General features: G+C 42.1%; 1 protein-coding gene across 1 annotated transcript; it reads right to left on the bottom strand.

Moving 5' to 3' along the window:
* Positions 1–21,383: 21,383 nt before the first annotated feature.
* On the bottom strand, positions 21,384–55,532 carry LOC126418817 (mediator of RNA polymerase II transcription subunit 31-A-like). Its single transcript, XM_050085761.1, has 4 exons — positions 55,374–55,532; positions 55,004–55,096; positions 32,548–32,644; positions 21,384–22,213 (listed from the first exon to the last, which is right to left on the bottom strand). Exons 1-4 carry the CDS (start codon positions 55,402–55,404, stop codon positions 21,973–21,975), a joined length of 462 nt encoding a protein of 153 aa, XP_049941718.1. The 5' UTR covers positions 55,405–55,532; the 3' UTR covers positions 21,384–21,972.
* Positions 55,533–72,089: the final 16,557 nt, after the last annotated feature.

Below are 72,089 nucleotides of genomic sequence, written 5' to 3'. Positions count from 1 at the left end.
CTGTAAGTGGATGCTGCTTAGATCACTGTGGCTGGATGGCTTAGTGGTCAGAGCATCTGTCTAGTAAGCACAAGACCCAGGTTTGAGTCATGGTCTAGTGCAAATGTTCTACTTTCCCCATTGATTTCAATCAATGCCTGCTCAAAGTCATCATCTGTTATTTGTTTGTGTCTTAATAATGGGTGCTAGATCAAAACCAGGTCTGTTTTTAGCAGTTACCCTACTTTTTTTTCATTTATTGTCCTCAGTGTTGACATACTGGCTGAAAAAATAGGGGGGTGGGCATGCAGTACGGTCTACTGTAAATGATGTAGCCGACAGATGCACAGTTGCATTTCACAGCCTTTTACTTTCACTTTTCACAATCTGCCTATCATACACAGTTATATATGGCCTGTTCTAACTTCCCACAAGCCTCATTAATAGTTAGCTGGCGAACATCCACATACTGCTACAAGAGTTTCCTGTTGAACATCAACGACCAGTAAAAGCGTAACCACACAATTCACAGTTATTTCAGAATAATCAGGTACATATGGAACAAACACTGTCATTGCTTTAACACATGGCCTATTGGTGTAACACTTATTTCACTGTTAAGTTGATGCATTGTTGTCGGTCTAACTAACACAGGTTCCTCGTCTGAAACTCAGCCATGGACTGATTGTCTTGTGACCAAAAATCGAGCCCTTACATATCCTCACAATAATAGGTGCTGAAACTACACATTGTTAGAAGTTAAATTTACAGAAATTACAATTAAAACTTAACTCATTAAATTAATTGACTACATTGAAAAATTTGTTCCTTTTAACAGTTTCTTCTACTACCAGGTTTAGGCCGAATTATTTGTTTAAATCATGAAATTAACATATATAGTTATGCAAACAATAATTCTGACAAAACTGTCAATTACTTTGGAATTAATTAAGGGCTGGCTTTGCTAACAAGTTTTCAAATAAAGCCAAATAGATCCTTTAAGAATACAATTAGTTGTTCCTCCAAATGTTTATAATTAGTACAGAAATTATATTTGTTTATAAGTCAACAATAGAATTTAGTTATGAAACAGTTATCAACTTAGCACTATAACAAAAGATGCTAACTATGAGTAGTCAAAATAAATTAGAAAATCACTTACATACATAAAGCTAAGCACAAAATTAGATCTGTTGTTATATTCTTTAAAACTTGGGGCCAACCTTTCTCTTTTATGAAAATGCAGGTTGTACTTGTGTATGTTAATCATAATTAGTTACAAGTGAAAAAACGAATTTAAGGAGGCAGATGGCAAAACAAGAGGGGAAGTAAAATTTTCCCAGCTTGCTTCATCTTGTGTTCTTTTGGACATGTCCAAAAGAACATACACCACATACATACATAAAATAATAATAGATGAGGATTCATTTGAACATAAATTTTCCAATATGGTAATAATTTCTGTAGAATTATGCCAGCTATTTTGCCTAAATATGCTATTCTATTTCTTAAGATTTTAAGTACTTCAAAACTAAAAGAATGCACATATTTTCATCACTGGTTTTATAAATAATTCACGTATTTCTACATCTCTGATGTCTTCTTTATCAGGAAGTCAGTACCGGTCATGTGTTTATGTATGAACAATGATAACAAAATCTGAAATTACTGATATATTGTAATCAGCACAATTTGCTGGAAAACTATCTCTTAGCCCTGAGCCAATATTTGAAATTTTAAGATACTGTGCCATGCCACGTAAATGACAATATCAAAGATATCACAAAATTTGCAGAAAAATTATGTGTGAGAGAAAAACATAAGGCTAACATGATGGGTTCTTAGGTAACAGTCATTTCCTCTTATTGGTTGAAGAATGGTGAACCCCCTATCATTATGTCCATGTACTATTTGCCAGTGCAGTGTCGTATTTAACTTAGCCTCAACTTATTTATGTTATGTACACTGTTTTATCTACTCTGTACACACAGTTAGTCACTCAAAATTTTATTCAGTCATAGTTTACTGCCACTATGACCCCTAGCTTTCCCAGTCACTTTCAACTTTACTTTCACTGTCGACAAGTTTGTAATTTCTGCCACATATCACTATACTTGCAGGTGTGAGTCAATTTTACCATACCAGCACAGGGAGATATCCTCACATCGTGGCATTGTTGATTCAGCCCTTGTAGTCTAGACAGTCAAAGTCTTATAGAACAGCTGTATATTGATTGCCAGAAACTGTACTAATGATGTACACTGCACAAATTGTCGAGTAAGATGGCTTTATCCACATTTATCATCAAAAAGATTACAAAGATCAGATCCAGTTTCGCATAAAATGTTACAGTATAAGCAAGTAGGTACAACCACTTGTGGCGTCAATAGGTCGTATCGACCAGGATTAACACCATCTTTGGACTCTGATTGCTCTGCCGAGGCTCCATGTTAGTTTTTAGTTCTGTTCTGTATTGCAAGCTGTGAACACATATATGACTTACTGTGAAATATATCTCTTTGTGGAATTTAATGGGGATAGTTATTGCCTTTAAACGATAATCGTATCCCTTCCCCTTGCTGGTGACCCCGAAGTTTCTGCATCTTCCACAACTTCTGCACCGGGTGTTGTAAATCAAAAGGTTATGTGCACGATGCCATGGCTTCCTCACCCAATGCTTTGTTTGAAGATTTGGAAGCACAACTACGATCACCAGATGTCTTAATTCCTTCACTGGTTCTACATTAATTCACAGTGATTCGCGATCTGCAGCCACGTTAACTTCGAACTTTTTCACTCTACAACAGTAAAGTACTATGCCATAAACAATGGACTCAGGTTTTGTGTCACCGGACTGTGCTCGCCAACGTGTGAAGTGCGAAGTGAATAATATCATAACTGTGTACCTACTGATTGATCGTATAATGCTCAAAGTGATCTACATTCGCACACATACTTTGACTCTCAACGAACTGCAACAACAATTACTGTCGTGCCATGTGCAGCATCGCCATTATTGCAAAATGCACCCGGCCACTATCAACCATGACTAGTTCCAGTTTTGCCTCATTGGCAAACTAATCAAGAACATTTGAGTGCTCACAATTCTCCATACTCACTTAAGAAGAACTTAAACTTTGGTCATACGAGTTACCGACTGCTCCTGTTTACCAGCTGTCTGCTGGCAGAGGCAGAGCTCACACCACATCCATGTTTTCTACACCGCCTGCCAGTATCTGCTCGCTCTCTCCATTGTCCGAACATTCCATGATCGCCCATGCGCCATATGCACTGGTATACATGCCAGAACAAACTGACAAGGACAAGCCTCCTCCGCTGCCGCAATCACCACCACCATCACCACCACCACCACCACCACATCCGTACTGCTGGTACCACAATGTTTTCAGCGATAATGCTAAGAAGTGCCGGTTACCTTGCCAGCACCCAAGCCAACCACAGGACCTAAAAGACACTGACCCCTGCAGGGAACCTCACAGGCATCCCCATATATTGCACTCCGTCCACTCGTCTTCCCGGCTGAGCGGTCATTTATATTTGACTAACATTTCATCACGGCTCAATGTCCTAGTCGACACTGGTGCTGACGTGTCTATCATACCTACATCAATGGCTCCCCCCGTCTTTTCACTGACAAGGTCACTTCTGCAAGCTGTCAACGCATCAATATTACAAACTTCAGGCTCTGTCAAAGTTATGGTGCACCTATCACCTGCTCTGTGTTTTCTGTGGACTTTCTAGATTGCCGACATCGATGAACCAATTCTCGGTACGCATTTTTTGTCCTATTACAAACTCTCCCCGAACGTGGTTCAAGGCTCGGGGCTACACTAGCCCACTAACACTCAGCTACTGTGGTCCCACACTCATGTTCCACGTTCTGTTTCTCTCGCGACATGTGATTTAGTATGTGAGTGCTCTGCCCTCGTGGGTGACATTGTGACCTGCATCACTAACCTACTGTCAGAATACGACCCAGCAGCACAACTCTGCCGGGGAAACAACGAGTTGAAACAGTGAATAGCACACACTTACAACAAGCTCGTTGCGGCTCGTACCTTGCTGCTGAAACTGCAGTCCACAGTGCTGCCATCTAACCTTGTTTCTCCAGCAGACACCAGCTCAGACACTCAGCAGGTTAGTCCAAAAACATTAATTGTGTGTGACGACTCGCATCCGGCAGACACTGCACCCCTGACGTGCTTGCCACATTTAGAGCCATGTGTTTCAAACGGTGCTTCTAATGACAGTCACACACATGATAGAACCACACCCACCATGCAGGCAGCCACTCTCCGTGTTGATAAACATTCCTCCTCTCTCGCACACCAACCACATGACTCGGTGGCCATCACTGTTCCCCATGCAATGTCAATGCCTGTTATCCAAGGCAAGGCTGACAACAGACAGTTGCTGCGTGGCCTGACCTGCTCCATGCTGCGCACACTGCCAACCTCTCCAAACAGGTGTACGCCGTGCTCACGTAATAGGCATGTGATTATGTGATTTTCATGCTGCCTTTTCCCACCCGCGCTAATGGTTACGCCTCGTCGTGCCCCACTTGTCCAAAAACTTCACGTCAGGATCAGTCTCGTGTGCAGTTCTTAGTTTCTTCCATCACTGACAGAATGACACACAAGATAATTGCCACTGCCGGCCCTCCTATTAGGGACAGGATTAGGTGCCTCAACCCCATTGAGTTGTGCGTGGCTCAGCAGCACATTAATGAACTTTTGGAGGCAGGTACTCTACCACCGTTTGACAGCAACTGGTCTTCACCGACACACCTCGTCTCCAAACACAATGGTTCTTTTTGAATGTGCAGTGATTACAGATGCTTAAACACTCATACCGTCATGGACAATTACCCTGTGCCGAACATAAACGATTTCACTCATATGTTATCGGGTGCCACAATCTTCAGTGTGGTTGACTGTAAATATGCCTATCACCAGATTCCCCTAGTACTGGAAGGCATTCCAAAGACAGCTATTATCATGCCGCTCGGTTTGTTCAAAAACAACCTCATGCAGTTCAGCCTGAAAAATGCGGCACAAACATGGCAATGTTTCATCAACTCAATCTTACGACAGTTCAAGTTTTGCTTTGCATAACTGGACGACATACTCATTTTCAGCAAATCAGCTGAGGAACACAAAAATCATTTATACAAGGTCCTCCAGACCTTGAACTCCAATGGCATCGAGGTCAACAAGGGCAAATTCCAATTGCACCAGTCCTCTGTCACATTTTTGGGTTATACCGTCTCCACAGGCGGAATACAGCCTCTCAAATCCCACATGCAGGCCATCACATCACTGCCCCCTCCGGCTACTTACAAAGAACTCCGTCATTTCTTGGGTACAATAAATTACTACCGTCGGTATCTGCCTTCTGCTGCCACCGCGCAGGCCCCGCTGACAGACTCACTGTCGGGCAAAAACAGACTTCAGGCCTTAAACCAGTTCACTGGACTGAACTTATGCTGGAGGCCTTCAAGGCTTTAAAAACTTCCTTAGCTCACGCCGTGGCACTCGCCCATCCCGACCTGTCATCCAAGCTGTTCATCACTACGGACACCAGCGACATCGCGGTGGGGGCTGTACTACAGCAACACAAGGGCAACACGGTTTCTCCCCTTCATTTCTTCTCTAAAAAACTGTCTACAGCTCAGAAGAAATATTCCGCTTTTGATAGGGAACTTCTGGTGGTCTATGAAGCCATCAAATACTTTCACCCCAACGTCAAGGGCCACTCTTTCTTCATCCTCACCGATCACAAACTACTAGCAGACGCTTTCTGCAACCCTCCCGAGGACCCACCCCCCTTGGTGTTTCTGCCACTTTGATTTAGTCTCTACCATGGCCAAGAGTTTCGTCTCCTCGTGGATTGCCAGGTTCGGTTGCCCGACCACCATCACCACCGACAATGGTCGGCAGTTTGAGTCTGCCCTGTTCACCATTTTCTATAACATCTGTGGCATTAAAAAAATTCATACAGCAGCCTACCACCTGCAAAGCAACAGGTTAGTTGAACAGTGACATCGCACTCTCAAGACTGCTCTCAGGTGCCACGACTGCCTCAGGTCTGAGCTACTTCCATGGGTGTTACTCAGTCTCCGTTCAGCCTTTAAACCAGACTTACAAGGAACTATCTCTGAATTCGTTTTCGGGGAGAACCCCGTCCTACCAGGGGAACTTATCCTGCCTCAAGCATCTGAGGATTTTTCCCCCTCCCCAGATTTCATTAGCTGTATGCACACTCACTTCAAACACGCACGGCTACACCCGCCTATCAGCCATTCCCTGCCGGACACCTACATGCCAACTGCACTCAACACTTGCTCCTATGTTATGCTCAGGGATGATTCCATTAGACAACCCCTGCAATCACCTCACCTCGGCCCCTTTAAAGTACTCCGGCGGGGCGAGACAACATTCGGCATTATGGTTAAAGATCGTCCTCAAACTGTTTCATTGCACAGGCTCAAACCTGCTTTCGTAGACTTCGGGTTTCGCCGCCACCTCACCATCTGAGGAGACTCGCTCTCCCACATTCAACCTGTGCTGCAACATGCCAACACACCATGTGGACAACACGGCGATCATCACCTTCGGTCACCTTCGATAACCAGGTGCTCGTGCTCCTAACAGACACCGCGGCCTCACCATCCAACGGGCAGTTAAATGTCAAGGTGGTGCATAGCCCGTCCCTCTCCTGCGAGTGTGACTCATCAGAAATCCGCCTATTCATCTCGTTGGACGGCTCGATCTGCATACAGGGCAGACATGCCTGCACCACGCCACAGGCCACTCCACACGCCTGCTCTCGGGCCAGTCGACGCATCGTCCGGCCCCGCTGGTTAACCTGCTACGAGGTGGACTTGCCGCCGGTCACTCTGCCTCCGCCTCCACACTCCACCTCGACCGAGATGGAAATCCTGGTTGTGTTCCTGCCAACTCCCCCGACTACTACTGCTGCTGATGCCCACATGACCTCCACTCAAGCCTCACCAGTAGAACGTCGTATCGACCACAAGTAACACCATCTTTGGACTCTGATTGGTCTGCTGAGCCTCCATGTTAGTTTTTAGTTCTGTTCTGTATCACAAACTGTATACACATATATGACTTAATGCGAAATATATCTCTATGTGGAATTCAATGGGGATAGTTATAGCATTCAACTGATAGCTGTATCCCATCCCCATACACTTTACTATGCACAAAAATTGTACAGTATTAACAACACAGTCACACTAGGAAGCCACAGTCCTTTTTTTACCACAATATTAACAGAATACAGTGACTGCGTAGAATTGGAACAGTGCACATGTTCAAAAGAAGTTTGAACAAAATCATACAGCATATCAAAGTTAATATGCTGACTCACACCTATATCTTGAGTGAATGGTACTGGTGACCAATTGCTACACAATGGCTACAAACTCGGACTCTTGTGAATATGTTACTCAGGTGTTACTTGATTGCTTGCTGGTCATGTACTGACTGTTTTGGGGTATATGAGACACACAAAGATTGGTGTAGGAACATATTGCGATTTTGTAAACAATATTTTGATTTGAGAAACAGTTAGGTTAGATTTTACTAATTCAGATGCACTACATATTATGATAGTAATCTCGTTTACAGGGTACGTAGTGGTTAAGGAAAGTATGAAAGATCATGCAACCATGTTATGCATTTGCATTGGGAATAAGAATAATCCAATTACAAGTACAGGTGTAGATGTATAACCATTTATGCCAATTTACCCAATTCTTAATTAATAGCTAAATTACTTAGTTCAGGGCATTACTCAGTCCAATAAATATAGAGCGACAAAAGCATCATGGTAAAAGTTTGAATCTAACAAGATTAATGGCTAAATTTGCAATGGAAAATATAGAAGTATTTGAACTTCAATATTTATTATCAGTTAAGTTAGTTGGTTTGAGCAAAATACCTTACTATAAAGTTGGGATGTTGATCTTTCTAGTGAGTGGTGTCATCATTATTAAATCTATCTATTAGCTCCAACTGTTTTTGCCATTGCGTACTGTTGTAGAATTATCAGTTAAGCATAACTAAACAAACATGATTTTTAAAAAAACTGCTTACATCTTTGCAGTCCACTGATCTACGAATATAACTGGAATGTAACTGAATGGAATTGGTGTACATAATAACTGGATATATTTGTGTCAACTTGGTACTATGCATATGTTATAGAAAACCAGAATCAAATACCAATTAACAAAAAATTAATTATTGGTAGGTGTGCAATAAAAACAGACTGGAGATTCCAGCTTGCTCTGTTTCAAAGCATTGGTGGCACATCAGCAAGAATTCTATCAGTTTCCCCTATTAGAACCAATTTTTTATTCTGAATGTTTTGATACAATCAATCACCAGTTTCCAGAATGAAATTTTCACTCTGCAATGGAGTATGCACAGGTATGAAACTTACTGGTTGATTAAAACTATGTGCTGGACCAAGACTTGAACTCAGGACATTTGCCTTCCATGGGCAAGTGCTCTACCAAATGAGCTACCCAAGTGCCACTCGCGACCCTTCCTCACAGCTTTACTTCCACAAGTAACTCATCTTCCACCTCTCAAACCTCATAGACACTTTCCAGTGAAACTTGGAAGACTAGCACTCCTGGAAGTGATACTGTGGAGACCTGGCTTAGCCACAGCCTCAGGGATGTTTTGAGAATAAAATCTTCACTCTACTGCAGACCAAAGTAGCTTGCTCATTTCCAAGAAACATTGCATATTGAAGTCATGGCCTGCCTCTGACTGATATGTATCGAGCATGTGACTCTCGAGGTAGAAAATATGGATACTGTAAATAGTCATCATGGGGTTGCTGCCAGATGACATTGTGCAAATTCCGTAATATTTCCTCGGAGCAATTGTCTTACATCTTCAGGTGGTTCAACCTTGCTGGTGGCTAGGTGCGGCTGACAGTATCTGCACATTGATGCCCTGTATACAGAACATCCACACGAAAAATGCACAGGCATGGAAATCACACATGTGCTATGATTTGCAGATAGATGGCACCATACTTAAACACCCTCCGCTGAAAACCGCATAGCAGCCCTCCTGCATGCGCGCTGTACACTATGTTTACGAACACTGCGGCCAGACATCACTCACTAAATACTGTATTAGACCAATGTTATGACAGGTCTGTTATTGAAAAATCTTAGCTTCCTCATCGTGATTTAATAGCAGTCAAACTAGGGTTCCAGGCTGTGCTCAGTTGGAATCCCACATCCCTATTGATGAGATTATTGGCTGTATAGATATGTATTGCTTCCTTAATGATGAAATCCCAGAAAGATGATGCTGGGGATAACAGACCCATAACAAAATTGGTCTAGTATAGTTTTTAGTGAGTGACTTCTGGCTGCACTGTAATAAACATAGCATACAGCATGCGCAGGAGGACTGCTCTGTGATTTGGCATTTTAGTATGGTGCCATCAATCTGCAAATCATAATGCATGTGTGATTTCCACACCTGTGCATTTTTCACATGTCTGTTCTATATAGAGGGCATCAACACATGGATACCGTCAGTCACATCTAACTACCAGAAAGGTTGAACCACCTAAATATGTCGGACAGTTGCTTCAAGGAAATATTGTGGAATTTGCATAATATTATCTGGTGGCAAACCTATGAAGACTATTCACAACATGTTGTTGTTCTTGTTGTCTTCAGTCCTGAGACTGGTTTGATGCAGCTCTCCATGCTACCCTATCCTGTGCAAGCTTCTTCATCTCCCAGTACTTACTGCAACCAACGTCCTTCTGAATCTGTTTAGTGTATTCATCTCTTGGTCACCCTCTACGATTTTTACCCTCCATGCTTCTCTCCAATACTAAATTGGTGATCCCTTGATACCTCAGAACATGTCCTACCAACTGATCCCTTCTTCTAGTCAAGCTGTGCCACAAACTTCTCTGCTCCCCAATCCTACTCAATTTACAACATATCAACTGCTAAAGCTTGAAGGGTCAACTATGGATACTGTTTACAGTGGACATGAGAAATGACAAAGGAGGAACATTTTATAACAAAGTTATTTATGAAAGAACCTAGTAATTTCATTTTCTTTACTTGTCAGTCACATCTTCAGCATGGACAGCCATGGGTGGTGCAAGAGAACAGAAAAAATCCTTTTTTTCCATAGACAGGATATATTCTTGATATGTCCCTCAGAAATCTTGGAGAGAGTCATTTGAAACAGTTTTTCAGAAAACTGAAAATTGTGCAAGTGTAGATACTGGAATACACACAGTCTCCTATTCATTTCTTTCTCTTAATTGAGGATTTCAAAGATTTCCATTTCCATAGCATTTGGCAGAAGAAACAAATTCAATGGAACAATTCAAAAATTCGTGACCTATGCCTTCTTTAAAGTTCTACAAGACTTCCAGCCATCATTAATAACTTTGGCACCTGGCAAAATGAAGTGCTTTATAAAGGGCACTAAGAGCGTAGTATGAAGCACTTCTTAAACTCCCATTAAATTACTCCAAAAACTCATATAAGCTCTATCCTGTGTTTTAGAAGACATCCTCCCCCGTACTTCCGAGTGGCGGTTTGTAAGTCATTAACTTCTACAAGTTAGCTGTCACCACTGACAGCGACACTTTCATTCATGACAACAGCAGCACACTTCATGACAAAAATCACAGTAGTCGCTAACACTATTATTCACAGCTCAGTTTGTGATGGAATGGCTTCTAAAGTGCACTCTACTTCGCAGCATGACACTATAAACATACGTCCATTTTGAAGATGTTGGACCATGTGTTTTTCCTGATGGAGGTCCTTTTCTTGCATTCTGTGCAGTACAATTGAAAAGGGAAGTACATCAATAATCTTCTTAAAGAGTATCACACAAGTAACTCCATGACAGTCGACACAGTTCATGTTTTGGCGACAAGCCATATGCCCAACAAAACTTTAAACAACTGTCTATGCTACACAACTTCAGAATTAACTTCTGCCACATTAGATTATTTGAACTATATACTCCACTGTCAATGCATGAAACAATATCCATATTTGCCATCTCGAGAGTTGTGCATTTGATACATGTCGGCTGGAGGCAGGTTGCAATTTTGATAAGCAGTGCTTCTTGGAAGTTACCAATAGCTTTTATTGAATTACCAATAAAATTATTGCTGATTGAAATTCTACCCAGAGTAACAGTGACTCCAGCAAAAAACCATACAAGAAATGTAGCTGTTCACATAAATGACTATGATTACAGTTATAAGAATTGATATTACCTACTTACTTGATGTCTTCAGGATACTGCCCTCGAGGCAGTGATGTCAGGCTATGCCTTACCTGCTTGCACACTGCTGAAAGTTACATAAGAAAGATGGTCATGCTTATAATTTGCAATGCAGTGTCATTTTTAAAATTTGGGGCTATTTTGAATATTAGTCATGGCATTTGTAAGAAATAGCGTGGCCTTGTAAATGACAATTATTATATCTTAAATGTGCAACAGGCTACTAAACAATTATGTACATGTAGAAGGCAGTTGCAGGTAACTCCACATCATCTATAACTTAGATAACTTAGGGCAGTGCTCATTGACTTCTGTACCACTCCTGACTGGGTGCCACATCTTTGGCTGAGGTAAGAGCAAAGCAACTCATGTTCATTTCTTCGTAAACTTTGCCACACTCAGGAACCTGCAGAGGACAGTGTATTTTGTAATGAGCCAGTGCACTAGGCGAAACTTTCTTCTCTATTTAAGAACGGTTTATGATGCATTTAGGCAAACTCACAATTTCCATAACTGTCTTCTTTTCCATGATTTCCCTTTGACCTTAACTTATAATACTATATACTTGCAAACAGTTCTTGCAGATTGTAGTAATGATACTACTGTTTTTTGTTACGTTAAGCAGGAGTCAGTGGGTGGAGCTTCCACTATAATACCACAAGGAACAGAGCTCCACTCAGCAGTATTCCACACACTTCTTTCCATGTAATTGCCCCCCCCCCCCCTCCCTGCCCACCCCTGGCCTCCTCCAGCTCTCAGAGAAAGGAAAAGAATATATAGTGTAGTCAGATGTCTTTCTTTCAATGATGTGTATTCTCGTACACTGAGGACGAGTATTTTAGTATGAGGACAAAGTTTTTAACAGGGCTGGAACTGAAACTCTTATGGCTACTCACAATTTGCCATTCATCTTCCATCATATTAAAAATATTCTATAACCCCAGGTCCAGCATCCCCCATCCACTCTCTACAAACTGTTGTATGGGCACCTTTCATGCCACCAGTTCCTGCCATTTATTTCATTTTGTTTTACTTCTGTGACTGTATTCATTCCTCAACAACTTATAATACATAAGAGTAAAGAAATTCCAATGGTGGTCTTATAAGAGACTAAAACCAGGCACCAAGTGAAATATATACAACTTACATATGATCTAGACTGTTTTGTTGAAATAATTTTCATACTGCCACAGCTGCCGTAAAGGTGCCACAGATGTCAGTAGGCATAAAGTGGGCCAAAGCACCATTACACCAGAAGCAGCAATACCTCCAGCGGGTTTCCACATTGCAGGCTAGGGGCCAGAAAGCGGGCTGACCAGCAAAGAGCAGGACAGTTGCCACAACTTCTGGCCGCCACCTTGTTTTGGTGTACGAGATTGGAAGTGATGCCTTGGCTGAAATGGGCACTGAATCTGTATAAATACCCATCATTTTGAGCCAAAGGCATCTATCTGGCAGCACCTGCTATGAGGGGAGGTGCACACCATGGGATAGAGTGACATTATTTTGCAGGCTGCTGCCACAAGATTGGGCTCCACTACTGATAAGCTGACTTCTTATTCTAAATCCACTCCCATGGACTTGGGGCCTTCCAGTTGGTGGACCATCTTCGGGCTCACTTTAGCTGAAGCTGGGCCTCTTCCTCGTGCCATGAAGGGCAGCCTTTCATTACCAGTGCAGAGCTTCCAGTTAACCCCTCTGTACTTGTGCACGCAAACAGGTGCTGTACACCTCCGGTCGCAAGGGCTGACACTGCAGCTGGGGGCTGGCCTCCTTTGCAAGAATCACAGAGTGTTTCTGCATCTGTAGGTGCAACCTGCCCCGAGCTGTGCTGGAACGACGACACTGTGAGAGCTGTAGCTCATTTTCTAATAAAATGTGTGGTGGCTGTTAATGATATTTTTTTTTAGTTAACATCAGACAACACCCTGATGACAACCTGTTATCTCAACCCATCCCGAGCCTCTACAGCAAAATCGCATTAAGTTGCTGACAAATTTACAGTTGGGATCTTCCATATACAGCTTAGACATTACACGTCTTATTTGTCTCATGTTTCTGGCTGGAGTCTCCCAATCTGGCAGCTGATCTCTCACCAATGATGGCAGCCAGAAGGTGCGCATTGTTCGATACCAAGATGTGTTGTGGCACCCCACTAATGCCACCACTGTTGCGGCAGATCGCTCTCCTTGTACTGTGCCAGTAACATAGTGTTGCCTTCTCCACCCACTCACTCACCAAGGGCTCTACCATTGGTCAGTTTTTGACCTCTTAGCAACCAGTGATTAATATCTACTATTTCCCTGTTTTTCCTTCTTAAATTTAATATTATAGGTACTCATGATTTACTACAGAACAGTGCTGGTTGAATCTCTCTCTCTACTTCTGCTCCAATGACAGCCATCTTGCTTGTTGCTGGGTACACCTTTCCCTGCCTTGGTTCATGAGCAAAAGCTATAGAGGCATCCATCTTCCAATCATTGGATGTCATATTGCACAACATTCATAATTTTTGTGAAAAATTTCTTCTAGCCACATATCTCAATCACTACAAGTGGTCATCTGAAACTAGCTTAGAACCAATCACTACAAGTGGTCATCTGAAACTAGCTTAGAACCAATCACAAAGATGTATGCTTGATAAAACTGTATGGTGATTGTATGTGGACCAGGGAAGAGCTTAACAATGGAACCTCAGGTACGTAATAGTTGTGCAAAGCAGTATGTTAACAATTATTGAAATGCAGGGATATAGAGAGATTAGAGGGGATAAAAGACAGAACTATAGCAATATGAGAATGTCCCAAAGGTAAGTTAAATTTGGTAATAAAGATGAGTAGAGATACAGGAAAACTATTTACTGGAAAATAATCCAAATCTTAAACTATCTTTCTACGTAGCTCTCACCATTCTGTAGACACTTGCTATAGCAGAGAACAATTTTTTGTATGTTTTCCTCATAGAGTATTGTCAACCACGTGATGACATGTTCTTTGAGCTCATTGTCGCCAAATTTCAGACCATCAAGACAAGTTTTCACGTGCAGAAATAGATGAAGCCACTATGGGTGATAGGGCTGTACATGGGGCAGTCAAACTAATTCCAGTCAAAGCCTGTAAGAGGTGCCATTTCTTGTTCGCTTTGAGAGATCAAGCATTGTCATGAAGCAAAACAATACTGTCAGTGTGTTTTCTGCAGTGATTATTCCATATTGTGTGACAGTTTTATTAGCACCTCACTGCAAACATTTGTATCAACTGTTTCAACAGTAGTAAGCTGTGTCTGCAAAAAAACTGTGTAAATGACTTATCAAGGTATCAAAAAATTGTTTATGTTTAGTCTTTACTGGTGATGCCAAGTGCCTCCACACTGCACTAATTGTCATTTCAATGAACAGGTTTCGTAAGTGACTAAAGTGTCAACCTCGATCACTATCCAGCTTACAAAATCACCACCACTTTTCATGTGACATGCGAAAAAGCATAGTGCACTGCCCAGACAGTTTTTGCATCACTCTTTAAGAATTTTTGGCTTTGAACACGCACATAGTTTTTCCAAAAACAATTTTGTAAACAAGTGATCACAAAATTTGTGGGAATTTCTTAAAACAATCAGATACTCTGAACTCAAGGTTTCCTTTCACGAGTTCAGCTGCATGAACTGTCAGACCTACCTCCTTACCATTGGACACTTCTTGTGCTTCCTCTGTAAACCTCTCAAAACTGCTGTTGAATGTCAATTAAATTTTTTATAAAACTTAACACCGTTTATTACATCACTAGAAAAATTCTTTCTTGGTGTTCAGCAATTCACATTTATTGACATATTTTTAGATAAACTCATCATCAGACCATCTAAGAAGAAAGATGGAATTCTTCATACTCAGTTTAGTGTAATGCATAGCTAACTGTGAAAGCTGCAATAGATGGCAGTATGTTGCATTTTAGGTAGTAAGGCATTTTGTCTTCTTACAGATCCAATCTCACAAATGGTGAGATTTCCAACCAACTTCACTATTATAAACAAGCACTACACACCGTAAACAACACACAGAGAACCAAAATGGTGTGATGGTCTCCTCGACTCAAAACAGTTGCCGTGCATGTGCTGAACTGTGATTGTAGTGCTGGCATGGAAAGAAAGAAATACAAATGGAACTTACTTTCTGGACTGACCTAATTTTTAAGCGAAGGAAGAGCTTGTGGAAATTTTGCTCTAGGGCATTCTGGATTAGTTATTTGCCCTAGAAATTTAGTACAATGCAAAGGTGAGATTAGTGCAAAATAGGACTACAGGACAGCATCTACAGCTGCCACCGTTATAGGATCATCAAATTTCATAAAGCACTCGAACTGAAATCCATCAATAGCCTGCCATTTCTATTCAACCTTGCAACTTCAGTATGCTTATTCTGACCGAGTGAGATAGTACACTGATTAGGACACTGGACTCGTATTCGGGAGGACGACAGTTCAAACCTGCGTCCAGACATCCAGATTTAGGTTTCCCGTGATTTCCCTAAATCATTCTAGCTACATGTCGGGATGGTTCCTTTGAAAGGGCACAGCCAATTTCTTTCCCCATCCTTGACACAATCCATGCTTGTGCTTTCTCTCTAATGACATCGATGTCAATGGGACGTTAGATCCAACCTTCCTTCTACTTATTCTGTAAGCTTCCACTAATCATCTGAATTTTTACTTTACACTTACTTCAAGTGTTTCCAGCTTCTAAGTATGATCTAATGAGCTACACAGGAAAGAAAGGAGAAGGTTCTCCAAGAAACCCTGTAAATTATTCTTTAATAAAAAGTCTGTTATAATCCATAAATACATGGAAAAGAATCAATGTTAGGCATGAATTAGGAAATATGTTTTTGTCTTTATAGAACATGTTTGCCAGGCTCATAAGTAAATAAAAGAGTGAAAAAAAAAAACAACAAAAAATTGTACAGACATCTTTAAAAGTTGGACTAAAGTACATAACTTTGCTGGAGGTCAAGCTCTTAATAAATATTACTTTATTAACGCTTTTCAAGCACTGCTACATGAAAGTTAAACCAATTAAGAAGGGAAAATTTGGTGTTCATTACAAATGAAAAGGATAATTTTAAAGTTTTTTGGGAAAACTATTGTTGAATCTCTGTGACAATGCTCACTTAAGCAGATAATATGTACTGATACAAATTTCATGATTTGTTAGCACAAAATACTTAATATTGAAGGTTAAAAGGGGGGAAGGCGGAGGATGATGTACAATAGCTGCTTCTTAGGACAGCAGATGATATAGAAGACAGACTGCCAGTTCCACACACCACGCAAGTTCTTCCTTACTGCGAAACTTGACACACACTAAATCATCTGTCACTCCTGTGGGAGCAATGTAGCTATGACATCAATTGGGTTGGCATCCGTTGAGGAGCCAGTGCAGAAAATTAGAAAAGTCAGCATGTCAAAAAAGATACACCAGCCCATTCTTAGACACTGCTAAAGATGGGATGTACCATGCAACCATCTCCATGAAGGGTGTGCATCTGTTCCCAACACGGGTCCCTGTACCACATCACTGTCACTACAACAAATGACGCAGCAGTGTGCAGATAAACTGAGCGTAACCTGTTCACAGAAATGCATTATTTTACCATGATTCTTGTGTTTATAAGTTACTTTCTATGACCAGACTGCTAGTCTGCTTTTTATCTTCTTGCTCCATCCATCTTGGATTATTTTGCTGCCTAGGTAGCAGAATTTCTTAACTTCATCTACTTTGTGATCATCAGTCCGGATGTTAAGTTTCTCATAGTTATCATGCCTGATACTTCTCATCGCTTTCGGCTTTCTTCAATTTACTCTCAATTCATATTCTGTCTTCATTAGGCCGTTCATTCTGTTCAGCAGATCATGTAATTCTTTTTCACTTTCACTGAGGATAATGTCATTAGTGGATCTTATCACTGATATCCTTTCACCTTGAATTTAATTCCACTCTTGAATCGTTCTTTTATTTCCATCATTGCTTTTTCAGTGTTTATACGGAACAGTAAATGCGAAAGATTAGACCTCTGTCTTACAGCCTTTTTTACTCTGGGCACTTCGTTCTTGGTCTTCCACTCTTGTTATTCCCTCCTGGCTCTTGTACATATTGTATACTACCCACATCTCCCCAAAGTTTAATCCCATTTTTTTTCAGAATTTCAAACATCTTGCACCACCTGACACTGTCGAACACTTTCTTCAAGTTGACAAATCCTGTGATCTTGTCTTGATTTTCCTTAAGTCTCACTTCCATTATCGACATCAGTACTGACACTCTGGTTCCTTTACCTTCCGTAAAGCCGAACTGATCATCATTTAAGACATCTTCAATTTTATTTTCCATTCTTCTGTATATTATTCTTGTCAGCAACTTGGATGCACGAGCTGTTAAGCTGATTGTACAATAATTCTCACTTGTCAGCTCTTTAAGACTTTGGACTTGTGAGGATATTTTTTCTGAGTCAGATGGTACATTGCCAGACCCTCACATTCTACCCACCAACATGAATAGTCATTTTTCTGCCACTTTCTCACCAGTTTTAGAAATTCTGTGGGAATTTTATCAATCCCTTTTGACTTCTTTGATCTTAAGTCTTTCAAGTATTTCAACAACCCATGCAGGTGCAGTATGTGCAAGGAGTTCGAATTTGGTCTCAGGCAGAAATTGGCAGAGGGGTACTAAAACCAACAGAACAAACAATGTAGGCAACAATACCATCCATTCATTCTAAGTTACAGTGATCCATCTCCACAAATAAAATAGTCTATATCTTTTTGTCACAAGCCTCTCATTCTCATGTATGGTGATTCAGTATTTACTGTTCTCACTGTAATAATGCCGAAAAACATCCATGTCAATGTCAGCAGCAAATGATGTGAGGGATAAGTCAGTTGAACAAAACAATAAACACGTGTAATACTATTTACTAATGCACAAAAAATTCTCAGGCTTTATTGGAATATGAAGTTAGTTTGCCACAAAGCCTTGTGCAATTTTGATTGTTTTGTAGGGAACTAACAAAACCAGACTTCAAGCTACAAGAAGTGGTTGAATCACACATTCTGCTACCCATGCACCTATGAGAATTGTGAATTTCATTGCAAGATAAGGCCACATCACATTATCACTACAATATAAAAGTTTACATCAACAGAAATGTCTCAGGACATAAAAAATATAGGGCACAGGATCACAGGTACATGTTCTGTCAACGATAAAATCTGAGATGGAGCACAGCTTTGGATTAGACAAAGATGGAGGCAGAAAGCTACCACTTTCCTTCTCAAAAGAAAACCACTGGACTTGGTGTAACTAGTTAAAGGCAGACACTGGAAATTAAAATCTGCTGCACAGGCTTTTGAATCCACTCCTCTCACAAAGAAACAAATGGAGTTACGTGGGAATCAAAGTAGACGTTGAGAAATGGCACTAGAACAGCAGTTCACTCTAATCTGGGGTGTGAACACTAGTCTGTCACATGTGTTCAGGCAACAAATTGACGGGAACTGCTACTGAGGGGGGAGGGGGGGGATCATTATGAACAACAGTGCAAGTTCCAAGACTGGTACTCATTGTCGTGTTAGCATGACTAATATCATGTTACAGTTATTTCTTGTCCAGTAATGCAACTTCACGCTCTGATGGACACACCATGGCATATTCACCACAAATTTTAGATTTCTGAGTGTCCACTGGCTGGTGCTAGCAGTAGGTTTGTATGGCACCTAGTATTCATTGAAGATGTGGCGTGTGTGACCTCATTTGAAACCACATTGGCCATTGTTTAGTTACAATATCACTGGTAACTTCAGTTCAGCATTTGCTGTGTGATTACTGCCACATGCCTAATCCTGTAAGTATTTTTCAACTTTACGTGCTTACGATTTGTTTAATTATGGATACATTCATTCCAGGAAAAGTGATGATGTAAGGGATCCTGAAGAGATTACTAGTGGACATTTTGGAAGATGAGTTGACGTGTGATGAATCTGATGAAGATTTTGATATAGAAGAGGAAATTATTGAAGCTGATGAACACAATAGAGAATTTAAACAGTTGCAGGTGGGAGACAACAATTGGGAAACTGCTGCACATGAAGTTACAGCAGGTAACTGCAAATTTTATATTGGAAAAGACAATGAAACACTTTGGATTAGTCAGCTCCTAACTACAGGAGAAACAAGTGCTAGGAACATTACTAGAATTTTAACTAGGAGAAAAGGGTCTGCCAAAAATGCACTTACACATTCAGATGCCTTTTATCTGTTCATCATTGAAAACATGATAGACGACATATCTTGTACTAACAGATCAGTTGGAAGAAAAGGCAGTGGTACTAACCACTCCGGAGCTCATGATTGTAAAGACAGTACTCTAGAAGAAATTCAAGCACTTTTTGGGGCATTGTTTTTAATTGGCAGAAAGAAAGGAAATCATGCAAATTGCTGTGAACTGGGAGCATGCAGTTGCACTGGTATGACTATCTTACAGGCAGAATGAGATTTTCACTCTGCAGCGGAGTGTGCGCTGATATGAAACTTCCTGGCAAATTAAAACTCGGGACCTTTGCCTTTCACGGGTAAGTGCTCTACCATCTGAGCTACCGAAGCACGACTCACGCCCGGGCCTCACAGCTTTACTTCTGCCAGAATCTCGTCTCCTACCTTCCAAACTTTACAGAAGCTCTCCTGCAAACCTTGCAGAACTAGCACTCCTGAAAGAAAGGATACTGTGGAGACATGGCTTAGCCACAGCTTGGGGGATGTTTCCAGAATGAGATTTTCACTCTGCAGTCTCGGTCGGGCACACAGTTTTAATCTGCCAGGAATTTTCATATCTTAAGGTCACTTTTCAGTACCAAATGTCACCAAACATTTGTAAGTAACTATTCCTCTTTATAAAAAGTCAGTGAATTTGTTACAATTGATGAAATGCTGCAAGCTTTTAGAGGGTGTTGTGGGTTTGTACAGTACATTCCAATTAAGCCGGCGAAGTATGGTATCAAAATATATACCCTTAGTGACATGAAGACATGTACACCCTAAATTTTGAAGTGTAGTGTGGCAAACAGTTGACTGGGCAATACGTAAAATCAAATAAACCTGAAGATGATGTCAGAAGACTGGTAACTCCCATAAAGGGTACAAACAGGAATGTTACAACTGACAGCACTCAATGGCTTTCAGTACAATTTCTGTTTATCTACGACTGTCACAAAAAAGACCTGTGATCCTCCTATCTACAATGCATGACACAAATGTAATTGACATTTAAACTGAAGAATTGGCAGTAAATTTGCACAACAGAACCAAGGGAGGGTTGGGTACTGTGGATCAGATGTATTAAAGACACCAGCCAGAACAACCATGAGACAGCTGATCACATTACTTCACCACCATCTTTGTATTGCTGGACTAAATTCGAGTATCATCTTTACTCACAACAGCCCAGATAATAGAGATAGGTAACAGTTTTTTCTTAAAAACCTATCATACAGTCTTATGGGCACTCATCTAATACAGAGAGCAAAGCTGACAAACCTTCCTAAAGATGTACAACTACTTCTAGAAATATTCAGAGAAGGTGGGACCATTCATAAAAAACCTAAACCTGGAATATGTCACATACGTTGATGACACAAAAATGTCATGACAAACATCATGCAGCAGATGTGGACATAATGTTCCCAAGAAGCATTCTCGTCAGAATGTTGTGTGTTTCTCCTGTGATGCCGATGACCAGCAGATGGACATTTGTTCTGATTGATGTTGTTTATTGATGTGAACTACTTTAAAAAGTTTATATCTTTATTAATTTTTTACATGAAATAATTAACACAGCTACAGGCTGTTTTATTTCAGTTTTTACCCTATGGTTTGCCTAGAAATGATACTTATGTGAAGGCGAAATTGTGGTGTAAATGTCACGGCATGCCACTCACGTGAAATGAGGAGATGCGCCAACCAGATGGTTAGTACATAGAAGGATGCAAAGTTTGATAATGACAAAAAAATATCTGAGAATGCCAATGAAACAGAACATTTATTTCTCATTATAAGCTATGTAACAATGGAACATTCTCATTATACGTGGTGTGAAAAATAAAATAAATGTCATTTGAGCACTGAAAATGTAATAAATGTATGTTACAAAAATACATTTATTTTCATACTGACTCCCACACACAGAATTATTAGAGTTTTTGCAATTCATACACACAGATAAAAAGGAGCATAAAAGGTAACTCCACATTCCCAGTCACATAGGAATGTTCAGTAGGATGTGCAAGGTCTTAACATAATCACAAAATACTTAAAAATAACTTCTGAACTAACAGGAATCATAATTTACCTCGATAACTTAAGTCTCTGTCATTATATAAATAAAAAAGAAAGCATGTTCGACCACACTGAAAAATGGCTGTATGAAACACAGGTACGTACTTTGTCTGCAAAAGAACTTACACAAAATCCACACTCGCTCTTCACTTACTCTAACAAATTCTCTTATTTACAAACATTCACAGGAAAGGTCCTCCGACTAGTGAGTGGCCAAGTAAAGCCTCAATCTGGGGCCACGGCGGGTGCCACATGGTCACACAAGGACCAGCCGTCACGCCTTCTGTGTCTGCCCCTGCCCGTTGGCCGCGATGGCTGCCGAGGGTGGCTGCTGACCTGTCACCTGCTGGGCATGTTCCGCCTGCGTCTGCAGAAGACGCGTACGCCGCCGTGTGTAGTGCTGCCACAGCAGGATCTGCTGGTCATCGATGAACTTGGCACACTGTGCACTCACAACTTCACGGCGGAAGTGCTCGTACTGTAGGAGATCTAGGAAGTGCAGGCACATTGGGTACCTGAAAATAAATTTATATATTACTTCATATGGAACACAGAAATCTTAACATATGCAACTGAAATGTTTCGAACCTCACTTCCTATTCTTTTGTTGCTAAGAAGCAGCACATTACAAAGCACACTGTTGGGTATCAGCAGTGATGGTGGCTATGAATGGGAGGGGGGCAGGGGAGTTAGATATTTACAGCAGTAGCAATAGTGAAAAATTTCACTCTTCTGCTACCAAGAAATAAATGATTACAGTTGAAGCGACATCAAGTTTAACTGAAGTCATCACTTTGCTAGTGTTATTTTATTAACATTGTCTTCAGAACATTCTCATACATTAATATTCTTACTGAATGGGAGCAGTTTCATACCAACAGAAACTGCATTGCAGCAACAGAGCAGGAATCAAATGTGGAACTTGGATGATCCAATGAAGAGGTAGAAAAACTGAAGTAAAATCATCAGATGTGAAGCAAGGAAGAAAATACAACGTCAATGTGACCACCGCTCAAAAGCCTTAAAAACTACATTTTGCAGTACAGATTGCTGTTAGACATGCAGGAGGAGAGTTAGTGAGATTCTGGGTGGCACCGGCAAGAATATGCAGCCATGCCAACTCCAGTGCCATGGCAATCTGTGCTTGGTTGCGGATCCACCACACTAACAGTGCAATCAAGGTAGTACCAAGGAATCTGAACTGGGTTTAAATTTGGAAAGTCTGGTGGCCAGGGGCATACAGTAAATTCATCCTGGTGCTCCTTTCAACAACACATGTATAATGTGAGCTGTGTGACATGCTTCATTGTCCTGCCAATAGATGCCATGGTGCTGAAGGAAAACAAACAGTAGTATACCAATGAAAGTAAATTTTTGAAACTGTAATGTAATTGGGCAGATAAAAAAAAAAAAAATCTACTCACCAAGCAGTGACAGGAGAACATAATAAAAATATTGAAATTTAGAAGCTTTTGGAACCAGTGGCTCCTTCTGGCAGAAAAAGCTGATGGGGAAGGAAGAGGGATGAAGGGAATGGCCTGGTGAGGTCTAGGAAATGGGGAGAGTTTGGAAGAATCAACCAGAGCCCCGGGTTAGGGGAGACTTACCCAAAGGGCTGAGAAGGAAAGACATGATTGCTGGGTCCTTCACCTGATGAGATTTGAAACCAAGAGAGCCTGGAGGTGGAAGATAGGGTAATACACAAGACAGATTACTGACAAAAATTGTGCAAGAGTTAGTAAGAGCAGAAAGCAAAGTGCACCATATGTGGTAGAGCTGGGGTGGGGCAGTAGTGGTGGTGGTGGTGGTGGTGGTGGTGGAACAGGCCATAACATGAAAGATACATAAAATTAAAAGGGAGTGAAGAAAAGAACAGTTACAGAGAAGAAATTCTGAGATCAAAGAAATTACCATACATTAAGGACAGGTAGGTAGCCAGAACCAAGGCCATGATGTAATGCAGTTTTCCACCTGTGCAGTTTTGAGACACGCTTGTCTGACAGAATAATCCAGATGGCACATGTAGTAAAACAGGTACTGAGGTCTTTATTCATGTTGTAGAGCATACTCTGCAACAGAATGTTTTGTGTTGGCAGTATACCCCTCTACCTATGAACAATCATTCTAACTGACAACTTGGTGGTAGTCACGTCAATATGAAAGGCCGAACAAGAGTCTCACCCCATCTGGTAAGTCTGCCCTGACCTGGGGTTCTGGGTGGCTTTTCAGAATTGTATCCCTTTCCCTAAACCTATCCAGTTTTTTTCCTTCACCTCTCTTCCTTCCCCTTCAACTCTTCTGTCAATAGGAGCCACTGGCTCCAAAAGCTTGTAAACATTAAATCCTTTTGTGTGTGTTCCCCTGTTGCCGCTTGGTGATTAGATTTTTTTATCTATCCATCTGCATTATAATTACATAAGAGCTGGTACACAACAGGAGTTGTTTCACATGTTGCTCTAACTTTGACAGCACATGTTTTACCAGTTACAGGGCTGGTATAGGTAATAATAGGAAAGTGCATGGGGCAAGTGTTACAGTGGGGACAGCACAGATGAAGTTATAGGTTAGGGAAATACGTGCAGAAGGAGTATAGGGTTCGACACAGATAATGCAGAGGCTGGGAGGCTAACAGAAGGCTATTCTATTGTGGTGGGCACAATATTGGACAGAAAGGACCTCATTTCAGAGCATGATTTTAGGAAGTCATAGCATTTCAAAGTAGCTAATTAATAAATTCAAGGCCTGGATAATAGTGAGTCACAAGAGGTGTACTACTAAGCTGTTTATTGGAAGGATCAGCAGTATCAGGATTGGATGTGATGGCCCAGGAAATCTGCTTTTGAACTTGGCTAACAGGGTAATCATGTCTAGCGAAGGCTGGATGAGAATTGTGTTGTATTACTGTAAAAAGTCTCGTGAACGATGTGCTCTCTCTCTCTCTCTCTCTCTCTCTCTCTCTCTCTCTCTCTCTCTCTCTCTCTCTCTAGTGATCTCTGTCTAGTGTAGTCACAGTCAGTTTTTCCTTTTCATCCCTTCTTGTAAGTCCCCCTGACCTGGGTTGCTGCGCGACTTCCGAATTCTCCCCATTTCCTACACATCACCATTCTTTTTCCTTCGCCCTTCTTCCTTCACCCCCAATCTTTATGCCAAAAGAAGGAGCCAGTGACTTTGAAAGCTTGCAAATTTTATTATCTTTGTATGTGTGTCGTCCTGCCGCTGTATGGTGAGTAGAATTCTTTTACACACATTAGAACGCATGAAGGAGTGGATGTGGTTCCAAGGATAGCTGTATACTTGTGTTCATCCACTGTGCATTTCAGAATCACAGGGTAACCCAGCAAATGCAAAGAAATGCATCAACCCTTTCAACAATTGTTGCAAGGTTCCACTAGGAGGGGGGGGGGGGGGGTGGGGGTGGGGGGGGGGGGCAACAAACCTAACCACGCAAAGGACCACAGGGGAAGTTGAGGTTCTCAAGCACAAGAGTTCTGTCACTTGTAACTATAATTCTGTTGAATTCACGGTTCTTTAACTGTTCGAGATTACCTGCAAGCCCTCAACATCTGACTGACTGCTTCTAAATGAAAGTTTTGTTTCTTTAACATAAATTTTCGCACATTAAAAGTTAGTTCCATTTTAACTAACGCACACTTTCAGCTACAACATAAAATTATGATTCCAATGTTCTATTCTGGTCTCCATTTTGCATATTATGCCTAATTTTGGTAACACTTATTGAAAATCAGTATCACTTTCACTCATCAGTGGAATGAAAGCTTCCCTCACCTGGGGGTTAATAGGTATGGTGGGGAATACCAGCCATGAAGTAAGTCCTAGCCTGATATCAACACACTAGAACACTTATTTTATGCTCTTTATAAATCAGCCATTTGAAACAACTGAGCTCTCTCAGTCTATGCAGGAGGTTGAAACACCTCAACTCCAGCATGTAACTCCTAAAAAATGTTTAATTTAAATATAAATTAAAACAAACCAAGAATGTAAAACTGAGTGGCAGAGCAGCTGAAAATGATTGGTAGTTTGAAATACCTGTGGTGTATGAAACAGGTAAATGGAATGAATGATAAGGAGATAAACAAACTGGAAGGTGAGCTTTAAGTTTCATAAGAAGTGAGAGGAGCGATATGAAAAAAGAAATCTCCAAAACAGTAGCAAGGTGATACTGCCACTGTTGTGATTTTCAGTCCAAAGACTTTCACAATGTAGCTCTCAATGCTCACCTACGCTGTGCAAGCCTCTTCGTTTCTCCAAAGCTACTGCACCATTTGTACCTGCTTGTTTCTAGTCACTCTTCAGTCATTATCTACTATCTTTAAATCGTCCCTCCGTCTTCTCTCCAGTATAAAATTAAAAATCACTTGGTAGCTCACAACCAACAAATCACTCCTACTCAAATTTCACCACAAAATTCTTTTCTCCACAATTCCAATCAGTACCTCACTACAAGTAAAGCAATCTACCACATAATCTTGAGCATTCTTTTGCAGCACCGTATTTCAAAAGCTCTTGTTTTCTTCTTGCTGACACGTTTATTGTCCACATTTCACTCCCATGCAAGTTATTTTGTTGCCCAAGAGACAAAATTAATCTAGTTTTAGAGTCTTCTTTCATAGTTAAGTTCTTCAGAATGATTCAATTTAATTCAGCTGAATTTCATTACTTTTATTTTACTTCTGATAGTATTAATTTTCTGAATCTGTTTTCATGGCACTATTCATTCTGTTGTACTGATCATCCAGGTTTTCTGCCTCCTCAATATTACAATGTCATGGACATACCTTCAAGTTTTTATTTCTCTATCCTGAACTTTAGCTCATTTTCTAAATTTCTCTCTGGTTTCCTTTACTGGACGCTTAATGTACAGACTGAATAACATTGGGAACAGGCTACAGCACTATGTCACACACTCCTGAAGTACTATTTTTTCTTGTTCTTCGTCTCTTAACTGCAGTAGTTTCCGTACAGATTGTAGTCCATCTTATGTTCCCTGCATTTTATCCTGCTTCCTTCAGGATTTTGAGGATTGTACTCCCAACAACATAGTAAAAACATTTCTCTAAATCTACGAACACTACGGACGAAAGTTTGCTTGTTTTCCTTCAGTGCATCTTCCAAGATAAATCATATGGTTCAAACTGTCATGTATTCCTACATTTATCAAGAACTTGATCTGATCTTTCATACTCTTTGTCCTTCCATTGTTTCATAGATATTCTGCATCCATGACTTACTGAACTGATAGTTTGGTAATATTCACACATGTGAGCAGATTGACTGATTAATTGAGAGCGGTTATGGGACCAAATGGCGAAGTCTTCAGTCCCACGATCCCGAAGTGAGTCAAAGAAGAAAGAGGATGATCCAGTGATGGGAGTCTAATTACAAAATAATGAACATTAAACACACACAGTAAAGGCATAAAAAGTGAGACCAAATCAAAAAACTGAAAAAAGGGGGCAATCATGAGGTCACAGATCGAGAAGACTGTAAAAGAAGTCCCACCCACAACCAACCTACTCCTGCTGCAAGACTAAAGCAGAACCTTATATCTGGAAATAAAAACCACTTTCACAGAGGAAATTGAGGACCAGTTCAACCATCCGTGGATTGTCTGCTAATATTAAATTTAAGGAATCGGGAAGACTATAACACGAAGGGCCGAAAGAAGGGAACATTCCACCAATATGTGAGATATTGCAGTCTGCCTCCACAACCACATTGTAGGGGTCAAACGTTATGTAAAAGGAAAAAATGGGTGAGCGGGGTATGACCAATGCGTAAACGGCATCAAACAGTGGATTACTACTGAGAGAAGTGAAACAAAGAGTGCCAACTGCAGTAGACTCCTTGAAGGTGCAGAGTTTATTACTATGAGCAGTAACGATCCAGATGGCATTCCACTTTTGCGTGAAGAGAGATTTGACACACATCCGCATATCCACAGCTGGAATCATGCAAGAAAATGGAGATAAGTATCTGCTTCTCCAGTCAAACGGTCAGCCAGTTCATTCCCTGGGATGCCCACATGACTTGGGACCCAGAGAAAGATGACTGAACACACAGGTGAGCAGCTAATATACCAATCATACTACATACCAGGTCCGTTCTACACTGCAGAAATGTAGGTCATGAAGTACAGAGAAAAACAAGGTACAAGCAAGTGAAATGAAGGTTCTGAGAAACTGGGTGGATGTAACAAAAGTGTAAAATATGAGAAATGATAGAGTTAGTAGGGAGATAACTTGAGCAACCCCTAGAAGGGGAGATAGGTAAAAAAAGATTGATATAGTATGGGCAAATGAACAAAATTATGAGACAAGGTTGCCTAAGAAGATGGGAGAGATGAAGATGGATGGTCAGAGATCAATGAGAAGGCCCAGGGACAAGTGGTTGAAAGGAATGTGAATAAACATTCAGGTGAGAGAAGAAGACTGGGTCATAGTAATGACACGGAGGTGACAGGAAGAATTGACAAAATGGAAAGGATGGAGCAACTTGTGTTCTAACAAAGTCCTTCCCGTGGCATATAACTGTACAATATGATTGTTATGATTAATTAAAATAGCAGTACGAAGACACGGATTAATTTCCGAACAATGTTTTGCCAGAATGATTCCAGATTCATACTGCCCAGATCAAATGCTACCTTATCTTTTATGTACAAAACAACATTCCATTTAATTTTCAGGTTGGCACTTCTGTTCTAAATTTTGTTTTTAGTACTTTATAATCAAATCAGCTGAAATGAATACCATATTGTGAGTGATTTCCAAGAAGACAGAAGCTGCACTCTACATGGGAGTCTTACTTCTATTATGATACTGTAAACCATGTAGAAATTTGGTGTTCTGTTTAATTTAACTTTAAGTAACAAGTAAATCAAATTAAGAGACATATCATTATAACATCGTTTGGTCAACACTGTAATAATTACATAACAAACCATCATGTCAAAGTGGCCGCAGCCAAAGAGGAGCAGTGTCAGTCAACATTAAGAAGAGGCTGTATAATGTTGAAATCTTAATTACAATTACTGCTAGTGTCATTTGTATATTGTATCAATGTGCAAGTGTAAAAATAATAAATATTATGCTTTATTTTATTCATTATTAACATAACAAAAGGAAAATTTCATTGGAAGTCAATAAAAGCTGTGGACCTGCACTTCTCGATGAATTGACAATGCCAAAAAGATAAGAATACCCACAGAAGTTGCGTATTTGGGAGTCTGCGCGCGCGCAATGCCAAAAAGATAAGAATACCCACAGAAGTTGCGTATTTGGGAGTCTGCACGCGCTTGTACACTTCTTGTACACTGCTGTACTGGGCTCCTTTTTGATTTTTTTTAAAATCCATTGCTAAATTATATTTTACTCATTTAAGGTGTAGCCCGTATGAAAAACATCTGCTAAATGAAATACAAAGGCCATGAGAGCACAAACAATGTCCATTAGACATTGCGAGTACATTATCAATAAATATTTAAAATAATCACAGTTATGTTGTCATACAAAACAAAATGCCTACATACATAGTACAGCATCACCTAAATACATCTCAATATAAGTTCTCAACTGACTGGGCTGCCATTACAAGACCTTGCTACCAATGTATGCCATCAGGTGGCTTAGTTATAAGGCTGTAAATGAATGGGAAATTAATAGCAAAAATAATATTAGAAAAATGTGAAGATAATAAGATAAAAACACCTATGAAGGAAACTACAAGGCAGTAGTTAAGAGTGTATAAACAAAAATACATCAATGAAGCACACAATTTGAGGGCTTGTGAAAAAGGGGTGAAGGGAGAATTGGATTGGTTGGTTGGTTTAAAACAGAGGGGGCAAGGGACCAAACTGCTAGGTCATCGATCCCTTGTTCCAATTAAAATAATTCCACAAGGGTGGGAGTAAAATAATAGACATACAAAACACAGCTGGAAGAAAGGAGAAAACCACAAGAGTGACAGAAGGGCAACAAACACTAAAATGGGCAAAGTCTGACAATAAAAATACAGAGAGACGTAGAAGACATCAAAACAAGACAGCAAATTATCATGGCTGGCTGACCATGGGAATAAAAAGGAGAGGCCAGCCACTCTGCAACACATTAAAACCTCCACCCTAAAAGCACTAGGATGGAGGGGACAGAGGGACAAAGGACATGCGCTTCAACTTAGATCAAATGATAAAACCCACCCTCACGAATAAAGAGTAAAACTAAAACTGTTGTTGAGGCACTGTCGCTCAACACCGAAGGTAGGGTGCTGGGAAAGTTAAAAGTACACCACAGAGCAGCTAAAAGTGGGCAGTCCAGCAAGAGGTGACGACCATCCTTTGTGAGCCACAGCGACACCAAGGTGGGTCCTCGCGATGGAGGAGGTAACCATGTATTAGCCATGTATGGCCAATGCAGAGCCGGCAGAGGACAACTGATTCCCTGTGAGAAGACCGCATGGAAGACTTCCATACATTTGTAGTGCCCTTAATGACACACTGTTTGTTGTGTGTACTGTTATGCCATTCCACCTCCCAAAGCTGAGAAAACCTGTGGCGTAAGACAGAACGCAGGTCAGTTTCGAGGACGCCCACCTCCAGAAGCTGTCTCCGTGTGGCCTGTCTGGCCAGCCTGTCGGCAAGTTCGTCGACTGGGATTCAGTGTCTGGAGCCGACACAAACACCACTGAACGACGGGACCATTCCAGGGCATAGACGAACTCCTGAATGGACACTACCGAAGGATGGTAAGGGCAGCATTGGTCGATAGCTTGTAGGCTGCTCAAGTAGTCAGTACACAGGAGAAATGACTCACCAGGGCACAAGTAGATGTGCTCAAGAGCACAAGATATGGCCGCCAGCTCTGCAGTGAAAACACTGCAGTCATCTGGCAAGGAGTGCTGTTCAATATGTCCTCCAACATACGCAAAGCCTACCTGACCATTACCCATCGAGTCGTCTGTGTAAACCACTTCATGGCCCCGGTACATGTCAAGAATCAAGAGGAAGTGATAGCAGAGAGCCGCAGGGTTAACGGAGTCCTTAGGGCCGTGTGAAAGGTCCAGAAGAATCTGCAGCCTAGGTGTACACCATGGAGTTGTACGTGAATGGACCTCAAGGAGAGGTGGTAATGGGCAGAACTACAGTTCAGACAGAAGGGACTGGACGCGAACCACTATCATAAGCCCTGACCTGGGCTGCTGATATGGGAGATGAACCGCTGTGGTTGGGAAAAGGAGACAGTAATTCAGATGCGCAGGAGAACTACGAACATGGGAGAACTGGAGTCTTATCGTACAGAACAGATACGAGTACAAGGAAAATGTAACATTAGCATATTTTTTAAGTTTCACAGACGTACATAATTTTACCTATACTTATCTTTTCCATAGCATAAGATTAGTTAAACATTGTATAGCATTATCAGATACAAAATTATGAAAGATAGACCCACCTTATGTTCTAAATGATGTATACGTAAGCCCAAACGGGTAGAGGGAGGAGGGGATACTTCAGACATAATGAGAAAATCATTTAAAGGACATATGGTGCTATTTTACTAGCAATTTTTAATAAAACAATGAAATATCTAATATCTAAAGGCAGTATATGCACTTACAAATTCGATTATATGCCACTGCACCAACAAAGTTAAAATACAATACATAAGTGTAAAGGTTTTTCTGAACTTGTTTATGAAGAACTAAGCAGTAATGAGAAAGAATGTTTACCAAGCCTTGTTCTATAGTACAGATGCATACAGAAACAATATATGAATTTTTGAAACCTAAAAAGAACATGCTCGCACTAAATTTTCCTTGCACTTATCTACTCTATAGCATATCCCCTCTGTTTACTCTTCATCCTTTTCCAACAAGCCCTTAAATGAGTAACATGATCTATTGATGTTTTGTTTATATATTTCATTATTTCCTTTTAGTTTCTCTCACAGGTATTTTGCTCCTATTATCTTTACATTTTTCTAATACTGTTTTTGTTATTAATTTGTCTATTTACTTTCCTTTACACTTAACACCACTATAACCATATAAATATGCCACCTGCTGACATCTATTAGTAGCTAGGATTTTTAATGGCAGCTCACCAACAGTTGAGCATGTACGTAAAGAATATACTAAGGAGGGGCTACACTGTGTGTGAAGGAATTTTGTTTAGCACAAGAACTTAACTGTGAATTATTATTTTATAAGTTTTCTATTTTTTATTATTTTTTTATTTTACTTTTAATGTCTAGTGAATGTTCTCCTTGTGCTCTCATGGCCTTTGTATTTTGTCTGGCATATGTTCCGAGTATGGGCTAAACATAAAATGCATCCAATATAATTTTTTAACAACAAGGGATCTGTTGTCTTTAAGCAACTCATCATAGCTGTATATAAGAGGGGCTCACAATTTACCTTACAGTCACAGGCCTGACTATATCGCAACTTCAGTTTACACACAATGTGGTTGATACACCAGCCAAATAATGATGTATATCTTTCACTCAAGGATATACTCCATATTGTTTGTGCTTTGGAAGTTTTCTTCACAGTATATTTCAGACATGTATTGTGGGGGTTAACATTTTATGAAGACTGAAGTGGAGAGGGGCCTTAGGGCTATCACCAACCCAACAATTGACTAACAGCACTGTGCTTCACTAGTCATTATCTTTTGGATGCACTTTACTTCCTCCAACCTTTGAGTTACCCAGCCATTTATAAGGGGGTCTATAATTTAATGTACTTTACGAACCACAGAGAAATTCAGCACCTAGGTGAAAGCAAAACTTCCTCCAGAGAATATACACACAAGATGATGATTACTTACTTCAGGTATCTTGCATATTCAGGCTCTTTCCAATAGAGAAGGTATTTGAGATAGTTGATGAAAGCTTGATCTTTAAAATAACCTCGTTGAGCCAAAACTGAAATAAAAACAGTTGGATTACTTATCAGACCTTGATACAAACACCGTAGTCATGGTTGACTGGATTCGAATATACCATTGCTGTAACACTTATTAGTAACTGTTAAGTATGCCTAAAACATGCCGATGAATTCTCATTTTACATTTTATGTTTAAAGCAATTTACTGTGTCTTCCAACTGCTTGGTCCAAAAAATTGTCAGCATAGAATTAGAGATGATGTGTTTCTCCACAAGACTAAACAGTGTAATAAGAGTTAGTTAAAAAATACAGTAACAGTAAGAACACAATTCTAGCTGCTGCTCCTCTTTGTTTAAGTACTACCTGACTCTGCCCATGTTCATGAAGGTTCATCTCTACAATGGGAGCTAAGAAATGCAATCAGGGTGTCCTGCGATTGTACAAAAAGTTTGTCCGAGTTTGCCAGGTTTTCCTAGCTAAGTTTCAATTTTTCCAGGGTCATACTGTGTTTCAACCCCAACCAGTTTATTCTGATTGATTTCTTGACAAAATCTACAAACTTTGTCAATATATAAGGAATGTAAAAGGTCTACACTCTGAGAAGGAAAAAACCTTAAAATGAACAACTTTAATTCTACCCACAATAAAGTAAATTTACTACAACCTGACAACAAAATTTTTATAATGTAATTTAAACAAAAAAGCTAATGGAAAATTAGAATGAGACAAGGTTGCAAAGGAAGTAAAGTATTATTAAAACATATTTACACTGTGACCAATTAACTGTAGGGAGCGCACAGACGAAAACCGAGCATTATCTATTTTGGTCATGAACCGCAAATTTTACAAAGAACTCTACGAATAAGTTTCAAATACAATTTCAATAAAATGATTGTGGAAGGAACAGTAATAGATTAGTCTGATGAGGAAACGTACTTTAACATTAAGTAAAATCACACAAAGGTGGTTATTAGTGTTAAAACTACTACTTCAATCTAAGAAACCTCTTTCTCAGCATTTTCCTCGAGTTTTGTTTTCATACTCATAGCTTTTCTCTGCACACTTTCTTCTCTCTCTCATTTTCCTTTGAGGTCTTCCGAGCTGCCTTTCCTCTGCTACTTTTTCACTGTACCTTCCCTATGCACTTTGGAAACTGTATGAGCTGCTTCGTGATAGTCACAATTTAACACCCCCACAACCTTGAACACATCATTAACAGCACGAACAGTTACAAAAGGGGCTCCAATAAAATTTTTGACCAGAAAGCAGTTGCCACAGATACCTTTTCCAAGGCTGGCATTGCCATAGACACTGCAAGCAGACTCGATAAATCTCTTCGCATTTTCAAATCCGCTTTTGACCCCGATTACAATCACTGACTGATGTGAACACAATCCCCATCAAATTCTTTGATGAATTTCCTTACTGGCATGATCTGCACTCAGTTCTGAAACTCGTGGGCAGCATCAATATCATGACCACCAAAGCGATTGAAGGTACTGATATTTAACAATTCTATGCCAAACTGTCTCCTCTCATTGTCAGCTTTAATTGCCCCTTCCGAGTCTAAACGTGGAATGCCCTCCATAGAGAAATATGCCACGTGCCATTTATCCAGATACCATACACTTCAGAAATGTAAGGCACTCATTCTAGTATGCCACGACATCTTCCTCTGACATGTCACACTGACACAGAGCTATTTTGGTTCTGTACCTGTTGTCCACTTTCTGAAGATGGGACTGATTTATAATCATTCAGATCTATTTGGAAGCTAGCCTGTTTCTACAAACTTCTGGTTTGACAAATTTTCTTGTTATTTCTCTCACCATACACTGGAGACAAGTACAGCGGAATGGAGTTAAAGGGGCATCTGACAGTCAGAAACAACTCAGCCTGAGTAGCTACAGTCTCAAAAAAGATGAGATCAACTAGCGGTAAATTATCCCTCCAAGACAATTACTGGTAGCTATGACTTACGAATTCCGATAGTGTCCTTAGGTTTTGGCTTTACCTGCTTCTGTTCCTTCTTTACTCTTTCTAGGTTGGTTGGTTGGTTTGTTTGAGGATTAAAGGGACCAAACTGCAGAGGTCATCGGTCCCTTGTTTCATAAACACACAGAGCACAGGGAAACCATCCATTAGTCATTCGAAGCACAAGATAAAACTTCCAGGGGAAGAAAATCCCCAAGGTCAATAATAAAGAAACATGGAAAACGGAGCACAGCAACAAAAACAACACAGAGAAGAAAGGCAGAAGGAAGTAAAACTGTACAGCAGAGGACTGAGGCTGGCTGATCACGAAAATAATAGGATGAGCCAGCCACCCTGCAACACGTTAAAACCTCCAGCCTGAAAGTTTAGGGTGGAGTCGGATGACAACACAAAACGAAGTAAAATATACAGCACAAAAGAGGGTGAAGCAATAAAATTAGAGGGACCTATAAAACCCACTTGCTCGAATAAAACTTAAAACACGATCTGCCATAGAGACATTGTCACCTAAAAGAAATGATAAATCACCATGGAGATTAAAAGTTCACCTGAGGGCGGTTAAAAGAGGACAGTCCAACAATATATGGGCCACAGTCATATTCGCACTACTCTTTCTAGTTCCTTGACACATTTTAAACAGGTGTTAATAATTGCCAACTCCAGTCTTGACACCATTTTATTCGCTGATTCAAGCATTGTCTTGAGAAAAGTTTGATAGATTTTTATTTGGTCTTTCTCAGCTGTATGAATATAGAATTTATTGCTGTAGTGTTAGCCAGTTTTGGGCTGACTCTCCCATTCTCAAACCACACATCTTGTTATTAACTAAAAAAGATCCAACCAATGCTAGTACACTCTGTCAAAGTCACCATGCACTATATGTAAGCCTCATGTCCCAAAAAGCACAAGATCCTCTGGATTACCCTCTAATGCACTTTGTTTTCAGCTTTCTTAGGAATGCATTATTAACATTAGGGCCATTCATGGACACTTTAACAACCTGCTTTTCAAATATACCTAAGATTGGGATTTATCTGCCTCAAATTCAACTAAATCTTTAGTAGCATTTTTCCTTCCAAAACAAAGTGCCTATGCACTATTCCAACAACATACGAACAAATCAAACTCAACCACTACCAAATCATAGGCAGCAACAGTATCCTGTAGTAGTTTACTGGAAAACATCCTCAATTTGAACAACACTTTAATTTACTTTTGACTTTCGAAGCTGCATTCTGGATGCAATGTTACTATTTGGGAACACATCTGGTAAGAGATTAACAAAGCTGCCTTGAAGTAGGACCTGGTTGCTAAGACAAATCAGCTGCACAATGCACTCCCTGCCAGTGCCATGGTGGACTAAAAATACATGGACTCTAATTAAAAACACTGCTTTCATTCTGTGAAACTGTTTATTTTATTTTCCAGTGCAGCTGCCGAACCATCCTCTCCAATGACAGAGCTAAAGATCATTTTGCGTGCATCCAGGTGGCGAGCAAACACCACAGAAGCCATGTATGATGCAGTAGCATTGAAGTCACGGCTATTAGTGGCGATTAGCATGGATACAGACAATGTAACCTTCCTTGTAGTCTTGAGACCAGCATGCTTCCTTCCCCTGGATTACTGAATAAGGCAAGACTGCTTATACTTCTGAGCAAGAATTTAGTTTTATTGAGGAGGATTTTTTTTTTTTTTTTTTGGTGGGGTTTAAGGGCACTCAACTACTTAGGTCATTAGCACCCAGTTACAGTTAGTAGAGCACATGGAATCTAGTAAAACTCAAGGGGAGGGGGGACACCAGAAAAGCTTGACAAAGATGCAGATAAAATAAGTAAAAAAGTTAGATGTCTTCGGACAGGCCGGTCAAAGTTATAAAACGCAGAACACGAGCAGCTGCTCGAGCGTCATCAGCTAAAATATCCAGTAAAGTAGATGGCAGGGACAGGACAACACGAAATTGACTAAAACGGGGACACGACAATAAAACATGGCGCACCGTTAATGCCTGACCACAAGGGCACTGCGGGGCTGGGTCACCAGAGAGCAGGTAGCGGTGGCTAAACCGGCAATGCCCAATCCGCAACCTGGTCAGAAGGACCTCCTCGCGCCGAGATGGTCGGGAGGAAGTTGTCCAAGCAGTTGGGAGCGGTTTTACTGCCTGGAGCTTGTTTCTTTGGAGGGATGACCAAGCATCCCACCACAAGGACACAAGCCTCTTACATACATCCCCACAAACGTCAGATGACGGGACACAATGGGAGGCTGGCCGAGGCTGGAGGACTGCAGCCTTGGCTGCAGCATCCGCAGCCTCATTCCCAGGCACTCCTACATGTCCGGGAACCCACAGAAAGCTGACAGGAGAACCATTATCAGCGAAAGAATGGAGGGACTGCTGTATCCGTTGAACCAAGGGATGGACCGGATAGGGATCTCCAAGGCTCTGAAGAGCACTGAGTGAGTCAGAGCAGAGTACATACGATGAATGGCGGTGGCAGCAGGCATACTGATTGGCCTGATGGAGAGCAAAAAGCTCGGCCGTAAAGCTGGAACATTGGTCGAGGAGCCGGTATTTAAAGGTGGCGGCCCCGACGACAAAGGCACAGCCGACACCATAGTCAGTTTTGGAGCCATCGGTGTAAATACAGGTGTGACCGGCAAGTCGAGCACGAAGTTCAACAAACCGTGAGCAATACACTGCAGCCGGAGTACCCTCCTTCGGGAGTGAGCTGAGGTCGAGATAAATATGAACCGGAGCCTGGAGCCAAGGTGGTGTCGGGCTCTCACCCTCTCTGAAGGTGGTAGGGAGGGCAAAATCCAATTGTCGAAGCAGGCGACAGAAGCGAACTCCGGGTGGGAGCAGGGCAGACACATACAACCCGTACTGACGGTCGAGAGAATCAGCGAAGAAGGACTGGTAAGAGGGGTGGTCGGGCATAGACAACAGCTGGCAGGCATACCGACACAGCAGTATGTCGCGCCGGTAGGTCAATGGTAATTCGGCAGCTTCAGCATAAAGACTCTTGACAGGACTAGTGTAGAAGGCTCCGGTCGCAAGACGTAACCCCCGATGGTGGATGGAGTTGAGACGGCGTAAGAGGGATGGCCGAGCAGACGAGTAGACGAAGCTCCCGTAATCCAGCTTCGATCGGACTATGGACCGATACAAGCGTAGCAGGACTATGCGATCTGCTCCCCAAGATGAACCACTAAGAACTCTGAGGACATTAAGGGAATGTGTACAACGGGCCGCCAAATAAGAGACATGCGGAGACCAACACAGTTTCCTGTCCAGCGTGAGCCCTAGAAACTTAGTTGTTTCCACGAATGGGAGAACAACGGGACCGAGATGTAAGGATGGCGGAAGGAACGCTTCATATCGCCAAAAGTTGATACAAACCGTCTTCTCTTCAGAGAACCGGAAGCCATTTGCCACGCTCCATGAGTATAGGCTGTCTAGACAACGCTGAAGGCAGCGCTTCAGGAGGCATGTTCTCTGGGCACTGCAGTAGATCGCGAAGTCATCGACAAAGAGAGAGCCTGAGACATTAGGTGGAATGCAATCCATAATTGGATTGATTGCGATGGCAAAAAGGGCTATGCTCAAGACGGAGCCCTGAGGCACTCCGTTCTCCTGGAGGAAGACGTCGGACAATACGGAACCCACACATACCCTAAACTTTCGATCCATTAAAAAGGAATCAATAAAAAGGGGCAAGCGACCGCGTAGGCCCCACCTGTGCATAGTGCCGAGGATACCTCCCCTCCAACAGGTATCATAAGCCTTCTCCAAATCGAAGAACATGGCTACCGTTTGGCACCTTCGCAAAAAGTTGTTCAGGATGAATGTCGACAAGGTCACAAGGTGGTCAACAGCGGAGCAGCGGCGACGAAAGCCGCATTGGACAATGGTAAGTAGCCGTCGAGATTCAAGAATCCTAACTAACCGAGCATGAACCATGCGCTCCATCACCTTACAGACACAGCTTGTAAGAGAAATGGGGCGGTAACTAGAAGGAAGGTGTCTATCCTTCCCGGGTTTGGGTATAGGAACAACGACGGCGTCACGCCAACGCATGGGGACCTGACCTTCGGTCCAGATGCGATTGTAGATACGAAGAAGGAAGCTTTTGCCCGCCGGAGAAAGGTGTGCCAGCATCTGAACGTGAATGGCATCTGGCCCCAGAGCAGAGGACCGGGACAGTGCAAGCGCATGTTCGAGTTCCCGCTTAGTAAAGGGGGCATTATAAGTTTCCAGATTCAGCGAGTGGAAGGAAGGTCGCCGAGCCTCTTCTGCCTCTTTCCTGGGAAGGAAGGCAAGGTAGTAATGGGCGGAGCTTGAAACCGCCGCGAAAAACCAGCCGAAGGCGTTGGAGACAGCCACAGGATCAACGAGGACCTCATTACCCGAGGTCAGGCCAGGTACCGAGGAGTGGGTCTTAATGCCCGACAGCTGGCGCAGGCCACCCCATACGACAGAAGAGGGAGTAAAACTATTAAAGGAGCTGGTGAAAGAGGCCCAACAAGCTTTTTTGTTGTCTTTGATGACTCTAAGGTATTGTACTCGGAGTCGTTTGTATCCAATACAATTCGCCAACGTAGGATGGCGGCGAAAGGTGCGTAAAGCACGTCGTCGAGCACAGATAGCGTCTCTACAAGCCTCGTTCCACCAGGGGACGGAAACGCGACGTGAAGAAGAGGTAGTACGAGGAATGGAACATTCGGCAGCATTGATGATAACAGCCGTGAGGTATTCGACCTGACTGTCACAACTGAGAAAATCGTGGTCCGGAAAGGTCGCCAGGGAGGAGTAAAGTCCCCAGTCAGCTTTCGGTATGTTCCAGCTCGAAGGACGTGGGGATGGGGTGTGGTGCAGGAGACGAACGACACAGGGGAAGTGGTCGCTCGAACAGGTGTCAGAAAGGACATACCACTCGCACCGACAGGCAAGAGTGGTAGAACAGATCGAGAGGTCCAAGTGGGAGTAGGTATGAGTAGAGTCCGAGAGGAAAGTAGGGGCGCCAGTATTGAGGCAGACAAGATTGAGATGGTTGAAGACATCCGCCAAGAGTGAGCCTCTTTGACAGGATGCAGGAGAGCCCCAAATAGGATGATGGGCATTGAAGTCGCCAAACAATAAAAACGGCAGGGGAAGCTGAACAATCAGGTGCATCATGTCAGCCCGACTAACAGCGGATGATGATGGAGTGTAGATAGTACAAACTGAAAAAGTAAAAGCAGAAAGAGTAATACGGACAGCTATTGCTTGGAGTGCGGTGGTCAATGGGATGGGATGGTAATACACATCGTCCCGAACGAGCAACATGACCCCACCATGAGCTGGGATACCGTCCACAGGGGTGAGGTCATACCGCTCCGAGGTATAGTGGGTAAAGGCAATACGGTCAGTCGGGCGCAACTTGGTTTCCTGGAGACCAAGGACGAGCGGACAATCCAGGCGGAGGAGCAGTTGTAATTCCTCCCGATTAGATCGAATACCTCTTATGTTCCAATGTAACAAGGTCATCGCTAGTCAAAAAAGAGGGGGAACGAGACGGGAAGAGCTGGTCACCTCGACGGCCGCGGAGGGCCAGATTTCGAGGGAACAACGCTACAACCGGCGGGAGGCGGATCCTGTTCCATCAAGTTGTCGCCAGCTGCGGCCACTGTCCCTGGTTGTGTAGGAGGGTCAGCATCATTTGCCGACGAGAGGCCAGCTGAGCGCCTGGCAGCAGAGCGTCCCGGCGAAACTGAGAACGGCCGGGAGCAGCGACTCACGGATGGAGCGTCAGACGAAACGCGCCGGGGTGGAGAGGGGGATAGAGACTTCTTCTTGGAAGCCTTCTTTGAAGTCCGAGGAGGCACAGGGATGGTGGGCTGGACCCGAAGAAGGTCCTCACGCGCGGGGTCCGTTTTGGAACGCCGCACCTCGGAAGCTGGGGTCCGGAACGTTTCCCTGATGGACGCCTGAGAAGAGGATTGCTTCTCAGGTGGCGGGGGGTGGGGAGGGGGGGTGGGGGGGGCAGAGGAAGGGTGGCCCCTGTGGCAGAGGGGGCGGGGGCCACGGGGGAGGAGGATTTGGAAGGGAGGGATTTGGGAGGCGGAGGCAGAGACCCCGGATGGGGGGAGGAGGCGGAGGGGGGACAGGATAGGGGTGAGGATACCTCGGAAGGAGTGGACACAACTGAGGCAAACGAAGTGGCAATGGCACGGGATGGAGGCGGTCATACTTCTTCCTGGCCTCAGAATAAGAGAGACGATCCAAAGTTTTGAGTTCTTGTATCTTTTTCTGATATGCGGGGCAGTCTGAGGATCTAGGCAAGTGGATGCCAGGACAATTAACGCACCGAGGTGGTGGGGTGCATGTATATTCCTCACGAAGAGGACGTCCACAATCGCCACAAAGGGGCTCAGCCTCACACCGCGACGACATGTGCCCAAAGCGGAAACACCGAAAACAGCGCATAGGAGGCGGGACGTAAGGTCGCACTTTGCACCAGTAGCACATCACCTTTAACTTCTCTGGGAGAACGTCCCCCTCGAAGGCGAGAATAAAGGCCCCGGTGTCGACGCGACAGTCTTTGGGGCCGCGCTGGACTCGCCGGACGAAATGCACGCCTCGGCACCCCAGGTTGGCCCTGAGCTCCTCATCAGATTGCAGCAGGAGGTCCCAATGAAAACTAACCCCTGCGTCCTATTTAGTGCCAGATGCGGGACAATGGACACTGGGATGTCCCTTAGGTGGTCGCACACCTGGAGCGCCGCCGACTGTGTGGCGGAGGTGGTCTTTATAAGAACGGACCCCGAACGATCCTTACTGAGAGCCTCGATTTCCCCGAAGATGTCCTCAATGTGCTGAACAAAGAACATGGGCTTGGAGGTGGCGAACGTCCCCCCATCGGTTCGAGAACAGACCAAATAGCGGGGGAAGTACTTCGCCCCAAGCCGGCAGGCCTGTCCCTCCTCCCAGGGAGTGGCCAAGGGGGAAAGGGCAGGAAAACCAGAACCAGAGACAGTACCTTTCCTTTTGAAAGACTCGGCCGCACAGCGACCTGATACGTGTTGACGTTTCATCTGCGAAACGTCCGCCCCGATACCACCCACTCCGACCAGGGGCTCTCCCCTCGGGCGTCACCCAGCCTCAGCAAGGGCCACCTGGCAGGATGACCGTTGCTGGGAGTCCCGATGCCCCAAGGAGACGGGCATCTACTCCTTGGCCGACGTGGGCAGGGTGCAGCTCAGGTATCGGCAGTACGATCCCTGTGTTGTCAGGGGGCTACAACCTAGAGGGTACATGACGACCCCACCACAACGGGCTGGCTACCGTGCTGGATTTCGGGTGCCATGGAAAGTCCATCATGATCGTAGGTGCAGATGGGGACACAGTAAGGGCGTAACTTGTACAACCCATCAGGCGTTTAGGCCCAATTTGAGGAATAGTGGGTATGGTTACAACACCGGTACAATGCTGAGTGCCAAGGTCTTAGTGCACTGAGGACCAGTGGTACACTACGTAAGGCGTCCTTCCCCGAAAGGCTCGTACTTCTGTAGAATTTTGAAAAATGGAGGTCAAACCTCAAGGGGGACCATCACATGGAAGGCCGAAACGGTTGAAACTCCTTTTAGTCGCCTCTTACGACAGGCAGGAATACCTCGGGCCTATTCTTACCCCGGACCCGCAGGGGGGGGGGGGGGGGGGGGGGATCTTAACACTGAAATTTTCAGAGTTGTCTTTTGTGCCCACCACCTCTGGATCCTCAGTCCAACAAGTGGTGAATGCACACTCCCACAGTTCATTGAGTAAGACCTGACTTAAAATATGCATTAGGCAGGATTACACCTAAACCATATAGTGAGATGTGGCCAAGACTTCACAAAGATGGGGAGCCATTAAAAAATCTCAATACATGCACTTCTTTCTTTCTTCCAAACTATTTCCACCAGACACTCTCACCTCTCGTTGCCTGCGTTTGAAGGAAGGCAATAAAATTTTCTGTGTGTGCGTCTAACTGGAAGTAGTTCATGTTGAGTAATACCCACAGCAGCATCAGAAGTGTTAGCCAATGAGGACAGAAATGACAGTCTCTTTGCCTCATGCCCCAGCCGCCTACCACCACATTCCTCACTCGCTCTCTGCCCACCTGCTCTGCACTGTTCCTGTCACAGGCTTCAGTTCAATCTTAACTAAACCAAAATCTGCTCTGCAATGACCAAAGACTGCTTGTTAGTGTTCTAGTAACATTATTTTATGCCTACCACCGAAGATCTATTATAAATCTTATTTTTACACAATGCAATCAGATAGATAGCTATAGGGATGTACAACAGTAATTTACAATGTGCTTATCACGTCCTAATAGCCTAATTCAAAACAAATGGATTCAAATAGGCCACAAACAGCCCTAAAAGCACAAGACACATCTCTGACCTTATTGTGATACCAAACAAGGCAATACTTACATGAATGTAAACCACATCAAATATTCATCACAGATCTGTGCGGATTACATCGCATCACAAACCCACAAAACCATGGCACAATAAAAAAAACCAGGGTAGCACATTCAGGCTGCAGTGACAGGCATGCAAACCATCCCACATTAACAAAAACAAACCTCAGTCAGCTAGCTCGGCCTGGCTGCTACTCTGGACTGATTGGGGGAGCAGGTTCAGGAACGCCAAAACTCTGGTGGATTGTGGTCACACAGCACCCGTCTAAGGAGGAAGGGTACACCCACTTTTGCACCAAGCCAAGCAGAAGGCAAGCAAATGTCTCTGCCCAAAATCAAATCATATACTATCCCCTTTCAAGAGCTTTAGGCTAAATGCAACAGTCTCCCAAGTTTCCCCGAGTTTTCACCCCTGTTTTCCAAGTTGTTGGACATCCTGACAATGATAGAATGAATGAGCATCAATATTAAGGGCTTATGAAGCACTTTGGAGTGTTTTATATCCAAAATACATTGAAATCCCCAAGACAAAGACAGTTATTTGTTTACCTAAATAAAATATATTGTTGGTGGGCATGAATAGTACTGCCGATTCTCTTACAGCTAACACTGTGAACCTAAATCAAGTATATTCTTTTTTTAATTTTGAAAGTTTATGTAAGGCCAAAGGAAGATAACACCCACCACGGCAGGTTTATATGTGTACTAGCTCTGCAGGTGAAGAGATTGAAAGAATGTATGAGGAGACAAAGGAAATTATTCAGATAGTTAACATAGAGGAAAATTTAATTGCGATGACAGATTGGAATTACTAGGAAAAGGAAGAGAAGGAAAAATAATAGGAGAATATTTGACTGGATGAAAAGAATCGAACAGGAACCTACCTGATAAAATTTTGCACATATTGTAACTTAATCATTGCTAACTCTTGGTTTAAGAATCATAAGAAGATTGAACAATGGAGACTATAGGGTGAAATATCAACAATATTATGAAAAGGATAGACAGTTACCCACTGTAAAGGTGACCCTTTACCTTTAGTTGCAGACAGGCACAAAAAAACACACGCGCGCGCGCCCGCACGCACGCAAGTACACTTCATGCACACATGACTTAACACCAGCAGCTCCAACCGGACTCCATAATTACAGTCAGAGCTGGCAGTGGCAGCGGTTGTGTGCACATGAGGTGTGCATTTTCTTTGCTGAAGAAGGCTTTGACCAAAAGCCATAATTTGTAACAGTCTTTTCATTGTGCCTATCTGAAACTCAACATATAAGGAGAATGTATAGCCTATATAGAAGAGAACTGGTCACAATGGAAGATTTCAGAGTGACTATATAGTGGTAAGACAGATTTCAAAACCAGATTTTAAACTGCAAGACACTTTATTGCTTATGAACTGCAGGTTGAAACAGAAGAAATTGCAAACAAGTAGAGAATTAAGGAAATGAGGCTTGGATGAAGTGGAATAATTAGAGTTTATTGGGAGCTTCAGTACAAGCATTAGGCAATGTTTGATTGAAGCAGGGAAATGGAAAACTGAAGAAGATGAATGGGTAGTCATGAGTGATAAATCAGTAAAGGCAGCAGAAAACTAAGTACACAAGACCTAGTATAAATCCATCAATACCCAAGGGGTACGAATTGAACTGACAGGAGAAACTATAAAAAAATGTGGCAAAAAGAAGTAGGTGAACAGGAATGTCTAAAAAAAATGACTTCGGCAGAAAGTCCAGAATGACCAGAAGACAAATGCATATATAACTTCGGGAAAAGAGAGATATTACTGATATGAAGATCAAAGAGCCCTTTGGGAAGAGAGATGCAACTGCATCAATATCAATAGATCATATGGCAAACAGGTACTAAGCAAATAAAAGTGGAAAGGTGGAGGAAACATACAGAGCGGCTGTACAAGATAAATGAAGTTGCACAAAATATTAAATTATAAAACAGAAAGTGGAAGTAGATGAGGGTAACATGGGCGATACAATACTGCAAGGAGAATTTCACAGCACACTGTAAGATCCAAGTTGTAACAATACCTCTGACATAGATGACATTCCCTCAGAATTATTAGGATCCTTAGCAGAGCCAGCCGTGATAGAAGTATTCCACCTGATGTGCAAGACATGAGATAGGAGAAATGCACTCATATTTCAGGAAGAAGAAAATGATTATAATTTCGAAGACAGCAGGTACTGACAGATGTGAATATTATCAAACTATCAGCTTAAAAATTCATGGCTGCAAAATACTGACAAATCATTTACAGAAGAATGGAAAAATCTAGTAGCAGCAGACCTCACATAACACACAACAAAATACTGAATATGACTTATCTTCTATAATAAGTTAAAGAAATACAAATATATGTTTACAGCATTTCTAGACTCAAAGGAAACTGGAATACACTGACATTCTGAAGGTAACAGGGATAAAATACAGGAAGTGAAAGATTGTATACAGCTTGTATCCCTGTCACACTGGAGTTGCAAGGGTTGCACAACATTCAACGAAAACAATATGGGAGATGCGACTAACACAGGGTGGTAGCCTGCCCTCTATGTCATTCAGTCTGTACTGGAGAAGGAATTAAAATTCAAAGGGAGGAAATAAAAACTTTGTTGTTTGCAAATGACACTTTAATTCTGTCATCAGTAAAGGAGTTGGATGACCAGTGAAATGGCTGGATAAAGCTTGTTTTGAAAATATATTATAGGATGAGCATTGCAAAGTAAATCAAGTGGTAACAGAATGTAGTCAAAATAAATCAGGCAATGCCGAGGGAATTCGATTAGGAAGTATGATACTACAAGTAGCAGATGGGTTTTGCTATTTAAACAGAAAAATAACTTGTGCTGCCAGAAGTAGAGAGGACATAAAATACAGACTGTCTATACCACGGAAAGGTTTTCTTAAAAGGGGGAATTTGTTAACATCGAATATAAATGTAAGCCTAAAGAGAGGTTTTATTGACAATGACAAGCATGTCACAGTCGATGGCACCTCTAACACCACAGCTTTCCAAACTTTTTCTAATGGTGGCATCCTTCTAATACGTACAATTTCAGAAGATACACTTTCACTAACATTAAAAAAAAAGAGATTATATTATATCAAATGATACTTTACAGAAACATTAATTTTCAGGCTGCATTTCTAAGTACAGTATAATTATACATTGAACACCTTTTCAGTACTATTATGAATTCAGTGAACCACATGGGCTTGATGAGCATTACATATCTCTTATGCTAGCTTGGGGGTGGAACACATGCATTTCCTCATACAACTTTCTTAACTCCCACATTTAACTATTTTTGTATTAGTCATAATAGAAAACAGTCTTTCACATGATTATGTTATAGACAAAACATTTGTCTTCTTTGTATTTCATGTTGGCGGGTTTGAGACACACTATTTGATGGTTGTTTTGTATCTACTGAAGTTTCAGGCATATTGCCTGACTGTTGCTCCACATCTTATTTTTCATAAACTGTCTAATGTCTTTTTCTAATACTAAATTATACAATTCGATGACATTTGCTGGCTGGCATGTCTTTGCCTTTCAGTAGGATGTGGTGGTCAAATGGTTCAAATGGCTCTGAGCACTATGGGACTTGACATCTGTGGTCATCAGTCCCCTAGAACTTAGAACTACTTAAACCTAACTAACCTAATGACATCACACACATCCATGCCCGAGGCAGGATTCGAACCTGCGACCGTAGCAGTCGCGCTGCTCCGGACTGCGCGCCTAGAACCGCTAGACCACCGCGGCCGGCGATGAAGTGGTCAATGAGTTTGTAAACTCTTTATATTCTAGTAATTATCCCTGCACAATTCTATGAGTGAATTACGTTTCCTACTTGACCATCTATATACTCGCAGAATCAATGCACAAAGTAGTACAGCACTATTACTATTCCATGAGTGCGTAATTACTCTTTGTAATATTCTCTCTGGTGTGTTGAGAGGACTTCTAGGATCTTCTCCATACCGAATAGCCGGACTGATTAATTGTAATTTTGCTATCAAGATTGCTGGAAGAAAGATATTGAAAATATATTGTATGCTACTCAAGAAAGTATGTACTAAGAATTTACATCAAAGGTGTGTAAGGAATTTCATTATATATGTATTCTCTAATTGGAAATTTGCACGGAGGTGTCGTTTCGTTGGTAACCAGAAGGGAACTTTCTATGAATTGAAACGAACCTGCAATTATTAGATCCAAGAGCTCCATTATTTCATCAGATAATTAAACTATCAAAGCAAACTTTCCGCTCAATCTGAGGTTTCCCGGCTGACTACGCAACACAAGAAAACCAAGACATTTAATTTACACAGGATTGCAGATCGCTTCGAATCATCGAGACTGCGGACAATGAGAGACATTGTCCACTTCTGATTTAAGAAGTAAAGCTTAATTATAACTTTCTTGAGTGACTGTAATATGGCTGGTTATGAATGAGATCATTAATAAAATACTAATAACTAACTTTCCTCCTCACCAGCAACCAGTATAAACACAATATTAATTAAAATTATAAGTTGTCTCTCGTGCATCACTGGAAGGATGGTGGTGGCAGTGGTACAGTCATTACATGGGGGACTGTGGAGTGATAAAGTGTGGACTGTACATGGGGCAGGACATAAGGAAACAGTATAAAAAGTGGGGCTAAGGCAGTGTGTGTTCTGTGACTGACGTGAAATTTGCAATGATTACTGTGGTTAAGTCTGCGGAGATTTTGAGCTGCTGCCTGCAGAGAAGAGCAAGGTCTGTATAGCATGATCATGACAGTATGCTGCTTTTGATGGAATGTGGTAGATGGGAGTAGCTTCCTGTCCTGTAGCACAGATGGGCTGAGTCAAGGGATAGTTGCGTAGTATGCCTTCTTGGTAATTCCACATGGAAGAGAATTTGCTGCTCTGAACTGAGATTATTCGTTGCTTATTGTCACTGTTTTGCCACAAACTCATGGCCAGTATTCTTGGTCTTTGCCTTGTGGCCCCCTAAGCATTATAGAACTCGCATAACAGAACAGATGTCATTGGTGATTGTGGTACAAGTATGACGTCTACAGTATAGTGATGTGGGGACTGGGTTATAGTGTGTATTTCGTATCAACTCATTTTCACCTACCTGTGGAGTGCTAACTCTCTCATCAGATCTCTTGTGAATTTTCTGTATGCTGACAGGCAGCAGGAGCTGCACCTTTAGTGTGTCTGTTTTAGATTAATCTTCGGCTTATCTCCGTGGACAGAGTTTAGAGAGGCCCAAACAGTTAATGGTGGTTACATGAGTGGAAATGTACCACACTAGTGATGAAAGACTCAACTACATGGGCAATTTTCTCGACATTCTTAAGTTATGTAAATGTTTATTTTGAATCTTTAAGTCCTAAATTAATGTGCTTTTAAATTGTAGTTTTCAATTTAGAGATGCTATTACTGGTAGAAGCTGACCTCGGGGAAGATCAGTTTGGATTCTGTAAAGATGTTGGAACACGTGAGGCAATACTGACCCCACGACTTATCTTAGAACATAGGCTATGGAAAGGCAAACCTACATTCCTAGCATTTGTAGACTTAGAGAAAGCTTTTGACAATGTTGACTGGAATACTCTCTTTCAAATTCTGAAAGTGGCAGGGGTCAATTACAGGGAGCAAAATATTATTCACAATTTGTACAGAAACCAGATAGCAGTTATAGGAGTTGAAGGGCATGAAATGGAAGCAGTGGTTGGGGAAGGAGTGAGACAGGGTTGTAGCCTATCCCCAATGTTATTCGATCTGCATATTGAGCAAGCAGTAAAGGAAACAAAAGAAAAATTTGGAGTAGGAATTAAAATCCATGGAGAAGAAATAAAAACTTTGAGGTTTGCTGATGACACTAATTTTGTCAGAAACAGCGAAGGACCTGGAAAAGCAGTTGAACGCAATGGACAGTGTCTTGAAAGGAGGATGTAAGATGAACATCAACAAAATCAAAATGAGGATAATGGAATTTAGTCAAATTAAATCAGGCGATGCTGAGGGAATTAGATTAGGAAATGAGTCACTTAAAGTAGTAAAGGAGTTTTGCTATCTGGGGAGCAAAATAACTGATGATGTTCAAAGTAGAGAGGATATAAAATGTAGACTGGCAATGGCAAGCAGAGAATTTCTGAAGAAGAGAACTTTCTTGATATGGAGTATAGATTTAAGTGCCAGGAAGCCTTCTCTGAAAGTACTTGCATGAAATGTAGCCATGTATGGAAGTGAAACATGGACAATAAATAGTTTACACAAGAAGAAAATAGAAGCCTTCAAAATGTGGTGCTACAGAAGAATGCTGAAGATCAGATGGGTAGATCATGTAACTAATGAGGTACTGAATCCTCCCACTGCCACCTACCTAGTCCTGTCACAGGCAGTCCTATTCCATCAAAAACAGGACCACATGTAAAAGTAGTCATGGACCTACCGACTTAACTGCAATCACGGTGCTGCTTTAGTTGTAGCCAAGACCACTAACAAGCTGTGTGTCTATATGAATGAATGACAACTGCCAAACAGTGGGCAAGAGAAAGGTAGACCACGCAATAACTGTTCATGCCACCAAGTACTACGTGCAGGACTCACAAGTGTGTTGGATTTCAATGATAGTTCCACAGCCTGTGCAATCTGGATTCTTCCCACTGACACCAGCTTTTCTGAACTGTGCAGATGGGAACTATACCTGCAGTATTTCTTCCATTTCCGTGAACCCCTGGACTCTGCCTTCCCCAGTCTGTGTTCTCCACCTTCTTCCATTTCTTTCCTGCCCCCACTTTAGCCCTACACACATCTGTCTCAACTACATTCTCCTTTCACATTCTTTACTTCTCTCCTCTCCCCTTTCGTCCTCCAACCCCCCCCCCCCCCCCCACATATACGCTCCTTAGCACAACCTACCGATGCTGGACCTAACACCCACTACGCTGTCCCCACCACATCCCTGCATGTTCCCACAGGCAGCATTATCATATTCCCCACCCTTATACTGCTGTCCCTCCATCCCTTCTATAGACTCGCTACCCACACCGGCAAAGATCACTGCTGTTTACCTCAAAGTCTGGCCTTAGTCTTGTGTGAAGATGACAACTGTAATGTATGCATGAGAGCTAAGCATGTGTGAATGTATGTTTCAGTTTGTCTGCCTCTGATTAAGGACTTATGCAATAGGTAGTAACTTCTAGCATCTAGGTGATGAGTAGCAATCTTATCCTTTTCGTGATTATGATAATTCACTTTCACAGGACATTTAGGCATTAATTACAGTCAGGCGCCATAACAATGCTCAGTGCAGTTAAACTTTACTATGAGCCATCTGCGTGCTGCTCTTGTTTGTGGTACGGCACAAATTTTGCATTGCCTGTGCTTTTATCATTGGTGGCAGCCAGATTGAGACAAGCTTCTGTAGAGCAAATTAGTTAGCCAGAAAATGAGAAAATATGAATGACTCAAGTTTTTTTACACAAACATTTTTGGCCAGATGTCTACATTTATGACACAAATAAAGATCAGAATACGACATTTCACTTGGGGTGACAGACGCTCAAGAACTGTTCGTACTGTGGAGATAGTCTGTTCTTTAATTTTCACTGTTGCAGGATTCTGATTTATCTATTACTGACTTATTTAGCAACTTGTATGGTGAAATATTACTAATGAATTTTTTTTCTTAAATGTGGAATGTTGTGTTGGTGACAGACAGCAACTGATTATTCACGTTTCATGGATGGCCCTGTATTAGTTTTTTAGTTATGCTGCATTTGGCATTTTCATTACAGAAGCAAATAGGCAGTTTGGCATTTTTTATGTTGCATCAGGTAATATGGGGCCTATCTAAATTACAGAATTATTTGTGTGAAAGTCTGACTGCAAATAATCTGTATACAATGGCGAATTTTTGTTCCGATGAGTGACGAATTACACACTCTGTGTAGATGGCCTGTCCTCTCAATTCTACTGTAACATTATATGACCATTTCTATTATTGGTATATACAGCACTTTCTATGGTGAAATATTAGTAATTCATTGCAGAATGTTTAGTTGGTGAAGGACTGGTATGAATAATACACATTTTATGGGCGGTCCATTATTAATTTTCTACTTCTGCTGTATTTTAGTGTTTCTGTTATTGATGTATTTAGGCAATTTGGCATTCTTTATGTTGATGTTATCATGATCTCTACGTAAATTACGGATATTTTTGTTTTGTGACATTCTGATCAGAATTGCATACAGTAGTGGATTTTGGTTGCAATGATAGATTAATTACAAGCACTGCACAGATGAACTGTTCTTTAGTTTTTTTCTGTTACAGCATGTTACCATTTTTATTATGACCAGTGGCCTAGCCATGTCTAGATTAGGTGGGAATGTGAATGATTGCGAGTTGGCAAAGCCAACTAATGTGGAAGCAGAACTGGATATGGTGACTGACTAACCTGCAGCAAAGCCTGAGGTCTTTGTTAGGTTGGAATGTAAGAGTTTGGTTGTGAATTGTCGAAGCCAACAAATCAGGAAACTGGTTATGTTGTTGGACTGACATGTAGTGTAGCCCAAGACCTACGTGAGAGTGATGTGTCTGAACCAGTAACCGTATGGGGAGTGAGAAACAGAAACTAATGTCAAGTTCCATTAACATGTTTTGTTTTGTTGCAGAGATGCTTTAGATCGCACCACATCGAACAAGGGTGGGTTTGCACAATGGAGGCTATTTTGCCCTAACCTAAGGAAAAAATTACTGAAGCATTGTCTTAACTTTCTGACAAAGCTTATTTGTCTCTAATCACCTTAGGGGAGCCCCACACAACTGCATGCTTGGCAAGCACTCTTGCGTAAACATGCTTGAGAGTAAGAAATTTGTACTAGCATCAGTACAGTACAACCAGCTTGAATTTCAATAGTCAATGCTTGTGCCAGTGTTCAAGCATGTATACGCTTGAGCTTGTCTACCAACAAAGGGAGGCATGTGTAAGCCTTTGTCAGTGATCTGGTTTGATTTAATTTTTATTTGGTCCTGTTAAATTATGTTTTGCACAAAGGCTGTACTGCAATGCAGTTCAAATCAAAGAATACAATATTACATAGAAGGAGAGTCAACACTACTGTGAGATAGTTTCCACAGTATGTCTACCATGAATAGCTAATATGGGAATTACTTTTACATTTACTAGTCTTTTCTTCATATAATGTTTTTATCTTCCGATTTTTTTTTTCTGTAACACAAGCAAAAAGGTTGCCAAAGCAAATGTATCATTGTCCAGGTCCAACATTTCCTAGTAAACAAACTAATGCTTGTACAACCATGCTTGAACTGTGTGTAGGCGTCAGGAATTTGTGCACGACTGCTGCTCAAGCACATAAAAAAATAGTTATTTACATGGAAAAGCGCTATCTACCAAAATAAGTTCATCACGATGTTATGTACTAATCCCTGCATGTCACACAAAGTAGTACGTATCTGGAAAGTTAGGTACAGGCAAAAATACATTGCTGTAAATGGGGATGATTTCAATGAACCTATGGAATTCATTAACACTGCTGAAGTGCCCTGCAGCCCATTATTCTGGCAACAATATATTACTATGTGGAACAATAGGTGCAATGAAACTGCTGCTTTTGGACTTAGGTTCTCGGTGCGAACTTGCATAAGTAAGTGTACTTGACAACAGGTAGGAGACAAAGAAATTGAAAAAGTGATGAAACTAATTAACTATAGCGTCACTTAGAACTATGGTAGACCTGCATTAGATGAACTACTTTTCCTTGACAGATTAAGAAATATTTACACAGGTAATGAGCTGAGTTATTGTAAGCAGACACCATTATAACCTAACTTATCACTAAAAAGTACACAAGGGAAGGTTTTGCTGCAGATGAATAATGTAAGATTTATGACTTCATTCATGGAAGTTAAAAACATGAAACTATGAAGAAAAATTTGGAGTAGGAATTAAAATCCAGGTACAAGAAATAAAAACATGGAGGTTTGCTGATGACACAGTAATTCTGTCAGAGACAGCGAAGGACTTGGAAGAGCAGTTGAGCGGAATGGACAGTGTATTGAGAGGAGGATATAAGATGGTCATTAACAAAATAAAAACTAGGATAATGGAATGTAGTTGAATTAAATCAGGTGATGTTGAGGGAATTAGATGAGGAAATGAGACAAAGTAGTAGACGAGTTTTGCTACTTGGGCAGCAAAATAACTGAGGATGGTCGAAGTCGAGAGGGTATAAAATGTAGACTGGCAATGGCGAGGAAAGCAGTTCTGAAGAAGAGAAATTTGTTCACACTGAATATAGATTTAATTGTCAGGAAGTCTTTTATGAAAGCATTTGCTTGGAGTGTAGCCATGTAAGAAAGTGAAACAAGTACAATCAACAGTTTGGACTAGAAGAGAACAGAAGCTTTTGAAATGTGGTGCTACAGAAGAATGCTGAAGATTGGATAAATGGCTCACATAATGAGGAGGTACTGAAAATAATCTGATAAAAGATTAATATGTGGTGCAACTTGACTAGAAGAAGGCTTTGGTTGGTAGGACACATTCTGAGGCATCAATGTCTCCCCAATTTAGTACTGGAGGGAAGCATGAAAGGTAACCATCATAGAGGGAGACCAAAAGATGAATACACTAAGCAGATTCAGAAGGATGTAGGTTGTGGTAATTTCTCTGAGCTGATGAGTCTCGTACAGGATAGAGTAGCGTGGAGAGCTGCATCAAACCATTCTTTGGACTGAAGACCACCTACAACAACACAGACCAAATAAAATACGATCACGGAAAACAGCTGACCTTACACATAAAGAGTGTTGGTTTGTAAACAAAATAGCTGGAACTGATTATGTTTCACAAGCTGTTCGGCTCACTTTCTGTAAACCTAATAGCACTAACTATGAGCAACAGCTTCAAATAAAGTAAATTTAACAAATTTATTTACAACAAGCTTTTCATTCTGATGGTTCAACAGAAGACTGAATATACAATCTGTATGTATTAGTTGGTTCTTTGCATGCGTAGCTGAACTGTGCAAATGAACTTTCCCTATCATGAGTGGAGAAAAATATCTTGTTTTGCACTGAACTAGAAACTGTTAAAAGGTTGTCCAACAGTTACTAGGCTACTGGGTTAAAAATTGAATGAACAGATGGCAGAAGAGAATGAAGACAAACCATAATAATAAACTCGTGCTGTTTATTCTAGTTATCCTTTTTGTATTTTATACCTGTGATTTTGCTGCCTTTTATTCATACATAGTCTTTAGATGTATTAAATCAATAATATAAATATATAGCTGACTTAATAATCAATAGTTATTAGGTGAATGTTTGAAGAGACATCTAGCACATGACTTTTTAAAGCATTAGTCTTGGCAGGCGTACATTTCATCAAAAATATACTTGACCTTTTGTTTACTACTAGTAACTTTAGCAAATTTTCTAACTAGGTGAACATACTACATTCACTGATAGTGCTAATTTAAAAGAATAAAATAGTATTGAAGTGGGACTTTCACAGGAAAAATCTATAACCCAAAATTTGTTAGAATGTGCACCCTCTGTTTGTATATTTATACTGTATGCAGTGACTACACTCAAAGCATTAAATTCATTTATTAATCAGCAACATGATGGATAAATGTTATTTTCACACTTTGATTAGACTGATATCTGCAGACCATTAACTAAAAAAATTATGTTCGATAGTTAATTTACGAAATATTTTTTCAAACATTTGGTGACTTTAATGCTATAGCTGAAACTGATAAAACAATCTGCATTTTTATATATACCAGTATCGACATAGAAAGCATTTAACACATATCTATTGTAATAATTTCTTTCTATCAGTTTATGAAGTAGGAGAGAACCAAAATACACAGTAAAGAACCTCAATAAACTCACAGTTCAAATAATTAGGATTTGCGAGGCACTGAACAAATTCTAGTTCCACCTGAAATCTCAGGCGTTGTTGTTCCTCCGTTTCTGGACCGCCCACTGAAATTAGAAGGTAATTTCGTGAACATTTGCACTCCGTTAAAGAAACATGTTGACATACTTAGTGAGCTGACACGTATAATATTAGTTTGTTATACTAAAACTCATCTTCACTACAACGAGTTCAGTAATAAGTGATCAAACGTGGAGGGATACTGAATGAATATATGAATCTACAAACATATATTGTGATAACTTCTACTGTCATGATCATATGTTCCAAGTATTAACTAAGAAAACAAATCACATTTCTACGAAAAACATAAATCGAATTCACCTGGAAGTAGATCAACTCTTCGATTATTCATAATCAACAAGGAATATAAGAACTCCCTCGCGGGAACTCAACTACAATTTTATTACGACACACCACCCTCCGCCCCTAAACTCGGCCGCAACACAGACGGCCATATTAATCCTCGCAGCGCAAAACGCTACTGCGATGGTTATTGTGCCGCGCTTCATGTATTGCAAAGATGTGAGACACGCTCACTTATCCAAGGATTATCTTTATATTTCCAACGAACGAGAAACAAATGTGTTTCATCGACCGAACGACGTAAATACAAACAGCTGCTCACTTCGCTGTATACGCTCCTCACATGCGAGAGTATTGAAATCCTAATGGTAAATTGGCGAAGCATTCGCACCGAAGTGCCAGAGTTTGAAGCGCCCATAAAAAGCAGTTGACCTTACATAATACTAAGTACAGAAAGCTGGTTGAATCCTGAAATTGATGGCAATGAGACTTTTACGGAAAATATAACCGTATATCGAAAAACTAGGCAATTGGGAAATGGAGGTGGTGTATTTGTCGCATTATATGAATCTATCGAGATAGAAACTGAAGTTGCATGCGAGACAGATTGAGCAAGACTCGGTATTAGGAGTAGGCATAAGATGATAATTGGATCCTTATATCGCTCAGCAGACTCGTTTCGTGATGTAACCGATAACTTTAGAGAAAGCCTTAATTCACTTTTATGTGTCACAGAGTAACATCTCTGATTGTAAATGAGGATCGCTTCTCCGCCAGGCGGTAGGGGTCAATATTCTTCGTACGCTCGTAACGCTTACACCACGGTTTAACGGAAAAGTCGCGACACTTCGCCTCGATTTTGTTGCCTATTGCGCCAGCAGCACGCCAAGGGGCCAGTAAGTAAAACTGTTGAGTTCGGCGCAATCGTGGAAGCAAATCGTAGTTGTTTATTTTTGTTTGTACAACGGTTTTTGCAAGTGGGAGCGTACTTAGCGCAATGAATTGCAGTAACAACAAGAATAAGATATCACATCTGTCTTTTTTTTTAGGTTTTCTGAGCACCCTGAGAGGTATATACCATCGTGTTACTTAACTGTATCGTCAGGATTCGGTTGCAAACTACATGCATATTGGTGATTAATGTTTCGTTTTAGGAGCATAAAATGGATAGTGAAAAGCAGGCGAGAATATTTTGTGAAATAAGACCCTGTTTACCTTTATAATAACGTTAAGTCTTGTTCGCTACGCGTCGAGCAAAACTAGTTCATGAATGTAGACATTAATAAACTCGTGCGGAATGCAGTAACCACACTGACATCCCAAATAAGCCACCTCAACTGACGATATGAAGAGGAAACTGCCACAAAGATTGGACAATCCGTCTAAAGCTGTAAAACACTCATACGGCACAGAAGCAGCGAGTTCAACTCTCCATATTTCAGCGAAACATTCATCTGAATCGTCACTACAGACCTGCTTTGACGACGATGTGGTAAAATTAAATGCAGTTAGTCGTGGTCAGAGAAAGCGTGTGGAGTATCAGAACGTGCAGATCGCTAGACTTTGTGCAAAACTATTACGGGACAAGGAAAGTGCCTATCATATTAAGTACAGACACAACAGAAACTGTGACAGAAGGATCAAGTGCAGAAGGATAAACACATTTTGAAGACTACAGGATCCCGATATTAAAAAAAAAGATGCCCTTGATTTGTTGTTAAGCCAGATTAGCATGCCATCTGTAAGATGGAAAGACGAAAATAAGCTGTTTGCGTTAATATTTACTGTAATACATCACGCAGGCATAAAGATTTTGTCAGAATGTTTTATGTTTCTATCAGTGCGTACATTACAGAGGTATGTGGAAGGCATACAAATAAAACGTGGGGTAAGTGACAATACGTTCCATCTTCTAAGGCAGAAGACACAGCATTTCTCCGAAACTGATAACCTAATGCTTATGTCATTGGATGCAAAGTCTAATGGCAAATTTTACAACACTTCTGACAGTATTATTGGCTTTGAGGACTTGGGGTTTACACTGACAGTATATTTCTCCCACTATTCGGCAGTTGCTTGTCCCACTTAGAATAATATAAAGATGAAGGTCGTACTTGTGGCAACATGTCTGTGACTCTTATGTGTGAATCTATGTGTTTATATTCGGTTCATATCAACATGGTAATCTGCAGTTCTATCCAACGTCACAAGTGTTTCTTTACGAATGTGTTGTAACTGGGCACTAGATTCATGATTTTTGTACCTAGTTGCTCATATTTTAGAATCATTTTTAGAAACATCTATCGAAACAAGGCCCCAGGAGTAGACAACATTCCATTAGAACTACTGACAGCCATGGGCGAGCCAGTCCTGACACAACTGTACCATCTGGTGAGCAAGATGTATGAGACAGGTGAAATACCCTCAGACTTCAAGAAGAATATAATAATTCCAATCCCAAAGAAATCAGGGGTTGACAGAAAATTACAGAACTATCAGTTTAATAAGTCACGGCTGCAAAATACTAATGGGAATTCTTTACAGATGAATGGAAAAACGAGTAGAAGCCGACCTCAGGGAAGGTCAGTTTGGATTCCATAGAAATATTGGAACACGTGAGGCAATACTGACCCTACGACTTATCTTAGAAGCTAGATTAAGGAAAGGCAAACCTACGTTTCTACGCTTAGAGAAAGCTTTTGACAATGTTGAGTGGAATACTCTCTTTCAAATTCTAAAGGTGGAAAGGGTAAAATACAGGGTGCGAATGGCTATTTACAATTTGTACAGAAACCAGATGGCAGTTATAAGAGTCAAGGGGCATGAAAGGGAAGCAGTGATTGGGAAGGGAGTGAGACAGGGTTGTAGCCTCTCCCCAATGTTATTCAATCTGTGTATTGAGCAAGCAGTAAAGGAAACAAAAGAAAAATTCGTAGTAGGTATTAAATCCATGGAGAAGAAATAAAAACTTTGAGGTTCGCCGATGACATTGTAATTCTGTCAGAGACAGCAAAGGACTTGGAAGAGCAGTTGAACGGAATGGATAGTGTTTTGAAAGGAGGGTGTAAGATGAACATAACAAAAGCAAAACGAGGATAATGGAATGTAGTCAAATTAAGTCGGGTGATGCTGGGGGAATTAGATTAGGACATGAGACACTTAAAGTAGCAAAGGGGTTTTGCTATTTGGGGAGCAAAATAACTGATGATGGTCGAAGTAGAGAGGATATAAAATGTAGACTGGCAATGGTAAGGAAAGCGTTTCTGAAGAAGAGAAATTTGTTAACATCGAGTATAGATTTAAGTGTCAGGAAGTCGTTTCTGAAAGTATTCGTATGGAGTGTAGGCATGTATGGAAGGGAAACGTGGACGATAAATAGTTTGGACAAGAAGAGAATAGAAGCTTTCGAAACGTGGTGCTACAGAAGAATGCTGAAGATTAGATGGGTAGATCACATAACTAATGAGGAGGTATTGAATAGGATTGGGGAGAAGAGAAGTTTGTGGCACAACTTGACTAGAAGAAGGGATCGGTTGGTAGGACATGTTCTGAGGCATCAAGGGATCACCAATTTAGTATTGGAGAGAAGCATGGAGGGTAGAAATCGTAGAGGGAGACCAAGAGATGAATACACTAAGCAGATTCGGAAGGATGTAGGCTGCAGTAGGTACTGGGAGATGAAGAAGCTTGCACAGGATAGAGTAGCATGGAGAGCTGCATCAAACCAGTCTCCGGACTGAAGACCACAACAACAACAACTATGTCTTCTGATATTACACCAATTCTTGGGAGAGAAAAAAAAGACAAGTATTTCGTAAATCACATAGGAAAGGGATGCAAAACAAGCATTATGCTTACGACGCAACTGACGTTCTCCTTTCTCGACGCATAAAGCACTAGTGTCGCTCCAGCTGTCCAACGGCTACAATTTTTACAGCAATGAATGTAGCGACTGTTATGTTAGACTGTGCTAACACATTGTAATGTATATGTGCTTGCTAACAAATATGTGGAAATCGTAACTCTATTTGTGTCACTATTCTACTATCAAGTGGCCGATACCCCATTTCCCACAGTGGTGACCAAGAATTTCCGCGCCGCCCCGTGATTTTGCTGTTAAGTCGAGATCTGCCGCGCCGTTTATGTCATCAAAAATGCTGTCGTTGCAAACGGTACAACCTCAACTTTTCTTCGTCAATGTCGACAACATCTATCAATAAGTGCTCGTGAATTCCATGAACGTCCTGTGTGCGGAGTCGCTAAATATCCGCCAAGGCTTGGACGATACTACAGTGCCAAACGACATAGCCACAATGCCTTTATTGTTCGTCACATTTTTGGACCAACCTCGCGTCGCCACCGATGCCAAGCAGCGAATTGTGCCACGACGAGTCTCGAACTTACTGAGTGACTTCACGATAATTACATATTTGACACACAAAAAGCAATGGCCGCCCGCCTTTGTAACAAACATTAATCTAAGTGCCTTCGACTTTCGCACGGGAAAAAACATAGCGTGTTCCAGTTCCAAATCCAGTGATTATGAATGTTAGGACATTAGCGTTAATGACCTCAATGATACGGACGCCTCCCGCAGTGCCATTATGGTTGAACAGCAATGGGTAGTGCCATACCACTATGTCTTTCCGTTTCATCACTCATCTGTCAGTGGACTGTGCGATCACAGTTTGCACCACCTTTCAGTACCTGTGGTTTCCAGTTTTCCAATTACTGTTCCAACCATTGCGACGAAATGCGAGTTCCGCGAAAGAGACTAAGACGTCACTCGTAATGCAGTTGCCCAGCTGCACTGGGAATCTCAACCGATTTGCTTCCAGTCCAGCACCCAGCATCAAAACCAACTATGGACTGCGTGAATGCATTTTCCAGGACATCGCTTCAGCGAAGCCAGATACCGCTGTCTTCCGGTTCGAGTGACGTCGCGCCCGCGTCAGCCACGCCTCGGATGACTGCATGTCTGCACGAACTCCATGAGACACAGTAAGTGTTGCTGCATAATAAATGTACTATGCTGTCCTCCTTTATAGTGGCAGGACCTCATGTACACTCTCACATGTGTTTTCCGCCATTTCAGACATCTGACATTGGGAAAGTCTTATCTACTGCATCAGTCTCATGACTTCACTCACATAATACGCCATTCTTCGAACAGCCACCCGAATTTAATGCACAACGCCAGCGTCACCTACACCAAGACATGACCCACCTCATTATCCACCGCCCTGCACCAAACCGCATTTCCTGCCTGTTTCGCACACCGAAGCTCCCACCCCTTGTGTGTCTCCTTTGCCATGCCATGTTCACCTTGTGATGGTGCCTTACAATCAAATCACTGATGGCCACCACCATCCAAAACTACCGTTGTTCCACCCTGCTTGTCCCGTGATGTGGTTTGACCTCAGCGACTGTTTGATGTCTGCCAGCGGCATCATTGGGGATGACGAGAAGTTCACCACCCTTCTTAACCACCACGGAGACAATGTGGATCTTATTAGTGATTGCTTCTAGATGTTTCCCCTTTCACAAATACGATACTGCCAAGAAACTACTGGTATGGCGACAGACACACACACCTGAGTAGCAGCTGCATCTCATCATCAATGAGAGTACTTTGGGCAACTACGGAGACAAATTGTCAGTACCACCACATCACTACATGCAGCTCAACAGCACTACAGTGCAGTCGATACCCAGTATTCCTGCACCAAAACCGATCTTGCATGATCCCAGCCAAGCAGATTCAACATTGTGTGCAGCCATAGACTTCCCGATGATGGCTGGACTGACCCAAACCGGGTCCTGCCCTGACGTCTATCACCCTGAGCACCTTTCATGGCTCCAGCTGACAACAGTTGTCTACCGTGACAGCTGTGATTGTCATTCTCCCAGCTGGCCACCACCCCAACTCGGTCCAACCGAAAGCTGTGCCGACCAAGTGATCACCTGCTTCCACAACCAACACACAACAGCGCTAAAGGTGGTTTTAAACCAGATTTTGCAGGATGCATAGCACTGCAGACAACTCTGCATCCATCCATATCATTATGGGTACCAGAAGTAGGAGCACCAGGCCATTCTTCACCGACAAGATGCCGCTGCACACCACAACAAACCAGCAATGATGTAGCATTTCAACAGGCAGATGGTCTCCGGCTATTCATACATGACAGACGCCTGCACACGTATTTCCTCGTCGATACCGGGGCAGCCATGAGCACCATACTGCCTGCTCTCGCACCTTCTACACTGTCCACGTCGCCACTGCAACTGCGCATTGTCAGTGTCACTGTAATCGCAGTTTCTGGAACTGCACACATCACACTCGACCTCAGTGCAGGCAAATACCTTGGACATTCCTAGTGGCAGAGACAGTTGAACCAATCCTGGGAGCCGACTTTCTTCGACACTACCAACTACTGCTGAATTAAAATCGCGCCCTCCCATTATGAGAGGACAGCTGGCAGTTGATCCATGGTGCCGTCAGTGATATGCTACTTGCCAGCGCTGCATCGCCCCTGGTCACGCCACCACTCGACACACCACTTGACCTGAAGCTCAAAGTGAATCACTTTTCAACTATCTATGCTTAAAGGCAGATGAGTACTCATCATTACATCATGAGAACGAGGTCACTCTCCTCACCAATGAATAACTACAGGGGTGCCATGACATCACTACATGCAAGCTCAACAGCATCTCATTGACCTTCAGCATCTCAACACCAATCACTACCATGGTGATGCTGCTATGGACATTTCTCAGGTTAGTGAAGCATCACAACCCCAACTCAAGTACGCTCCTGAGATAATGCTGTGTGACATTAACAGCAAGGGAGAATGACGCCATGCCCCACTTCCTGGACTTGCTCCATGCTCCCCCTTTAGACCACATACAATCTATGCCATGCAGGACCGTACAGACCACCACATTACAACCACATCAGGTCCCTACAGTCGCAGGTTCGAATCCTGCCTGGGGCATGGATGTGTGTGATGTCCTTAGGTTAGTTAGGTTTAAGTAGTTCTAAGTTCTTGGGGACTGATGACCTGAGAAGTTAAGTCCCATAGTACTTCAAGCCATTTTTGAACATCAGGTCTCCCTGTCTGGTTCTGAACACTATGGGACTTATTATCTGTGGTCATCAGTCCCCTAGAACTTAGAACTAGTTGAACCTAACTAACCTAAGGACATCACACACATCCAAGCCCGAGGCAGGATTCGAAACTGTGACCGTAGCGGTCACGCGGTTCCAGACTGAAGCGCCTAGAACTGCACGGCAACACCGGCTGGCCTCCCCCTGTCTGTTGTTTGTCCTGTTGCCTAGCTCCCCACAAACTTAAAGTGGCTAAAGCTGCCGTAGACGAACTTTTGCGAGGAGCAGGAAGAGGAGATTAGTGTTTAATGTACCGTCGACAATAGGTCGTTAGAGACAGAGTCAAAGCTCGGATTAGGGAAGGATGGGGAAGGCAATTGGCCGTTCCCTTTGAAAGGAACCATACCTGCATTTGCCTGATGCAATTTAGGGAGACTACAGAAAACCTAAATCTGGATGACCAGGTGTGGATCTGAACCATCGTCCTCCCGAATGCGACACAGTGTGATAACCACTGAATCACCTTTCTGCGTAAACTTTTGTGAGCTGGCATAATCAGACCATCAGGCAGTGCTTGGGACTCCCCAATTAAACTAGTTCCTAAAAAGAATGGTACTTGATACCTTTGCAATAACTACCGCTACCTCAATGCCCAAACAATCATCGCAGCTACCAATTCTGAACCCTCATCTTGACCGGGGCAAAAATATTCAGCATCGTTGATTGTGAAACAGCATACCTGCAAATTCTCATAGATTATGAAGACGTACCAGAACTTACGATAATCACGCCATTCTGTCTCTTTGAGTTTTCTGCATGCCATACAGACTAAGAAACGTGGCACAGACATAGCAGAGATTTATTGATAGGGTACTGTTCAATTTGCCTTTTTGTTTTGCCTGTCTAGATGACGTCATAATCGTTTTGCAAAACAAGCAAAACCATGACGACCACCTACGTGTCGTCCTTGATAAGCTGACCTCTCAAAGGGTCATGGTAAATGATGACAAATACCATCTTTGGCAACCCGATGTGACCTTTGCTGGACACCACGTTGACATGTCTAGGCCGGCCGCTGTGGCCGAGCGGTTCTAGGCGCTTCAGTCCGGAACCGCGCTGCTGCTACAGTCGCAAATTCGAATCCTGCCTCGTGCATGGATGTGTGTGATGTCCTTAGGATAGTTAGGTTTAAGTAGTTCTAAGTCTAGGGCTGATGATCTCAGATGTTAAGTCCCATAGTGCTTAGAGCCATCTGGACCATATGACATGTCTAGAGTGCGTCCTACTCCTAAGAAAACTGACCAGACACGCCTCCTCCCACCTCACAACAAGAGCTGTGCAGGTTTTTGGGGGTTATAAATTTCTACAGGAGCCAACTGCCACACACCACTGAGGCTTTGCTATCACTCACCCAAGCACTGCACCACAAGAATATGTCTGGTAAACGATGCCTCAATTAGACACCACAACACCTGTTATAAGCCATGACTTTCACCCACTCATCGCCTGACGCACATATAATTATTGTGTCAGATGCTAGCAATCATGTGATCAGGGCTACTTTGTAGCAAGAGATTGGTGGAACCACTCCCCCGCTCGTGTTTTTCTCATGCAAACTTACCAACACCAGAAAAAGTGGCCCACAACTGACCATGGACTGCTATCCACGTATGAAGCAATTGATCACTTTTCAAGGAGATATTGAGGGGAGACCTCTTAACATATATACAGACCATCGCCCATCGGTAGACGCATTCCGCAACCTGTCGGCAGATTCTGCACCCAGGAGATACTGCCACCCAGATTTCGTAGCACAGTTCACTTCTGACATGCGATATGTTAAAGGTGATGGTAATATTGTGGCAAACTGTCTTTCCTGTATCAAAGCTACCTCTGTCCAGTTGGACTTCGATAGAAGCGCAGATGCACAAGCTACAGATCCTATTTCCACAGCTTGGTTAACAAACCAGACACTGGACTTCAGTTGCAGCAATGCACACTACCAGGCGCGACAAAACAAGTAGTTTGGTGTGACGTTTGAAACTGAAGCGTCCGACCAGTCGCCCCATAGCCGTGTCGGAGGACAATTTTTGACCTTCTCTATAATCTTTCGTATCGTGCAGCTTACTGTATGCCTCATCACAGAATGGTTTGTCTGGCCTAACATTAAAAAGGATTGTGCCATGTGGACGAGGACTTGCATTCTGGGCCATCAGGAAAAACAGACCGCCACACACAGCCATCCACCCCCCCCCCCCCCCCGCCCCCCTTCCGACATGATAAATTCCCGATTCCAAAGGGGCTGTTTCAGCAAGTTCAAACTGACATCATAGTGCCACTCCCCGAATTTCATGGTTAGCATTACATTCTGTCTGTGATAGATACCATGATGCAATGGGTGGAGGCTAAGCTCATTGCCGACTTATCAACAGAGACAGTAGCAATAAATTTCATCAACAGTTGGCTTGCCAATTCGGCTGCCCGACCTCCTTAACATCAAACTAGGGACAGCAATTTGAATCCCAGCTGTTTAATGAGTTAAGTCACCTGTGTGGATGACACCAGTTCCACACAACTGTCTGCCACCCTCAGTCCAATGGCCTCATGAAACATTGGGCAGTGAAAGCTGCTCTCTTGTGCTACTCAAGATCGTGTGTGGAAGCTCTTCCATAGGTTCTCCTGGGCATTCGCACGTCACATAAAGATGACCTTGACACGTCGCTCGCTGAAATACTATACAGCCAGCTCCTGACTCTACCTGCTGAGTTTGTAGCACATGAAATGGTCCCCACAGATGAGGACTTAACAGACTTAGTCACGCGTGTGAGCACATATACACAAAACATCTGTATTCCAGCCCCGTTCCATCACATGACAATCTCATGCGACGTTATGTACAGACTCAGTGGAACCCGGCCAACAACCGCCATTTACAGGGCCATGTAGAGCGTTGAAGCATGATACAAACACTTTTGATATTGTAATTCCTGGAAAAAAAACATCAGTCACATGAACCGACTTAAACGGGCTTGGACTTGAGCAGACCTGCCACAACAGACACTCCTGCCTCACTGGCTCCTACCGGCGCGTCAGTAAATTTCCAAGCGCGTGTGAATCTCCTGGATTTTCTGCCTGCCGACATATCCGTCATGTTACGTCTATACCGACCTCACGGTTACTCCTACCTACATGGGCAGGCAAGCACTGTCACACAGTTTCATGGACACCACTCGTGTCTCGCCAGAAGTTGACATGACAGGACTCACCTCCCATTTTTCAGCTGATGCTACAGTCGCCGTCACCATCCCAGCTTAGACCACTGCCGGCCCCGTGACACCTCCTCTAGATGCAACAATCCAAGGCAACGCCGCCAACGTGCTCCGCCTTAGAACGCCGCCGCCGAACCAGCAACAATTACAGATGTCGCTGAGACTACTTCCTTACCTGCGAACGCCACTGGTGGCAACCCGTTAGTTGTACCACAACGCCACACCCTGGGCCCTTCAGCCGCTTCTCATGTGCTCTGCACTAAGGCGGTGCTGTGTGGCGGTGTAACATATCTGACTCTGTAAATGAGGATTGCTGCCCCATGAGGCGGTAGGGATCAGTATACTCTGTATGCTCATAACGGTTATACATGTTATTTATATGCGCCTATTAATAAACAGTGTGGAAATCGCATCTCTATGTTTTGTCACCGTTCTACTATCACACTGTCTGCATCCCATTTCCCAGATATGTAAGTTCCCCAGTCATACAGTAATCGTTAGTGGAGACTTTAAACACCCAACAATTAATTGGGAAGATAACAGTTTTGCTAGAGTGTCACTGTTCTACTATCACATTGTCGGTACCCCATTTCCCGCAAACATAAGTCCCCCAGTCGTGAAGTAACAGTCAATGGAGACCTTAATCATATAATAATTAATTGGAAAATCACAGTTTTGTTAGTGGTGAACGTGATATGACATCGTGTGAAACATTACTAAATGACTTCTCTGAAAACTACATAGAAGAGATAGCTAGGAACCCCAGTTATGATCTAATGGTAATAAATAGACCTCCCCCAGTCGTGAAGTAACAGTCAATGGAGACTTTAATCATATAAGAATTAATTGGAAAATCACAGTTTTGTTAGTGGTGGATGTGATATGACATCGTGTGAAACATTACTAAATGACTTCTCTGAAAACTACATAGATGAGATAGCTAGGAACCCCAGTTATGATCTAATGGTAATAAATAGACTTGACCTCTTTGAGGATGTTCACATCGAAACTGGTATCAGCTTTTAACAATGTTGACTGGAATACTCTCTTTCAAATTCTAAAGGTGGAAAGGGTAAAATACAGGGTGCGAAAGGCTATTTACAATTTGTACAGAAACCAGATGGCAGTTATAAGAGTCAAGGGCCATGAAAGGGAAGCAGTGATTGGGAAGGGAGTGAGACAGGGTTGTAGCCTCTCCCCAATGTTATTCAATCTGTATATTGAGCAAGCAGTAAAGGAAACAAAAGAAAAATTCGGAGTAGGTATTAAATCCATGGAGAAGAAATAAAAACTTTGAGGTTCGCCGATGACATTGTAATTCTGTCAGAGACAGCAAAGGACTTGGAAGAGCAGTTGAACGGAATGGACAGTGTCTTGAAAGGAGGATATAAGATGAACATCAACAAAAGCAAAACGAGGATAATGGAATGTATTCGAATTAAGTCGGGCGATGCTGAGGGAATTAGATTAGGAAATGAGGCACTTAAAGTAGTAAAGGAGTTTTGCTATTTGGGGAGCAAAATAACTGATGATGGTCGAAGTAGAGAAGATATAAAATGTAGACTGGCAATGGCAAGGAAAGCGTTTCTGAAGAAGAGAAATTTGTTAACATCGAGTGAAGATTTGTCAGGAAGTCGTTTCTGAAAGTATTCGTATGGAGTGTAGCCATGTATGGAAGTGAAACATCGACGATAAATAGTTTGGACAAGAAGAGAATAGAAGCTTTCGAAATGTGGTGCTACAGAAGAATGCTGAAGATTAGATGAGTAGATCACATAACTAATGAGGAGGTATTGAATAGAATTGGGGAGAAGAGGAGTTTGTGGCACAACTTGGCGAGAAGAAGGGACCGGTTGGTAGGACATGTTCTGAGGCATCAAGGGATCACAAATTTAGTATTGGAGGGTAGCGTGGAGGGTAAAACTCGTAGAGGGAGACCAAGAGATGAATACACTAAACAGATTCAGAGGGATGTAGGTTGCAGTAGGTACTGGGAGATGAAGAAACTTGCACAGGATAGGGTAGCATGGAGAGCTGCACCAAACCAGTCTCAGGACTGAAGACCACAACAACAACATCAACATCAGTGATTGTGGCACAGTAATGGCTTAACGACTACTAAAGTACAGGAGCAACTAAATCAAGCACAAAGAGATGTATTTTCAATAAACTACATAAAAATTGAGTAGTCTCATATCTCAGTGAGGAACTTAAAACTTTCAGCGTAGGGCAGGAGCATGTAGAGGAACTCAGGTTTGAAAAAAATTGTGACCATGAACTGGATAGATATCAACCCACTACGAGGAGACATGCATGGTATACATTCACTGTAAAGAATCTTATAAAGAAACAGAAATTACCGCCTAATAAGCGTAAAACAAAGTGTAGGGCTATAGATAGAGAGTTGCTGAATAAAACGCGCACCGCACAAGGTAACCGCGCGGTCTAAGGCCGCCTTGCCACGGTTTGCGCGGATCCGGATCCCCCCATTGGAGGTTCGAGTCCTCCCTCAGGTTTGGGTGTGTGTGCTGTCCTTAGCGTAAGTTACTTTAAGTCAGATTAAGTAATGTGTAACCCTAGGCACCGATGACCTCAGCAGTTTGGTCCCATATGAACTTACCACAAATTAAAAAAAAATTGGTTGTCAAGAGGGGAATGCGTGATGCCTTCAGTGACTACCTAGTAGAATGTTGTCAAGTGATCTTACATAGAACCCAAAGAAATTCTGCTCGTACATAAAGGCTGCTAGTGGCACAAAAGTTAGTGTCCAGTCCCTAGTGAATGAGACAGGAACTAAAACTGAGCGCAGCAAAGCAGAAACTAAAATGCTTAACTCCATGCTCAAATGTTCGTTTACAAAGGAGAACTCAGGAGAATTGCCCCAATCCTCGAACCAATGAACAGACGAATTAAATAAGTACTTGTGTCAGTGGTGTTCAGAAACAGCTGAAATCTTTAAAAATGAAAAAGCACCAAGACCCAATGGAATCTCTGTCGGATTCTGTACTGAATTTGCAGCTGAGTTAGCCCCTCTTTTTACTGTAATCAGTCATAGATCCTTCAAACAAAAAAAAAATGTGCCCAGTTTCTAGGGAAAAAACCGGGGTCACACCCTTTCACAAGAAGGGTAGTAGAAATGTTCCACAAAACTACCATCCAATATCCTTGACATCGATTTTTTGTAGAATCTTGGAACATATTCTGAGCTCAAACATAATGAGCTATCTTGAATGGAATGACCTCAATGCCAACCAGCATGGATTCCAAAAATATCGATCATATGAAACCCAATTCGTACTTATCTCTCATGATATACTGAAAGCTTTGGATCAAGGCAGTCACGAAGGTGCAGTATTTCTTGATTTCCGAAAAGCATTTGACTCAGGACCACACCGACACTTACTGTCAGAAGTACCATCATAAGGGGTGTCAAGGAAATTTGTGACTGGCATGAGAACTTTTTAGTTGGGAGGACGCAGCATGTTATCTTGGATGGAGAGTCATTGTCAGATGTAGAAGTAGCTTCGGGTGTGCCGCACAGAAGTGTGTTGGGATCCTTTCTGTTCATGTTGTATATCAATGACCTTTCAGACAATGTTAACATTAACAAGATTTCAGAGTGGTGCAAAGATTGACAACTTGTTTTAAATGTTCAGACACGCACAAAACGAAAAGTAGTCTTCTATGACTCCAGTAAAAATGAGTCACTGTTGGAATCGACCGACTCACACAGATACCTGGGTGTAAGGCTTTGCAGGGATATGCACTGGTATGATCGTACAGGCTCAGTCATGGGTAAAGCATGTGGTAGGCATCGGTTTATTAGAAAAACACTGGGCAGTTGGAGTCAGTCTAGAAAGCAGATTGCTTACAAACCACTCGACGATGGGTTCTAGAATATTGCTCAAGTGTGCGAAACCCAACCAAGTAGAACTAACAGGAGATATTGAACATATACAAAGAATGGCTGCACGAATGGTGACAGCTTCGTTTGTCCTGTGGGAGAGTGTCAGAGAGATAGTGAAGTTACTGAACTGGCGGACTCTTGTAGATAGATGTATCCCGAGAAAGCCTATTATCAAAGTTTCAAGAACTGGCTTTAAATGATGATTCTATGAATATACTATACCCGCCTATGTATCGCCCACATGGGGGTCGTGAAGATAAGATTAGAATAATGACTGTAAGCTCAGAGGCATTTAAACAATCATTCTTCCCACGCTCCATACATGAGTGGAATGGGAGAAATCCTAAGTCGCACAGTGAGATTTACCCTCTACCTTACACTGACGGTGGTCTGCAGAGTATGATGTAGATGTAAATGTAGATATTTTCTCGTTTGGTGAGATACGTCTTGAACTGCAACTACAGTGAGGAGAAGTGTTTTTTGCAGTGTTTTATATGCTACAGTGAACAATGAAATCATGGACAGTTGACTGATGAAAGTGGTCACCCCTATGCACAGTAGAACGCGGGCCAATTAGCAACATACGACCAATGACGCAATTCAAGTGAGGCTGAAGTCGTAAGACAGTGTGTTGTGGAACATGGACGTCGACTCCACAAACTGTAACTGATGAAGTAGGTGTTTGTCTGAAGAGGCGGTTGCTGAGAAAGGTTAGCGGTAATAAAAATCAAAGAAATTACTTTATAAAACTGTCTAGTGGCTCCATGTATATTCTATTACTTGGAACACTCTGAAGATACAATTCGTTTATTTGTGTATGTGTTATTAACGTAATAAAACACTGTAAAACTAATGCAAAAACTACCTGGACAAATCCTATGGTGAACAATGTTGTTGCAGTCAGAAAGAGAGGCACAAAGTAAGTGCAAATGACATTTAAGGATTTCCCAGGCAATATAAAATACGGAGCAAATGTTCGTCTTGCTGATGACAGCAACAGGATACTCACTCATAAAACACCAAAACTACAAACAGAGTATGGAAACGAAAACTTAAAGAATGTTTACAGGTGGAGAGTATCAGCATGTAATAAATTAACAATGAACATAAAGAAAACAAACAGCATGCACTTCAGCACAAAAACGAAAACATTCCTGTTGGGCTGAGCATAGATGATGGACACATAAAATGTGTTAATCAGGGTTCCCATATGCTACAAACATGAAACCACTTGGTCACGACTCGGGTGGCGTCGTCGAAGCTGCATATGGAAACATCCAAATTCTTATGACGTCACTCGAGTGACATCATTTTAGCCATGTCGCAAAAATTAAAAACTCTTTAACTTGCTGACGTCCCTTACTTCTCTCACCAGCGATTAAAATTCGTTTCATGTAGGATGGCGGCCAAATATTCAGCCGTGCTGCGCATCCAACTTCATTAATTGCAAGCTGCCAATAAGATTCATTGTCTCTCCCAGCCGCTAGCCGCGAGTTAAAACTACATTGCGAAAATCTTCCCCCCGCACGCTGCGCTGTTGTACTTCGCGACAATGTACACTACTGACAATTAAAATTACTACACCACGAAGACGACTTTAACCGACAGGAAGAAGATGCTGTGCCATGCAAATGATTAGCTTTTCAGAGCATTCACACAAGGTTGGCGCCGGTGGCGACATCTACAACGTGCTGACATGAGGAAAGTTTCCAACCGATTTCACGTACACAAACAGCAGTTGACCGGCGTTGTCTGGAGAAACGTTGTTATGATGCCTCGTGTAAGGAGGAGAAATGTGTACCATCACGTTTCCGACTTTTATAACGGTCGGATTGTAGTCTATAGCGACTGCGGATTACCGTATCGCGACATTGCTGCTCGCATTATTCGAGATCCAATGACTGTTGGCAGAATATGGAACCGGTGGGTTCAGGAGCCGTGCTGGATCCCAATGGCCTCGTATCACTAGCAGTCGAGATGACAGGCACCTTATCCGCATGACTGTAACGGATCGTGCAGCCACGTCTCGATCCCTGAGTCAACAGATGGGGACGTTTGCAAGACGAGAACCATCTGCACGAAGAGTTCGACGACGTTCGCAGCAGCATGGACTATCAGCTCGGAGACCGTGACTGCGGTTACCGTTGACGCTGCATCACAGACAGGAGCGCCTGCGATGGTGTACTCGACGACGAACCTGGGCGCACGAATGGCAAAACGTCATTTTTTCGGATGAATCCAAGTTATATTTAAAGCATCAGGATGGTCGCAGGCGTGTTTGGCGACGTCGCGGTGAACGCACATTGGAAGCGTGTATTCGTCATCGCCATACTAGCGTATCACCCGGCGTGATTGTATGGGGTGCCATTGGTTACGCGTCTCGGTCACCTCTTGTTCACATTGACGGCACTTTGAACAGTGGACGTTAGATTTCAGATGTGTTA

Source organism: Schistocerca serialis, chromosome 9 (genome assembly GCF_023864345.2).
Source record: "Schistocerca serialis cubense isolate TAMUIC-IGC-003099 chromosome 9, iqSchSeri2.2, whole genome shotgun sequence".
In the NCBI taxonomy this organism is placed as follows: Eukaryota; Metazoa; Arthropoda; class Insecta; order Orthoptera; family Acrididae; genus Schistocerca; species Schistocerca serialis.
This window is presented reverse-complemented; position numbering and strand designations above follow the sequence as displayed.

Coding starts and splice junctions, on each gene's coding strand:
- LOC126418817 (XM_050085761.1), bottom strand. CDS start 55,404: ATGAATAATCGAAGAGTTGATCTACTTCCAG. Junction 55,097..55,373: donor AAGAGTTGATCTACTTCCAG/GTGAATTCGATT, acceptor TTCTAATTTCAG/TGGGCGGTCCAGAAACGGAG. Junction 22,214..32,547: donor GAATATGCAAGATACCTGAA/GTAAGTAATCAT, acceptor ATTTATTTTCAG/GTACCCAATGTGCCTGCACT.